At 51.1% G+C, this 69,527-nt stretch overlaps 2 protein-coding genes across 2 annotated transcripts; one reads left to right on the top strand and one right to left on the bottom strand.

The window, feature by feature from the left end:
* Positions 1 to 5,717: 5,717 nt before the first annotated feature.
* On the bottom strand, positions 5,718 to 37,138 carry CATSPERG (cation channel sperm associated auxiliary subunit gamma). The gene is made up of 29 exons (XM_044434999.1): positions 36,926 to 37,138; positions 35,865 to 35,918; positions 35,406 to 35,550; positions 33,769 to 33,892; positions 33,498 to 33,567; positions 32,164 to 32,319; positions 30,713 to 30,884; positions 29,591 to 29,728; positions 29,002 to 29,067; positions 26,490 to 26,600; positions 25,970 to 26,020; positions 24,670 to 24,799; positions 23,192 to 23,303; positions 22,367 to 22,531; positions 21,888 to 22,006; positions 20,094 to 20,307; positions 19,609 to 19,671; positions 17,125 to 17,308; positions 16,572 to 16,699; positions 15,161 to 15,241; positions 14,866 to 14,922; positions 13,850 to 14,006; positions 13,700 to 13,763; positions 12,832 to 12,930; positions 11,514 to 11,609; positions 10,590 to 10,682; positions 9,019 to 9,118; positions 8,445 to 8,571; positions 5,718 to 6,686 (listed from the first exon to the last, which is right to left on the bottom strand). Exons 1-29 carry the CDS (start codon positions 37,136 to 37,138, stop codon positions 6,556 to 6,558), a joined length of 3,420 nt encoding a protein of 1,139 aa, XP_044290934.1. The 3' UTR covers positions 5,718 to 6,555.
* Positions 37,139 to 38,662: 1,524 nt separating this feature from the next.
* On the top strand, positions 38,663 to 45,453 carry PSMD8 (proteasome 26S subunit, non-ATPase 8). Its single transcript, XM_044435232.1, has 7 exons — positions 38,663 to 38,873; positions 41,098 to 41,170; positions 41,746 to 41,848; positions 42,573 to 42,738; positions 43,370 to 43,470; positions 43,880 to 43,988; positions 44,808 to 45,453. The coding sequence occupies exons 1-7, from the start codon at positions 38,700 to 38,702 to the stop codon at positions 44,943 to 44,945; spliced, it is 864 nt and encodes a 287-aa protein (XP_044291167.1). The 5' UTR covers positions 38,663 to 38,699; the 3' UTR covers positions 44,946 to 45,453.
* The last annotated feature ends 24,074 nt before the right edge of the window (positions 45,454 to 69,527 follow it).

The raw sequence follows: 69,527 nt of genomic DNA on the forward strand, positions 1-69,527 counted from the left end.
CCTTAATTCTCTTTAATTAGACAAATTGGCCGCAGCCTCCAGCAACGGCAGAGAGGCCCTAACGGTGGGAAGCGGGAGGTTAATAGCAGCTAAAAATAGCTTGCCGGTAAGGACCTTGTGTAGTGAACACAGAGCAAAGTACAATCTTCCTTAATTCGTGGTGGGGTAGAGGTGGAAGGGGTTATCTTTGGAGGACCTGTGCGGGTTTCTGGAGATCACAGTCTTCTTCAGCTCAGTGCACGGTGAGCTTGTTTATCATCGAGCGAATGGATTTGCTCCTGGATCGCTTTGCAGACTTTCGAGCAAAACCTCTCTGGGCACAATGTAGGGAGCTCAGTGGAGTCAGAGAGGGCTAGCTGTCTGTGAATCCCATCTCTGGGTTCTGCACTGGCCCTTTTTCCAAGCTGTGCGGGTTCTGCAGGGGTGCAGACAGCTTTCTTTTGCTTCGCTTTGGGATGGATTTGCACTGGGGGAACTTCCACAAATATGCATTAGTGCTAATACAGACTGACGCTAAAGTGCAATTGAACAAATTAGTACCACTAGAATAAAATTCTATTTTTAAAAATCCATTTCCCTCAATGAGCAGGCAATGAAAGCCAGCCAATAGTCCATGCAACTCAGCCAGAACTGTCTTGACAAAACTCACACTTCCCTAGCTTAACTGGCAAGAGATGGGCAAACATTTATCCCTGAATGCTGGTGAGCCAAAGTGATTAGGTGAGAGGGATTTAGAAGCACTCCTGCTTCCTCCGGAGTGCCACACTTTTCTGATTATCCTGGTTGATCTCCTTCCTTTTCAGCAGTACATCATGGAAGTCAACCCAGCACAAAGCGGCAGATGCCCTGCCAAAGAGCAGAGACTTCCACATCAAATGTGTAGACCCTGTCCCACAAAACTCCTCCTTGTTTCGGACGTATGCATTGCCACACGACAGCAATCCCGTCGCATGATCTGGACTTCATGCTTCAGGGAACCTAAAAAAATCATGGGCTCCGGCTCCCCACGAGTTAAGGGCAGAGTCAGGCCAGATATCAAAGGAAGAGCAAGGGACATTATGGAAGAGCAAATCACAAGCAACCCCTGGGTTGCTTGGAGAGGTCAAGCCTGAACCATCGCTTCAGTTCCAATGTCAATGGAAACCAAGAAGCATCTAAAGGACAAGAGAAGGTGTTCTGGGAGCAGAAAAAGTAGAGACCAGGTGGCCAGGAACATCTGAGGTCTTAGCAGGGGATTGGAACCGGCAGCCACTGAATCTACAATGGAGAAGCAGTGTGGTTCAGTGGTTAGGCACTGGATGGGGGCTGGAGAGACCAGGGTTCTAGCTGGACAGGCAGCTCGCTGGCTGACTTTGGCCAAGTCACTCTCAGCCCAACCGACCTCACAGGGTTGTTGCAAAGATAATGTGGAGGGAAGAAGGGGGCATATACACTTCCCTGGGCTGCTTGGAGGAAGGGTGAGATCCAAATTTTGCAAAAATTGCAATGAAATGCACACACACAGCAGGGACAGCAGCGGATCACTTCTGAGTACCACGTGCAAGTTCGTATAAATGTGTCTTACGGCAGCTGTTGCCCAACCTTCTGGAGGGTACCAGCTTGGCCTCTGCTGTTGCAGATTCCTCCCTGTCCCATTCACAGGCAGACTCCAACATGGCAGCACTGAACCTCAGAGCCATGAAGTGGCTCAGAAATTGACGCTCCAACCCATTTCTGAACTGGTTTGAAATACGCCTGCATGTTATCAAACGGTCACGATAAGCATCTCCTTGAAATTCTGGAGAAAGCATAAGAACATTAGCATGTCATATGCAGAAGCCTATCGCAAAAAACGGAGAGGCAGGCCTGTCCTACTTCCTTGTGGATCCATATTTACAGCAGAGCCAGAAACAGAATTGCCCAACAGAGAGGGAGCTCTTCATTCGGATCCACTGGAACCTTCTGACCAGTGAATTAAACTCTTAGCCTGCTGGTCTTCAGCAAGGGGCAGCTTCTGTGGGCAAGGACTGCGTTAGAAAAGAACGAGTTAGTTCGCACAAGCCTCCTGGAAATCCTCCCAACTCTCTCCTGAGTTCTTCTTCCAAAGAAGCCCAGCAGCTACGTTAGTGGCTCAAACCTGGCTGAAAGCTCTGCTTGGCGGACAGAAGCCCTAGCAAGATGGGGCGGGGGGGGGGGGGGGGATGCCATACAGTCCCGCTATTCTTTATCTTTCTGTGCTCTCCTTCCTCCTCCTTTGGGGAGTTCAACCTTCATAATTCTCTCTGAAAGGGAGACCAAAAAAGAGCGATCGCGGGGATGGCTGAAAGGCCCTTCCCAGACCCCTTATCTTCTAAAGAACTACTGTGGATTAATACATGGCAGCCGGGGATGAAAAGGAGCTAAACCTTGAAAGAGTTTACTGAATGAAGAAGCCTCTCTGTCAGGCGCCCGCTCCCTGGGGTGGTGGGCGGCGTCGCTATCTGCCGGCTAAGATGCGACGCTGCTGCTGGCAGATAAAAAAAGCCGGTCTTGAGAGATCTTGTCACTGAGATCCAGTCCCGTTGCCGGATAAAAGGAATAGAAACGCAATGAGAAGGGTGGACTCCGCATCCAGAGGCCTTTACTCCTGGAACAGATCTCATGTAGGATTGGGCACTGCGTCGGTGCCGGAGCGGGCCAGGCCTCCCCTGCTTGCCCTCGCAAGGGTGCTGGGCCAGGCTGAGGACCAAGAGACATCAGCAGCGGCTGCGAGGGGCACGGTAGCCTCTCCAGGACCCTGGAGAGTTCCCAGAAGGCAGCGGTGTGGCTCCGAGGGGAGCCGGGCCCAAGCCAGACGGGTGGCTCCCACGGCACACAAGCTACGGTGGGCCACCGGTCAAGGTGGTTCGTCTTATCATGGGAACCCAGAAGTTTCTGCAAGGTGGCTTATTTCTCACAAACGGGCCACCCTGAGAACCCACGGCTCGTTTTGGGGCTGCTCTGCCATCTGAACCCGGCAGGGTGATTTAATTCTGGGTTGCTAGGATCAGCCTGAAGACCAGAGTGACAAAAACCAGAGTGGGGCTGGGGGTAGCTACCACCATCCTCCCGTCTCAGCGGCCAGCTGCCTTTAACATGTCCACCGAGCAGCCCTGCTCGGCCTTGACATGCATACAGGATTCCAGTCTTGCTCGCGGCTCTGCAACCTTCATCAGGATGTGACAGCTGACAATGGAGGGAACCCCTGAATTCTCTGCCCTCCCTGTTTTAAATCTCAGGAATACCTGATCCACTGCCCAGGCAACCAAGCAGGCTGTAATTTAAGGGTCTAACCCTTCAGCCAACTCAGCAGCTCTGGAATGGGGCTCACAGAGTTCACTCATAGCTCTGCACGTTGGTGTATAGTTGAGGGTGGGCATAATCACTCCTCAGTGGACCACGAGTGAGTTAGAAGGCGCCCTGAAAGAACGGGAAATGCCCGTCTCCCGGGATCAAGTGAGAGAAACTGAACAAAACTGTCTGTGGACAGCAAGAATGAGGTACTGATTTTCCCATTGATTTCTATTGGCAGCTCTCACCTGGACCTTGGGGAACCCAATCAATGGCTGCAAAAATAAAGCTGGAACTAATGACAGGAAGTCTAAACATACATCTTTATGTTTAGAGCTGTGATGCTGCGGGTGGGGGGAGGTAGAAGGGGAGGCTGTCTGAATCTTTTCCAGGCTCCTACTTTTCTGCTACAGCCCTGACTTTCCAGAGGAATCCAACCCTGTCTGCAAGCCACCTGTTGCCGGAGGAGATTGTGCGCTGCACCCGTCCATGAGCCGGCTGCACCCGTCCATGAGCCGTGACTCTAAGCCTTCCAGTCATGCAAACTCTCACACTCACCAGCTTGGGAGTAAATCCCTCAAATGCCACAGGACTAGTTCCCAAATAAACGTGCATAGATTTGGGATTTGCCGCTGTGTGCAAACAGGGATACACACTTGTATGGAGGTCTGACCCTCTCAAATCCCCAAGATTCTTCTGAGTGCACGTACACAGACTTGGACTTTTGCAGGCTGCTACACGAAGCATGATCGCAATTTTAGTTCAGGGGGTAGAGGGGCGCTTATCAGCGGAAGTTTAGATGATCTACCAGAGGCACTACATCCCCACCACCCTCGGGGAAATCCCTTTGTTCATTATCTTACAAAAGATTGCAGAGTATGTCCCATTCTGTCCCGCAGCCCAGCCCAGGAAATGAGGGGTTGGGTCAGCTGTGGATGTGTGCTGCCCTCCTGTGGGATACTGCAAGTAGCACAGGCCTACAAGAAACCAGCCTGGTTTTAAAGGCATGGGTCTGTCAATGGCACTTCATCCAGCCATGCCCTTCTAGCCTACATGCTGAAAAACTGGGCTCAGCGCAGAACAGCAGAGGAAATGAGAGCAGCCCCATCAATAAGCTACATGCATTTGCTTACATCAAAAAAGAAAGGATGCAATTCGGTTCCTGGCAGCTCCGGTTCTGGCATCGCCCTGGTGCTTCCTCCTTTGTGCACTAGGGCTGAGGACAGCCGGGTTGGCCTGCTGCCTGCACCACTTTGGGGAGTGAAGTGTTCTCTCTCTTCAGGATACTTTGCTGCCGTATGATCCAGATTTGTGGGGACAGACTGCCCTTGCCTGGAAGGTGCGTTGCACTGGATCAGAAGAGATTACTCCCATGGGATAAAGCATGAGTTGCATCCTTCTGAATACAGTGGTGCTGATGTGGCTGAACGGGAGGGCGTTTTCCGAAGGCATGTTGCTGGAGGGCTTACAAACCCAGCGTCTGGACTGGCAGCCAGCTGCAAGGTCCAGTGCTAACACCACTTCACTGAGTTTTACTTCTAAGGATGCTTGGGGTGACGCCTGAAAGCAGAGTTCTAGTTGCACCGAGCCCTTATTGTATTAACAGTGACATCTTTAAAAACGTGCAGTGCCGTCATATACATATTTACTCGGAACCAGAGGCAGACCTGCTGTCTGGGCTTTTGCACAGGCTGTTCCATAGTTTAATACCAGACTGCACGGGGAAAGGAAGGATTGGGTCCAGCACTTTCTCTTTGCCCTTCTGAATTTTATTTTTATTTATTTATGAAACCCCCTTGCAAACACGGCAGCTACTGGCTGCCCCTTTCTTGCCGTGCTCCGCTGAACAGGCACGCCTCGGACATTCCCTGGAACAGGACTGAACTACCACAGCAAGGTACCTGTTTCTCTACTGACTCTGGTTAGACCTTCCTGTTCCCACCGGCTTTTCTATAAAATACAGAACGAGAGCTCCAAGAAAGAAAAGCACCTCCTCACCTGTGCATAGGATGCTCCAGTAATATATGAAAAGAATTTAACAAGTTGCCGCTGAGCAATATTTTTACTAGGACTGCCCAAGCTTGGAAGCTTTCAGGTTCTTCAGAACTCTTCAGAAGGCCCTGGAATAGTCCTAATAAAGGTACTGTGGGTTTGGAATTTGGAATTCCTGAAGAACTTGGGTCAAACCAGAAGCTCATCAGAGAGGGAACCATCGCACTCTTGCCCTGCTGCAACAGGTTCACCAGGAGCTGCTCAGAGGGTATGTCATGCCCATGCTGAAGCGGAAGGAAGCAGTTTCCCAGCTCTGCATTCTGCAGTTACGGAGTGACAACAGTTACTCCTTCCAAAGCAAATTGCACAATCCCTTGCTTATTGAACAATGCAGTGTTTCTGCAACGACTGAGGAAAACTAATAACAAAACCAAATTGAAAGCACACACAAGTAAGAAGAAAACTTAAAAAAAAACTATTCTCCTTTTCAAGTTCTAGAAATAGATGCAAGGGGTTTCCATCCATTACAAATGACCTATCCATGGGCATTTGGATAAATCAAAACAGGTCAGGGAACAGTCCATCTAGGATCAGGTAATTGGCATTCCCACAGTCTAACAGCTTCTTTTTTCTTTTTTAACTGTTACCCTCTTGACACTGCCTGGTTTACAACATCAGGAGAAATATGGTAAGAGGGAAAGCAGAGAACAAGGGAATAACATTCATACACTGTTAGAGAAGGATGCATATTGCCCTGGAGGGCCAGAAAGCATGTGGAGAACAGCAAATTAACACATGAAGGCAAGGATGTGGTTTTTCATTAAGAGTCCTCCCACTTGTGATGAAAAAGACATTTCCACAACATGTTATAAGCTCGCTCCTTAAGGTGAGAGAGTCTCTGAAGAGCCCCCACAAACTGGTCTTTACAGATAATGGACAGCTTCTGGAGCAAAGCCCATGGCTCCTTCACATCCCTCCTGTGAATGTGCGGATCCAGCGGCTTGCTCACAGGCCATCTTATTGAAACACAAATATTTGTGGACTCATTTCCTGGGAACATCTGCACGCAAGATGTACGGCTGCTCCCTGCATTTTTGTCAAGAGATCCAGAAGGCATTTGGCTGCTCTCTCCAAGCTGGCTACTTTTTAGTTAACTCTGGGAAACTGCTGGGTGTGGAAAGTGCAAGTGAAGAGGACCCCTGGCATGACGGAGGAGGGAGAGCCAAGTAAGGACAGCACACCAGACAGAGCTGCGGCTGCGAGCCACAGCTGGGCTTACTGTGCTCCCAACGGGGTTGAGTTTGCCTTGGAGGACGACTGCGGCGCGCTGCTGTGGCTGAATTCAGAGGGCAGATGTTGCAGGGATCCCTGACTGGTGAATGAAGACGAGAAGGTGAGACTGGATTCTAGGAGCAAAAGGAGAGAGAGAAGAAAAGCAACGGTCAAAGTCTGCGGATCGCAGGCTGGAGGTGCAACGTGCATGAGAGGCGCAGGCTGTGAAGTTGGCGCCATGATGCACGTGTCATCCTGGGCGCAGGAAAGGTGACGATGGGCCCAGCATGGCAACGGTGACCGCACAGCACGGATGGCCTCCTTTGTTAGGTCCAGCCCAAGGACCAAGTTCCAAATTCTCAGGACTCAAATGCAAAAGGGATGGGACACCAAAATATTACCGTATCACAGCTTAAACTTTCGACTGCCAGTAATTTTTTTAGAAAGAGAGAAAAAACTGCCCATTCGCTAGGAAACCACCAATGGATTGCAGGGTAAAGTCTGGAAGGGGGCATTACAGAATCACAGAACAGTAGCATTGGAAGGGGCCCAAGGGCCATTGGGAACAATCCCCTGCTCGCTGCAGGACTCCCAGTGAAGCCATCCCTCTCGGGTGGCTGTCCAGTTGCATCTTGAATGCCTCTAGTACTGGAGAGCTCACCAGCTCCCTAGGTCGTCGGGTCTACTGTCATACTGCTCTGGAACCCATGACCTAGGGAGGTTGTGGGAGAAAGAGCTTGGCCATCTAGGGAACCCCAGGTAGCGGCACTGGGGCCCCGGTGGTGGGGGGAGATCTCACACAGAGAGTGGACATGTTTGCCTCTCAGAAGCCCAGGGCTCTCTCTTTCTTTGTGCCGTCTTGATCCTGGTGTTTCTGCTGCCGAGAAACAACCGTGGGAGGGAAAGGAAGATGGTGTGGGTTTCTCCCCAGCACTGCAGCAAAACAAGGGATTCCGGGGATGAAAAGAGGGGCTCGCCAGCAATCCTGTGTAGTGAGAATAAGACTCCGGGTGGGGGGGGGGGGCAAGAGCCTGTGAGCTGCTGAAGGGAGGCATGGAAGCCATCGACCCAAAGGGGCGCCTTAGGCAATAAAAACTGTTTTATGGCTTTGTGCAGGGGTAGGAGGCATTCTGTTCCAAAACCGTTAAAAACATCTTTATGCAAAACAGAGCAGGACCAGAAGGGGCATTACTGGCGAGTCACCATCAAATGAAAGGAGCCGTCATTATTTGTTTTTCGGCGCCAGACTAAGACCTTTTAATTTAAAACTTATTTTAATTGTTAAATTGTTTGGATTAATAGGATTTTAAATTTTTAGCCGAGAATACACTGGGGGTTTTTAAGCAATTTTTTTTGTTACATGGTTATTATTTATGTATCTATGTATCCTTTGTGAGCCGCCCCGAGGCTTTGTTGCGATGGGGGCGGGATAGAAATGTTTTAAATACATAAATACTGATGATTTAAAAAGCTTTGGCTTGCTTCTGAAAAAGCCCACCTGAGTTCCACCTGTGGCCTGGGCTCTGCGTGCTGGCGGTGGCAGGGCAGTCCAAGACGCAGCAGCCAGGGCAAAAATGGCCCAGTGGGTTTCTCCTGGCTGCTGCTTTCATTTCAGGCAAAAAGGCACCTGGTGAAAGAGCCCCAACTGATGAGGCGAACCCTCGGAAGGATCAGAAAGCGTCAGTGTGGGTTTCTTGCCCCTGGGAAGCTTTCGGGAGCAGCCACAGGACCCGTGCCTAGACAGGGATGGGGCCGGCAGCCTCGGAGCACCTGCTCTCCCAGCAGAGGGGCTGCGGCTTTTGCTCAGCAGTCCTTCCACCAAGTTGCAAAACAGTCCAGAAGCTCCGAGCAGGCTTCCTTCTCCTCAGGGTCCCTGCGGGTTGTCCACTCACCGGCCCGAAAAGCAAACGCTTCCTCCAGTCTCCGGCACGTTCTGTTGAAGAAGACCCGGACTTTGGGGCCCATGGTGTAGATCAGAATGTACAGAAGAACCAAAGCGAGCACCACAGCAATGGAAATCTTGGAGCAGCAGGGGAGAGAGAAATGGGGGAGGGTTAACCCCCGTGCGCCTCCGATCTGCACGTGGGCACACGCATCTGCCTGTCCCCACTGCAGGGGGGCGGAACCGCTTTCAGACCAAGGGCCGAGTCCGGCGTTGGTTCATCGGGCCAAGGGCAAAATGCCAAAAGGCCAGATAGGCCATCCTGCTGTAGGAGAGGGATTTCTCCCTTTCTGAATGGGAACAGGGCATGAGAATAGCTGGGAATCCCACCCAGTCTTCTGTGGTTGGGGGGGGGCTTGGCCCTCTGGGGTGCCCCCAGCCACTGACCTCTAAGGTGCTGATCTGGGGTTTCCTTCTGCCTAAACGGGTAGGAGCCGGCCTAAGTATTTCAGACAAAAGCAGCCCAGCAGAGTCGGGCCCTGCGGCGCGAACGAGAGTGGGAGGCGAGGCACAGCAGGCGTTACCTTCAGGAAGTAGAGGGAGCGGGTGGCGCTGAGGCGCAGGCCGTGGATGTGGACGATAAATTCCAGGGCGTAGTCGCAGTAGGTGGTTTGGTCGACACCCCTGTGGGAGCACACAGGGAAAGCTGAGGTTTGGCTAGCGGAGCAGGGCATCTTGCTCTCAGTCCACTCCCCTGCTTAGATCTTTCTCTCAGGGCACAAAGATGCCTCTTTATACAAGTTTCCTTTGGATTTCGATGGCATAAATCAAGCTCCTAGTCTGGTATGCACCAGCCCATGTGCTAGAGCGTACCAGTGACCTTCGTGGGCCATGTCCGTTGCTAGTCAGTGTGGTGTAGTGGTTAAGAGCTTGGGACTGGGACTCAGACGATCTGGGTTCTAGTCCCCGCTTGGCCATGGAGCCAACTGGGTGACTTTGGGCCAGTCACAGACTCTCAGCCCAACCTACCTCACAGGGTTGTTGTGGGGATAAGATGGAGGAGGAGATGTAAGCTGCCTTGAGCCCTTTGTAGGAAAAAGGCAGGATATAAATAAAAAAATAAAAAAGTAAAATAAATAGCCCCCCGTACAAAAAATTGTTCAGCAGTGAACTCTGACTGTGAGCCAGAAACACACAGCCTGACAGGAGGCTGCCTGATGCATCTCTGCTCGATTCACAGCACCAGCCTCGGTCAGGTTCAGGAATTAAGCCGCCTCTCTGCAAGATGCAGGACGGGATGATTCTGTCCATCCCAACGCAAAGATGCAGCAGAATCAGTCACTCTCAGAGGAAGGTGGTTGCCCTGGAGTTGCCGCTTCCTGATCAGGAGCCCTGCTCAAAAAGTACGTCTTTTCCACTGTAGCTCCACTTTTACGTTCTTTGTGCTACCAGAACTTTGGAGAGCTGTGCAGAAGCTTCTCCACCATGGCCACAGCATGCCCTTTCCACTCCCTCTGCCCCCTTGTCAGCCTCAAGCTTGGTTCTTTCCGCCCCTCTGCCCTGCTGCGCTGTCCCTCCGCTTGGGAGGACAGGCTGGCGTACTTGGCAAGGGCAGAAGAACACGTGAAATTCGGCCCTCTTCAGCTGGAAGTGCCACCAGACTGGCTGCAACATACCTGAAAGCCACCGTACAAGATGTGAAGTGAAATGTGGTAGGTGAGTATTCTGAATACACGAAGACTGATTCGGCGCACCTCCCCATGGTCTCGCTACAGAGATATACCTGCCTTGTCCCCTGCAGTGATCATCACCCTCTGCGCACAGCCAGGCAGAAAGCCCCATGTTTGAAAGCGGACGTCTCCACCTGATGCCCTCCAGACGTGATGGCCCACAAGTCCTCAAGTCCCCCAGCAATGCTGGCTGGGGAATTCTGGGCACGGCACGCATCACGTCTGGAGGGGAAGGCCGATCCAAACAATTACCTGTTGCAGCCCGGAATTGCACTGCTTTGCGATGAATTGTTTAATGCCTGGTTTCACTGTGGAACAACTTGGGGGTCCTTGTGGCTGTAAGGTGGTCTATAAATATAATTTGCCTATAAATTAAACTAATGTTAACAATAGCTAGATTTTTAAATATTAAAAATCTCACTTACCGATTTGAGACCTTCACCACAAAGTAGTAATCGGGAGCAGACATATCGTCAGGAATGATATCATAACATGGAGAATTATACTGGCAAACCCACCTATGGGAAGAAAGAGATTTTTTCTCAGACTGGGTTCATACGGTGAGTTATTTCGTGTTTTTGGGCAGCAGCTCTTCAGCAAAGCCCCGGAAGGCACAGGACCAACAGGATGGGGAAGCGACCCTTCTGCACGGAAGCAAAATGAGCAGATGTCCGGGGAGCTCCTGAGGAGCAGCAGTGGGGCGCTGGGGACGCACGACGGCCTTTCAGCCTGGTTTGGTGCACAGGAGGCATCAGAGTGGGTTGGTTGGTTCGTTTGTTTAGAATATTTACATGCCGTCCTGTCGCGAAGGCCTCAGGACGGCTGACATAAATAAGAATAATGTAAAACATAATACAAATGAATTTCAGATCCACCCTGGCTGCAGATTAAAAACATATATAATCCAATGTTAAAAGTTATTAAAATATGGTTGGAATAGAAAGGTCTTAACCTGGTGCCGAGAAACACATAACAACGGCGCCAGGCGGACCTCTCTGGGGAACGCATTCCATAGGTGGGGGTTATGCATTCCCTCCCACGCTCACAGGGAAGGCAGGGATCATACAGCCAAGCCCATCTGCCTCAGCCATGGCCTCAGTCGCCCCTCCCTTCCCACTGCCTGCCTGCCTGCCTGCCTGCCTGAAGCGTTTTCTCCCCGTCACACATTTTGGGGACCTGACACATCTTCCTTGGGTCTCCTTAGCCTGAAACAGAATTCTGCTGTGAGTGCCCAGGGAGGGCAGCAAGGGAGGGTATAATTACTCTGACGCCTCCTCACATGGGGGCGGGGGGGGGGGACTGGCTCCCACAAGGACACGATGCGCATTTCCTGACAGTACGACTCTTACACGATTCCCGAGTAGGCATGAGAGAGGATATGGAAACCTTCGGGGTTCCTTTGGTTTTCAAAGTCAGCTCTAAGCCAGATCAGACTTGACGTTTCACTAGGAAGAGAAGGAGAAACCATGAGGCCCACGGGGCGTTGCAAAGGAATGGACACAGGTTGCTTGTCCGCTGACCACCTTGCTTGCCGCACCCTCCGCCCGCACATGCCTGAGGTAACTAGCTATGGCTCACTGACTCGGGAGATCTGGGTTCTAGTCCCCACACAGCCACAGAGTTCACTGGTGACTTTGGGCCACTCACTCCCTCTCGGTCGAATCTTCCTCACAGGGTTGTTGTGCAGATAAAATAGAGGAAAACACTAAGTAAGCTTTCCTGGGTTACCTGCATTAACATTATCTTAACAAATATAAACCTTCTGTTGTTTTTATTATTGACTTCAAAAGAGAACATGGGGTGAGAGAGAATCAAATCCCTTTCAGTTTATAACCCTGTCTTTGCCTGATCACCTAGAGGCAATTCCTACTCATCACAGGGGACCAGGCATGTATGGCATTCACAAGCCATGGCCTGAGAGGTTAGACAGGTCTTGCATTCAGAAGGTCCAAGGTTCAAGCCCTGGCACCTCCCGTGAAAGGGTCACAGGCATGCGTCCCCCGGAGAGCCACTGTTTCCGGGAAAGTGGGCAATCGGAGGCCAGGCTGAGCATCGGCTCGATTCTGCATCCCGCAGTGTCACAAAGCCGTCGCGGTAGCTGCACCAGGACTGTGGAGGACCCAGCTAGGAAACACAAGGACTTCCTCTTGGGGCATCTTCCACTGCTGGGGATATAGGGAGCACGGGGGATCCCACAAACCGAAACACCTGCATCATCACCTGTGTTGGTGCTGCACCAGCTGCCCTGGGGGACAGAGCTGGGACTTGCCCCTCCCGCTGCCCCGAGCTCATCCGCCCCGGAGCCCGTGACTCGCAGCAGGTCCTTTGGACACTGCCACGCCAACGCTTCTCCCCAGCCAGCTGGAAGAGGTGACTGCACAAGGCATCTGACGCAGGGTGGCGGGGATTACAAAAGGGAAACAGTGACTTAAAGGAATATTGCAGAGCTGGAAAAAATGCAGACGAGGGCGATCAAAATGAGTGCAGGATCGGAGCATTTTTCCTGGAAGGAAAGGTTAAGGTACTTGGGGCCTTTTAGCTTGGAAAAAGATTCCTAAAGTGGGAAGAGGGACTATATTAGAGGTCTAAATGAACTTTGCATGGAACAATTTTGCACAAAATGAGAATTTCTCGTGTGTCTCACCACTGGAAGGATCCACAGCTCACCTGCCATTTGCGGTGTTGTAACGCAAGATCTCCTCTGGAGTGAAATATTTGATGTTTTGCAAATTAAAGGGTCCCCCGCCAATGATCGAGAAGATGTAGCTGCCATTCGAAAACAGAAGACGACAGGGAGTGCACACGGGATCCGCTCTGAACCCTGTGCCCTGCCCTCCCCACCTCCCCACGCAATGCCCAGCAGCTGGGACAAAAATGCTGCTTCTTTTCCCATTTGCCTAACCCCAGGCTGCCCCTCGCAAGGGCACAGGCAGAAGTCGCAGCGCTAACGGACACATCAGCTCCTTCTCCTTGGCTGAACTGGCTTAGGACGGTGGGCAGTGACTTTCTCGGGCCCTGGCTAGTTGTGAGTTATTCGTTTAAAGTATCCCTGGAGCATTTGTGCTGCAACGCATATCCAGGCGGATTCATTGCACAGCAATGAACCCACGCTGTGAATACAGACACAAGACACAACCAGCCAGTGTCGGAAAACAAACAAGCCGGCCGCCCGTCACGACGGCAGGCCCCGCAGACGATGCACGAGGGGGTTGTGTGCAGCTGAAGCGCATGGGTGGCGGTGCCGGGGAGGGGCGAGCCAACGGGAAGGGCAGCACAGGCGGCGCGGCAGCGGCCGTTCCTTCTGCCGATGAAAATCTCCCACAGAAGCCCACACGGTGCCGGCACGTTCTGCCCCGAAGGAGAACCGCACGGCGCGCGACCTGGGATGGAGGAAATGTGGTCCCCAGGATTAACCACCCTCCTGATCCAAAGATCCACCGAACCCCCCCCCCCCCCGTGGCTGCTTTTGGGCGCTTTTTGCTTCCCAGTGACCCCCGAGCAGCCTGGCTGCCGTGCCAGGGGACGCTCTCCTTACCTCCCATTGAAGCGCCCCGAGTCTCCGGTCACCATGTCTTGGATCAAGAAGAAAGGATAGAACACTGCCAAGGAAGCAAACAGGCCTCGTCTCACCGGGGGGAGCGGGGGCGGCACCATTCCAAGCCCTCCCTTCCCACCCTGGCCTCACCATCACTGAAATAAAAGCATGGCATTTCAGGGTCTGATGCGACACAGTCGAAATAGCGCTTGTTCTTCTCGGCGGTGTAATTCTTGGTGTACGTGATGTCGAATGCCAGCCTCTTGCCCGGAGGGCATCCAATATTAATCTGCACCATACTGTTGCCCTGTGGTGCCATTCAAGAGGAAAGGGGAGCCAGCTGCAGCTTCAGAGCAATGGAGTTCAAGCATCCTCTTCAGCCCCCCACCCCCCGCACGTCTGCCCACCCCGCCAGCTGCCGAAGCTGAGTGCAGCGCAGGGGGTTCTTTGCACATGCTCAAGGAAGCCCCTTCGGCAGACGCAGGGCAACAGAGAAGCCTGCCAAGGGTTGCCTTCGCCCTGGGTCGGGCATGAACATTCTCGTTCAGCTCTCGAGGGCCATGGTGCTGGGTGGGTGGGACCAAGCGGTGAGGCCAGGCCAAAAATACCAGCCTATTTTAGCCTAAAGATCTTATTACCCATAAGTAAGTCTTAGGGAAAGTGTTGCAATGCTCTGGAATGGGGAATAAGCCAACAGAAGCCAGGAGACCACCAAACAATTGGTGGCCGGGAGGAAGAAGTGTGGCCCTCCGGGATGCTGGGGGGGGGGGGGGGAAGCACGTTTGAACCCCAGACCTGAGGTTGGCTGCCCGTGTTCTGCAAGCAGACCCTGGGATGCAGGCTAAGCCAGCGGCCCCCTTTTTGGTGGGCTGTGCTGCTATGCCTTTGACGGCGACCTCTCCTTCAGGAGTTTGACAGCAAGTTAAATTTTCCTGGCATGGAATTGCTGGAGGGATAACCCTCAGCAGCCTCCTGATAAAGACACAGATGCAAGGTCAGGCAAGCTGGTCACCACCCATGGAAACCTCTCCTGTAGCTGCAGATCGATTGATGGATCGATCGATCTCTACACCACCCAGTTGCTGAAGCTCTCTGGACAGTTTACAACACAAGAAGACCGTTCGTGGAAGAAGCGCTTCCTCCCGTGAAACCAAAGCTGCCGTTACCTTCAGGCGTGGTCCCTGCCCAGTGTATTCATAGCAGCTCATCCCCGAGTGTGCGATCTGAGAAGAGTAAGCACAACCTGAAGCCACCTCGGGGGAGCAGCCAATGCTGGCCGCTTCTGCCACAGGGGTGCCTCTCACTGGCGAGGGCACGAGGCAGGAGGGTCCGGAGTTGGGCTCCAGGCATCGCACGTGGCACAGGCGACTGCCACGTGGCAGCCCGTCCTGGCCCAGGAACCACGTTTTCCCAGGGATGGAGCTCTGGGGTCGAAGGTGACCAAAAGGGGGGCGGGGTTACCTTAAAATTAACAGAGCTCTTCAGAAGGTTCTTTCCACTGAGCTGCTGCCGGGGGTAAATGCCAATGTCGCTGATCGTCACCTTGGGTTTGGTTGCAGAGAAGGGATGGGACACGAGAGAGAGACTCAGAGCGCGCGCGACGCCCTCGCGGGTGCCCTCGGCTGGCCTCCGCTTGCCGCGAGCCCATCAAGGCTGCAGAACGGGTGGCTAAAGCACGCGGGTCCCCATCCACGCCCCTTCTCCGCATGTATTAGCACCACTGTAGTGGCTCCGGCTCGCCTCCGTCTCCTTCCACTGGCGAACCTGGTGGCCTGTGCGTCGTCGGCCACTCTGGAGAGTTGCCGCTCTGGTGGCCGCAGTTGTCTTGGCCAGAACCCCGCTCCCCAGAGAGGTCCGCCTGGCGCGTCGTTATTTGTTTTTCAGTGCCGGGCCAAGACCTTTTTATTTAAACGATATTTTAATAATTGTTGGTTTTATTTATTGGTTTTAAATTATTGAGCCAGGATGTTTCCAGATTTTATATGTATTTGCATATGTCTTTATTTATATGCTGGAAGCTGTCCCGAGGCTTATGCGAATGGGACAGCATACAAAACTTCCAAATAAATAAAATAAAATAAATAAACTGGAGGAGGCCCAGGCCGGGGACCACACTCAGCCGAGCCCCCCCTGCCCAGGCTTTTGCGGCCATCACAAGCACATGTGCACCACTGGGTGCGGGAAGGGATGAGCCGGTTGTGTTCGCTTTGAGGGCTGCGCTCCCAGGAGGCAGGGCCATGCAGGGTCTCGGGGGCAGGGCCTTCCTTAGTGGGAGAAGCCACCCCCGGCTTCAGCTCTGCCTGCTTAGAAGCAGCAGAGCTGTACCTCAGCCACCCTTTCTTGCTGCGGTGGCGCTGATGCCAGCACTGGAGTTTCCCTGAGCGTCTGTCGAACCCTGGCAAAGGCAGGTAGATGGCTGACACCTCGTCCCCGTCCCAGCACTTGCATGCTGAGGAACCGCCGCCAACTTGGGCGCGTGGGCCTAGGGCAGACATCATGCATGTATTCCAACCTCTTCAGGGGGAAGGGCAGCTTCCAAAGGGGGTGCTCCTTAAGGGTAAAGCAGGCAGTGCTTAACCTTTTCCTTGCTCATGACTTTCCCACTGCAGCTCCCTCCCCACGCTGCTTCTCTGGAGAAAGCCAGAACACGTGCCGTAGGGGGAAATCAGCAACTGTGGCTGCATGACACACACCCGCATGTCGCCTTTCGAGAGTGAGGGCGATTCCTGCCAGAGGAAAGGCGTTTTGCATCAGTCTGCAGACCTTTCCCGTGAGCACTCTTTCCACCTGCAGAAGATGCTCTGCATATGTTCAGAGACATTCTGGATCTGCCCCGCCTCTATTTCAGTGGCCGGAATTGAGAGGCCCTTACCCGATACAGCACTGAGCCCCTGCTGATGAGCTCCTGCCTGTCCAGATCTGCATGGACATACTCGGGATGGGATAATATGGCGGTGAGCCAGATGTAATGGAGGGAATTCTCATCCGCCGTTTCCCCGACTGTAGGCAGAAGAGAAGAACCGTCACCCCACCGCCCTCCTCGCCACCTCACTTCGGAAAGCGTATCATGCACCCGGAAATGGGCAGTGAATTAGAACGGAGGACACGCTCCCCTGGGGGTTATTTGATCAGGCCCAGTGCGATGGGGTGGCAAGGGCATTAGCCTGAGATTTGGGTGGCCTCGGTTCCAGTCCCCACTCAGCCATGTGGAGATGAGGTGATTTCGGGCCACATGCTAACTCTCATGCGCCTGATCAATGCCACAGAGTCATTGTGAGGATGAAAGGAAATAGAGGCGGAGCACGTAAGCCACCTTGGGTCCCGTATGAGCAGGGGGAAAGGAAGCGTTACGAATGTACGAATAAATGAACCTGGATCCACGCCCCCTTCCTCACTGCAGTGCCTCCTGGGTTCCCACTGCTTACTGCTCTGCTTGCTCGTCCTGATGCTCAGGTAGACATTGAAGGTGAAGGCTGTCTTCTTGTCCAGGTAGATACTCTCTGGCAGCATGTTATTGGGCTTCAGGTTGTAGATCTTGACGTAGTTGGCCATGTCAACGTACATACCTCCGGAAGATTTCCAGTTACTTGCCATGTAGGAATAATATTCCTGGAAAGCACATGGAGGCAGGGAAGAGAAGGGGACCAGTTCAGGCTTATGGCCACGTCTTGTGCTTTCTGTGTTATTAATGGCATTTTATTAAAGTGAAAGAAGGTTAGCCCTTTCTCACAATGAAATGTAGGGCGGTGTGTGTACCCCATACTTTAAAACATCTCTGAGACAAAGTCAGCTGAAATCTGAAAGCAACATACTTTAGGTATATACAACACAAATCCTGATTTCTCTTAGTTTGCCATCTTTACTGCTTTGTATAATTCTGGCTTTGTCAGGCCTGTTAAAAGCATCACTTCCGAACAAAAAAAATCTTATTCAGTCATGCCACTTTGCAGCTATGGGGTCCCGAATCCTGAAATGGCTTTTTTTGTAAAATGAAATACTCAGAAAGCTGAATCCCTTGGCCAGTACCACATCCTGCAGGCAGTGGGGGAGTGAGAGAGGTTGCCACTCCCAAAGAATGTAGCCCGGCCTGGATGTCTCACCATTCCAGATCTGTTCAGTGGTTCCTTCCCTTACTTGACCAGCATGGAAGGAGAGCTTCGAGTGTCCTCCGTGCTCTCAAGTGCTTCACAGAAATATAGAAACAGAGCGAGTCAGAAGGGGTCTCCTGGGCCATCTAGTCTGACCCCCGGCTCCAGCCGGCTCCGCTCACAACATGCTTCACCTCCATTACTCCCAACTCCTCTTACCACACATGAGAAGAGGCGGCGAACTGGGAGATTTCACAGACATTTGAATGTAAACCACACAAAGAAGCACAGGGGGGGATTACGTCCACAGCCTCCAAGAGTCAAAAAGGCCAAATGGTGGCAGGCACGTGGCTCAGTGTCCTCTCGGATTATTCTGATCCTTTGACTGTTTAGGAGAAGGAAGGAGGGCCTCTGGCAAACTGCCTTCCCTGACCACCCACAAAGAACCTTTGTGGGGGCCCCTGCTGTCCCAGGCCCTTCCTCAGGCCAGCGGTTCCTTTGCACGCTGCTCCCTTGGCCCCTAAGTCGACAAGCAGCATCCAGAAAACTGGGGAGGGGCTCTTGGGGAGGGGCATCCATTCAGCCTGGGGGAAGGAACCATTGGGCCTCATGGACCGAAAGCTGTTCCCCTCCCTGGTTCCAAAAATCCAAAGCCTTGTTTCCTGCTCCTCCCACTCCGTTGAGCAGTTGGAAATTCCAGGGGCAGCCACTGCAGATCCCGTTTCCTCATGCAATGAGCAGATGCTCGAGTCTCTTCCCATTTCAAATGGCCAGAGTCAGTCCTGTTAGGGCAACATCTGGGCCGGACTGCTGTAGGACACTCTGCCTTGGGCAGCCTGTGCAGAGTGCCTGGAGGCGGCAGCCGGCCGTCAGGGCAGCAGCCCGCCTTCCAGAGGGCCAGGCTTACCATCGCATGCAGCTCCGTTCCTACACCAGCTTCATCAGCCACCTCTTTATTTGTGGGCCAGGGGGGAATTTCTCTGGATGCTCAGATCTGGGGGTCAGTCGTGTAACGGTGCTTTATGACATACGCCAAACAGCAAGAGGGACGAGAAGGATTGCTGGAGCAATCCAGCCTGCGAGAAAACGTACTTGGCGTTTGCCTAGCGAGAGCGGAGGCTGAAAGTGCCCTCCACTGGCCGATGGGGTTACAATAGCAAGGCTGACCTTCCCCGGGTGGCGATAGAGAAGTCTGCATCGTTTCTGCTAAGATGTTGCTCCTTTTTGCCCATTTTTGACAGCTCTGCTCTCCCCAGACAGGCCAAAATTCTGCCAGGCCGTAGGGAAGGTGTTCTGGCCCACAAAGCCAATCTGGAATCTGTGAGGTCTCCCCGTGCCTGCTGCCTGAAGGGCCCCCCACTAGATTTATCCCCACCATTATACCCAGTGGGAGAGCGGAGAAAACAGCTTGTGGCGAGAGCCTCGGCCAGTGCGGAGAGGAGCGGCAGTCTGCGGTGCCGGGCACGTGGTGTGATGCAGGCAGGCCTCGAGCATGCCATGCCTTCTGCTAGAGAGGATGCCGCCTGGGCAAAGCATCCCTTGCCAAGGGGGTGGCTGGGCCCAGCCTGCGCCAGAGCGGCCCTGCCCAGGAGGCGCAGCGTGGCGCGGAGAGGCGCTCCCGGCCTCGCGCGCACCCCTCGGGCTGCTGCCTCAGTCAAGGCAGCTGCTCCACGACAGGCTGCCCACGCACACAGCAGGACGGGTCCCTGGAGGAAATGCCCGCTGGGCCAGAGGATACCTGGGCCAGAGGATACCAGGAGCACGACGTTCCCTGGTATCAGAGGCTGCTCCCAGGGGTACTTCTTACGGCCTTTTCCTTACCGCATCCTGTTTCTTGTTCTTCCACCAACGCCATGTGGGGTCATGGACTGGGTCAGCATAAGACTAGTGAGGCAAGAGGAAAAGGGAAAATGCAGCAAGGGCTTTGAGAGCAGAGGGAGAAGCACGTTCAGCTTAGTGTGGAGCAGAACAGATACAGAACCCTGGGTGGGTCTCCTTAGTTCAGGTGAGCCAGCCGGGGACAACGCGGCACTGGGGCTTCCCACCTCTCCCCTCCTGTTCCCAAGGAACCCTTTTCTCTGTCCTTGGGGATTATTTGTGGGGACTGCAAGCCAGCAGGGCGTGGGAGGGGAGGCAAAAGCAGGGCCCCCGCCCCTTCTCCCTCGCTCTTCCTTCGGCAACCCGCCCCACGGACTGCTAGGGGACAGGCAGCTCACTCATGCTGAAGCTCCTGCAAAGGGCATCTGCGAGGGCTGGATGCCACCAGGGGGCGACTTCTCCCCCAGAGACAGAAAAGGTGTGCTCACACGGTGGTAAGAGGAGTGTAACTGGAGCAACTGGTAGATCAGCCCCTGGTAAACCGTCAGGGACCTCTTGTCATGGAAGCCGGTTTTCTCCATGATCTCCGGGGGATTGGCTCGGTAATGTTCCATTCGGGAAAAGCGCTGTGTCAGGGGCAGGTCCACCAGGCGATGCACGGCGAACGGGCAGCGGTGGGTGAATCTGATGTAATTCTGTCCACTGCAAGGGAGCAAGCAAGCGACGTGAGCCAGGAGGCCCCGTGGCCTGTCCCAGGGAAAGCCCCCCGGCGCTGCCAGGCCGGCTGCTAAGACGCTGGTGCCGTACGCAGCACGGCCCACGCCTGTCTGTCAGAGCTGCGTCTCTCACGCTCAAACCCTCCAGGGGAAGCGCTTCCCAACAATTGGTCGCCGCCTTTTTCTGGCCTCTGCCACAGAATGGCGAAGTGTGGGGGGGACTAGGCCCTGGGTGCCGATCCAGCGTTCTGGCACCTGCGCCATCCCGGCTCTCTCATATTTATTTATTCATTTGGAATTTTTGTATGCCGTCCCATTTGCAGAAGCCTCGGGATGGCTTCCGACATCATAAATAAAGACGTATACAAATACATACAAACATATCCCCCACTAGCCTCCAACAAGAGGCACCTTTGTTCCAGCCAGCTCGGAACAGGGGCTGCACAGAGGTGCGGACGTTTCCGAAGGTGCGAAGGGAAAAGCAGAACAGCGTTTTCCTTTCCCGCCCTGCTGGGACACTGCTCTGTTGCACGGCACTGAAGGGACCGGGTCTCGGTGAGGTGCCACCATGGAAACTGAGTGCTGCGTGGCTGCACTGGAGAGGCAGAAAGTGAGGAGGCTTCTGCGACACACGTTTTTTCTCCCACTATCCACCCTCCTTGAAGCCTTGCCTGCTCTGACTTTAGTCGTGTCCCTGTCAGTGCCGGGGACCCTCAGGAAAGGATCTTGAAGGAATTTCTTTGCACCCGGGCAGGTTCTGCCCAGCATTCATTCCAACTCCAAATCCTCGGTATCTCAGAATACAACTTGTTAGAGCCTCAAGCAAGCCAAGGTTCTCTTTCTCCTGGATTTTCCTTCCCTTCCCCTTTGACAGACTCCCAGGATATTCCGTAACCCAACCTCCTTTGACATTACTACAATTTTGGAAGGCACAGAGTACAAATCCTTGATGGGGCATTCATCTTTTGGTTTTTCAGAATTCCTTTTCCTTTTAAGGAACGTACTTATGCTTCTGCATATCTGGAAAGTCCTCCGAATATACAGGAAGTACAGCCTTATTTTGGGGTGACCTGGCCTTCCGGACATGTACACACAGGACCCCTAAGTTTGGCATCAGAGGGACTCGCTTTGGTAGCAGTTTTAGGCGTTGTCCCCTCTGCACAGGGAGACGGCCCGAGTTCCACGCTGAGGTAGCTTGTAACCTGCTTTAGACAGAAGCGGAGTCTCTAGGGAAAACTTTGCTACTTGCTGATTCTGCACTTATAAACTGAACCTTGCAGTGCTTCTATGAAGCAGCACGCTACTAAGGGATCTTTACCATAATCTCCACCCACAAAGAGCCCCCCATGTGGCCGGCGCTTGTGCAGGTCGGGAGCAGATGACTGTCTGCTGCTGCCAAAACAGTTTGGATAGGATAAAAACTCAATCCAGAAGCTGGAGGAAGCCAAAAACTGCAAAGCTGGTAGAGGAGAGGCCCGTGTCCAGCCAGGCTTTCAGTGCAGGCCACAGCTAACAGAACCATCTCTGTGACGCACCTGGAACCAAGGCGGTTGCTGTTGTACTCACTCGACTGTCACCTCCTTGTGAGGGGTGCTGATCAACTGGTCATAGGTCAGGATATAATTCAGAGGGAACTTTCTCTTGACCACTCTGCCTTTGCCGACAGACTCCTCTATGTAAACCAGCTGAAAGAAACAGAGGTCAGGCCAATCAACACAGCCTTCTGCAATCCTGCCTCAGGAACAGAGAAGCCAGCGAGGCCAAGCAGAGGGCACCAGGCCCCTTCCCTCGCTCTGCCTGGTTTGCAGCCTGGGCGGCTTCGCGGCTGGACAGCTCCCCGGCTGGCTGCTTCAGATATACCCCTTGATCGGCTGGGCAGCTCCTCGGCCTTGCCAGCATGACGGGAACCAAGGCAGCACAGCAGGGACGAGGCGGCATTTCCGGCAAGGCGAAGTCCCACACCGTCCAAGTAAAAAGGATGTGGGGCAGGCTGCTGGCTCCCTCCTGGGTTCCCAGCAGGCGCAACCTCTCCCGGGGGCACCCACCTCTTGCATCCCATTTGCGTCGAAGAAAATGCTGACGATGGAATGCTTCAAGTTCGAGCCATAATTAGGGGCGCCTTCCATCACCTGCAGGGTATTGTACACATTCCAGGCTTGCGAGGGATATACTTTGAAGATGTCTGTGCCGCTCTCATTGGAAAGCCAGACCTAGAACGAGAAGGGAGAAAAGCAGCACTGCAGCGGAATTTTATTATGCCAACACTCACATGCACCCATGAAGACACCGGGACGTTCTCCTGAACCATCTTCTCACGGTTCAGTAGCCCTGGATAGAACCGTCCTGCTAGCATGCGTGGGAGTTTCTTGCTTAAGGCGTTAGAAAATACCTTCTGATTAAATATGGGCAGGGCCAGACTGTACACCGCATGTCCTCAGCTCGTATCTCAGCTCTAATATGTGCTGTGTCAAGGGCCACTGAACCTCAGAGAAAAAAAGTCAGGAACTGTGGGCCACAAACAGTCCTTAACTGTTCTAATTAACTGTTAATTGCCTCATATTTGTCAATGGCATTATAATATAATTAATAAAAACATTGCAATGCCTCGCAAGATAATGCTGCTGTTGTTGACCCGTGGCGCTCTGCATGCTCAGACTGGAACCCAGAGCCCTAACGGGAGGGGGAGGCAGGGGAAAGGGCAGGGCTAGGCCACACGCTGCTGGAGCGCCACCCGGCTGTCTCGCCCAAGCGTCGCTCTCCTCACATGCTCTGTTCCCAGGGAAGGCTGGGGTGGGTCGGCTCTCGTCTGGGGAGGAGCGGCCTCTGGAAACAAGCGGCCGCTGGATCTGGGGGAAGGTTAGCAGACGTACCTCCTCTTGGTCCGTCACAAAGGCAATCCTCCCAGTAAAGGACAGAACAAAATACTTGATCGGGGAGTTGCTTGGGAAGTTGGAGAGGTATATGTAGCTCACCATGTCGTTGCTGTAAAGAAAAGCAAGGGAAAACATTTCGGGTTCATGCCCAGGTTTGCAGTTTAGGCTTTTAAGTTTGTTTTAAGCACCCGGAAAGTTTTTTTTCTTTTGACTGAGATAAAAAAGTTGTTGTTGTTGTTGTTTCTTCCTCTGGCAAGAGCCCAGGGCAGTTTCCAAATAAATGAACACTGTGCTGAAAAGTGATTGATTGCTGTGCGGGTGCTGTGTCTGGTTTTGTTCCAGGTGAGGTACTGGAGGAGGAGGTCAAGCCCCGCACAGGGCTGGCAACTGGGCAAGGCGACCGGCCAGGCAGCCCTCCAGCGGGACGGTGCCTCACCCCCCTCCAGAGCAGCACGTGGTGGCAGCAGGTGACGGGACTTCACCTTTACCTTTCCCAAACTGCAGGGAGCAAAAGAGGGATTGTAGCTTCTGATATTTTCCCAGGAAAAAAGGAAGGAGAAGAGGGATTCCAGCAGAGGCCAGATGTGCAGGCAAACTGCTGGGTGAGGCCTGTCTCCTGAATAGATGAGCTGCAGCCTGAGTTTTCTGGAGGAACAGAGACTGTGAGAGGCGCGTGAGGAGGGTGAGTAACTTTGCCCTCAGCATATCTGGCTGTGTTGCACCAAACTAAAACATGAAAAATATTTTATATCTTGTGAAGTTCATCTGGCTGATTAGATTTATTTCAGTCTATTCATTCCCAAAATGCATACACTGCCCTCCAAGGCCCAAGCGGCATTCCCAGGGCAGGCTTGACTTCAATGGACTTCGCACATGCTGGGCATCCATTTTCAGCCACTTCTTGTGAGTCTGGTAAATTCTAGTCTTTCAGCTCCTTTTATGAATTCATTCCCATGAGCAGGCAGAAGGGGATTTTCCTCAGAACACAAAATTGCATTTATTCTATGCTTTAAAAAAAAACAGAATTAAGGAAAGAAAACACTGTATCTGTTAAATCAGGGAACAGCTGGAGTTGAATTCCAACCTCATTCATTCCAGGAAATGTAGTCTCAGGATTGGGTTGGGGAGAGGAAGAGGGAAAGGGAAAGGGACAGCAACAGAAACATGATGCTATGAAATGGGGAAGTACGTCCCCAAACAAGTTGAAGAGGCCAACCTCCAGGCTGCTAACTCTCCCCTCTTCCAAGCTAGGGCAGCTTGTGCAGCCTTGTAGAAGCGAAAACAGCACCTCTATTGGGTGCTCCCTCTTCTGGAAAGCAGCACAAGGCGGAAGCTAAGGTGAAAGACAGGAGGATGTGCAAGAGACAGGGTGCCACCCGAGGGTACAGGCCCAAGCCTGCAGATGTTGGCTTCTGGGCAGCAGCCATTTTATTTTCCAAAGAGGAAACAAAGCAAGTTTTGGCAGGGAACCTTACCTTTGCAAGATGACATTGCCCCAGACGTAGAACATCTTACTGCTGGGGTTCAAAGCCAAACCCCTGGGGGTGAGGGCTGTATTTGTATAGTGCTCTAGTCCCAACAGCATCACAAACCCTTTATCAGAGGCTGCAGGGCAGAAAGGAAGGCGAGAGGAGGTCATCACAAAATAGGGTGATCTTAGCAATTAGAGGCTGCCTACAGAAGAGGGGTGTCACTGAGAGAACCCTCTCTTCCCCCCACCTCTTCTTTTTCTTAGAGTTTCGGTCTGAACTTTTGGAAAAGGCGTGTGTGAACCATGGCTAAGTGGCATACTTCACAGAGGACAGTCCTCTGTCGGAAGGGCTGTCCAGGCCAAATCTGGCTTAATGAGACGGAGAGAGAGCCGGGCTGTTGAAGTGGCCCATCCGCAGTTGGTGCACGGACATCAGTACAGGCAGACACATGGGCCAGCGAGCCACGGCTTTCTCTGCTAGCAGGAAGGCTATTTCGCTTACAATAATTCCTTCCAGTTTCCTGTCTCTGCACAAAGGTGCTATGCAAATCTTAGTGCTCTCCAGTCCTCTTTTTCTGAGGCATTTCCTCTCGTTTGGCAATGGCTAAGTGGCTGGCCTAAGTCAGGGATGGGCAGAAGGCAGACTGCCAGATGCTTTGGACCTAAACTTCCAGGCACCCTTCCTAACATGGCCAATGGTCAGGAATGCCACGTGTCTGCAACTTTCCATAGCTTACTCTAAATTTGAATTCCCAAGTTCCGAAGACCCTGACAGATTCCACAAATTCTGTGGACTTGTGGATCTTTTTTTAAACAATTCTGTAATTTTACATAAATTCAGTTCTAGAAAAATAGAAACAAATTAAAAACTGATAAAAATGACACTTCCCCAATAGGCTGAATACACATTTTCAAATATACAGACACAAAATATGTCTATTTTGGAGGAATTTGTGCATTTTGGGGAGTGTGAATTTGCAGTATGAGCTTGTGAAGATGCATATGAATGCCTTCGCAGAAAACCCAGTTCTGCCAATGAGGGGACAGTGACAATAAAGGTTCCTGACAATGAACAACACATTGGCAGAAAAGATGGTGCAGCCTCCGTCCACCCAGGGATGGCTCTCCGCAGTGCAGAACGGCAGCCCGCATGCACGCCCCCTTGAGGACTCCTCGGACTGGCCACCATCGCCCATCCTCCTCATCCTTTCCTTCGCTTCTGCATTTGCTCATTTGCTGTTTCAGTGCATTCCTCGACTGCTTTCTGCCAGGGCCTGATCAAGGAATGCTGCTGTGATTCTTACCTTTGGGAACATGCGTAGGGATGGCATAAACCTTTTCAAAATACTTCTCTGCTGCAGATGGAGGGGAGAAAAAGCCAAATGTCAAAATCGGAAGCACAGAAACAACCGGGTTGTCACGGAATGGTGAAATGTTGAAATATGGATCCTCGTGCGGGCTGAACCCAAAAATGCTACTGAACCATGATTTGTTAGCCACAAAAACTCCACGGCTTGTTGTTGGGTTGTAAACTGTGAGCTGCCCATAGTTAACAGCTATAGCTTCTTTTTTACTTATCTTGCAAGTGGGTTACGGACCCCTTGGTGAGGAGGGTGGGATGAAGCAAAGGTGTCTCTTTCTTCCTTTTCCTTCCCTTTGTTTTGTGCCATACTCTTTACAGAGCAGAATCATTCTCTCTCCCTCTCTCTCTCTCTCTCTCTCTCTCTCTCTCTCTCTCTCTCTCTTTCTTTTTGGCACAGTGCCTCGTTAAATTCTAAATGTAAGAAATGATACGAATACCATGCATACGAGTGCCTGACTAACCTTGGTAGTACGCCACAATAGAGTGATTATCCGTCTTCGTATCGTGCACCAGCAAATAGAATTTGTTCTCATTTGTAGAGAAAAGGGCCCACAAGATAGAACACTTTTCAACTGGAGAGGAAAAAACATCACTCAAAATCACACTGGGAACCTCTAGAGGGATGAGCTGTATGTCTGTACACCCCAAAAACATTCATTCTTTATGATACAATCCTATACCATGTTTAGGGAGGAAAATATGCTACGACTCCCCATATTTCCCAGCATTCCCAGCATTTCCCATATTTCCTTTAAGCAATTTATAGAGTTCTTGACTACAGTTAAAAGACATCTCAAAGTGGTTTACAATGTACACTTTTCTAAAAATACAAGGCATTCTAGAGTTAAAACATTTTAAAACAGAAAAAACTAAACAGCTTGGTTCAAGGCATTTAAAATTACAAGTTAAAATCCTCAGTTAAAGCATTCAAAATCAGAGGACTAAGACTTAACAGCACCATCAGTCAGAGAAGGCCTAGATGAAAAGATAAAAGATGCCATGGTTGGCACCTCCCACATACCAATTGCAGAAATGCTGCAGTAGTAACAAAGAGAAAAGAACTCAGTCTAAAAAGACATAAATCATACAAAAGATAAATACACTGGATACTCTGTGCTAGAAAAGCTGAATTCTACAGCCTGCCATAAATTAGGAAACTGGCAACAATTCTCTTTTATTTGGCATAATACCCCTCTGCAATTTTTATAACTTTGCATAATTTATTCTAGTCCCACGAGTCATGGGAGGGGCATGAAGGCATACACAGTATGAAAACCCTGGACTCCAATCAGCAGAAATCGTGCTCAGCCACCATTCCAGCTTCTCTGACTTCTTTATACTTGAGCTCACAGATGTTCATTAGAGCCTTAACAGCTAGAAATTGATTCTTCACTGAAATAAAAACAAAGCAGCACCCTGTGCCAAATTTTATGTTCCCTGTGCTCTGGCGGAATCGGGTTTTTAAGCTCCAAAAACCTTGTTCCACGATTCTCAAGCTGCACAAGACACAAACTATCCATAACAACATATCTAGATTGAGTTCTTGCTGCATCCGTCTGTGTTTCCAGAACAGAATCCTAGGTGGATACAAGCAATTTTATCTGCACAATGGAAAGCAAACTGGTCACCAGGTCTATAAGGAGGCTCTCGGCCACCTGAAAGAGCACTGCTGGCCCCCGTCGCAAAGATGCAAAGGTGGAGTTGTAAAATTTCTTCAAAAATCAGCACCACCACAGAGCGAGTCCAAAGATGGATTCTCACCCAGGTTTGGTAACACTTGCAGTGACTCTTCCGGCAATTCTGGATACTGCAAAGTTGCTATGGCTCCCAACTGCCTAGTCCGCTGTTCGTCCCAGGCTGGGATTGAGGCCTCAGCAAAACTGCCAGCTAGGTTATCCATGCCAGAACTGACCTCAGTCACATGATTGCAGCATGAGTGACAAGCCACAAGCGTTTATTTCCCCTGCCATGCCATGTCTTCTGAACCCAGCCAGTGGGGTTTGTTGGAGGGGGAAGCAACCATCATATAACCCATAGGCTGTTTCTAGGATGTCTAGGGGTTGCTGCCTGTTCCCCCCTCCACCCCAAATGAGGCATTCCACTCAGGGTCCGATGGCATGGCAAGTCATTGTGGCCTATCCTTCATGCTGTCTTTAAGGAATTCTAATTCCTAAAAGACGCTTGCTCCTGGGCAGGAAAGCTATGGCAGATCTAGACAGCATACTAAAAAGCACTAAAAAGACATCACCCTGCCAACAAAAGTGCGTATAGTCAAGGCGATGGTTTTCCCAGTTGCAATGTATGGCTGTGAAAGCTGGACCATAAGGAAGGCTGAGCGCCGAAGGATTGAGGCCTTTGAATTGTGGTGCTGGAGGAGACTCCTGCGAGTCCCTTGGACCGCAAGGTGATCAAACTGGCCAGTCCTAGAGGAGATCAGCCTGACTGCTCTTTAGAAGGCCAGATGCTGAAGATGAAACTCAAATACTTTGGCCACCTAATGAGAAGGACGGACTCACTGGAGAAAACCCTAATGCTGGTAACAATAGATGGCAAAAGAAGAAGGGGGAGGCAGAGAGTGAGGTGGCTGGATGGAGTCCCTGAAGCAGTAGGTGTGAGCTTGAGTGGACTCCGGGGATGGTGGAGGACAGGAAGGCCTGGAGGAGTGTTGTCCATGGGGTCACGACGGGTCGGACACAACTTCGCAACTAACCACAACAATTCCTAGTACTCTCCTAGAAAGAGAGAGTGACTATTAAATATGGCACAGAAGGTTTAACATTGCGGTTCAGCAGTGACAGAAGTATGGATCTTCCCCATACAACTCACACTACATAATGGCTGCTTTTTTGGTCCCAAATGCTGTATGTAGCCAAGACTTAGAAGACACAGCCTGCAATAAAACTCTCCACAGACGCCTGGAACTAGGAAACCTACCACAGGGAGGGGGGAATTTAAAAAATAAGGAGGACCTACATTTCATGAACGTGCATACTGTGTCCTTGTCAGTCTTCAGAGAGCCAGAGGCCTTCACAATTCCGTCTATAAAACAAGAGGGTAGGATTACAAGGCTGGAATGCTTCCCCCTCCCTTTCCCCGCAATGGACAAAGTGCCCAGTGCCACCAGATTTACGCCCCGACCGTGGGCTCCCCCCGCCCGGCACACGCCGGGCCACATTCTGACCGGCACATTCCTTCATTCATCCGCTGCCCAATAACAACATTGATCTGGGTGATTTACAACGAATAACTAAAAACACAGTAAGGCAATTACGGACTCATTAGTCACAGCCTTCGCTAAGGATACCCAAACGACATCTAACATAAAATAAAGTGAACTCTGTGAAAGATGCCCTCAAGCATAGGACAAAGGCCAAGGACACCCTCATCTCCACCCATAAAAACAGCCCCTACCTGCCAGGAAACTCCACATCCAGGCGATCCCTGTCGAACTTGCCTTTGCACTCCGCAAGCTCTCAGCTGGGCGCGTGGCCCAGGGCAGTGGCCCAAGAGCCAGGCGCTGCACATTCTGCCCCACAGCCTACGTGGCACAGGGGGAAAATACCTCTGACTGTAAGAAGAAAGAAGTGTCCGTCCTGCCAGCCGCCCCCAAGGGCAATCACGTATTCAGTGTCGTTCTTAGCAAAAAACACTGGATTTAACTTCTTCACGCAGACGTTGTTCAAGATGCGTGTCCACAGCTCTAGAGAAAGGGAGAAAGGCTGGAGGGCCATGGCCAGCGTGGATGGCGGCTGAATGCCCCGTTTTGTTTGATTTTGTCTGGCTTTAAAAAAGGGATCCTGCTTCTGCCTTTAACGGTCAGTCTCCAGCCTCTGAAATTTTGCAGCATCCTCCTGCCCTCTGAAAACAGGAGGGGGGGAGGAAACAGACTGATTTTCTCCTCCAACTATAGGTTATCCCGAACAACCTTGCATTTAGCTAACATGTGACAAGTAAAGGCATTGGAGTGGCTCGCAACTGCACCCAGGTTAAAAGTGGGTAAATGCCCGTCAAGCGAAGGCTGGGGTGGAGAGAGCCTTGCAAAGTGCGACCAAGTGTGCCCAGAACCCTTTAGAAAAGCAGCCTGTCCAATGAGCAGCTACAGGAAGAGGGTGACTAGATGCAGCTGCGTCATATTCTTGTCTTCGAGCCAGAAAGTCAGTGCCCCACGTGGGGCGGAGCATGCGCTCTCACGCACGCCCAAGGACCCTGCAAAACATGTGGAGACCTCAAGGCTGATGCACGGGAGTTTGGCGACGCATGTGGCAGGATGGAAAGGTTCCCTGAAGACAGAAGGTTGAACTGCCACTGCTCTACAAGACGTTTGACGTAGGAGAAGGCAGCATCCACCCTGTATCCCCAGCAGCGCTTCCTGTGGTTCCGTGCACATTCCTGTACCTTCTCACAGCTCAGGAACACTGGAGCATTAGCTAACATGCAAAAGCAGGCCGTCCCCTCCCCCGAAGACCCAGAGGTAGCCCGAGAGCCCATTCCCAGTAGGCACAGCATTGCGGCTGCCACCCTCAGCCTGACTTGCTCTTGCATAAATGTACGCAGGGTTTGCAACATCCTTGCTCAACTGACATGCCCAAGACGCCCTGAGATGAGTCACGGAGGTTAAAGCTGTTATAAAAGCAATGCAAACGTAACAGCGTGGAAATGCCCCGGGCTGTTCAGGCAGACATACCAGAACCTGAGCTGTTCATATACAAAATCGGGTAATGTCCCGTGAAGTAATAGACCAGCTGGTTCTGCCGGATGAAGAGGGTGCTCTCGGTAGCGATGGTATCAGAGATGGAGGAGGAGAAGGCCTTCTGTGGGCACGAGAGGGAGCCGATCCAGCAGCTGTCAATGCCAACCTGCAGCAGAAAAGCCGACCAAAGGAGTTCGGCTTTGTCTTAGGGGGAAAGTGTGGGTGGATCCTTAGGAGGGAAGATGAACAGGGAACACCGAATTCCCGCCCTACTTCACATTGCGGCAGGAGTATATACGCTTCCAGGTGTTCTTGCTGTACTACAACTCCCCCCAGCCTTGACTACTGCTCGTGCTGACTGTGGCTGATGGAGCTGAAATTCCACATCGGGAGGACCACTGGCTCCCTGCCTCTGCTCTGTGATTAAAGGATCGAAACAGCCCCCAGAAAACCTGAAAATATTCATTTAGTGGGCAGCTGGGAATTCTCTACTTGCCCCCTCACGTGATAAATGCCCAGTTTTTCTTGCGGGGGGGGGGAGTGTTTCCAGCCATTGGCCTGTGTCACACGGCAAAGCTTTGGGGCAGGAGGGTCACGGTTTACAGTGGACCACAGGCCCACTTTGGATATTTATTTATTTATTTATTTTCCTAAACCGTTCGATGAGCCACATTTCTCAGAACGGTGGGTGAACAGTTTAACACAACCGAAAAACATAATAGATGCACAACACCGGCAGCGAAGCACTGGGGGATTTCTGCTTAGCCCTTTCGCCACTTTCTCCTAGGCTTCCCCTGTGTCAAGTGAACAGAAGCAGAGGGTGCCGACACTCTGTCTGTCGCCTCTGTGCTCCTTGGGGACAGGGGCCTGCCCACTTTTGCCTGTTAAGCTCAATAGGATGCCATGCACACACGATGGACTCAGATACACAGTAAGAAACAAGGACACCATTGTCCCCCCACGGTATTGTTGATTCTGCAACCCACCCCCATGTGTGAGCCTCACCTGGGCAAACTGGACGGACAAGCTACGTGCTGAATACAGGGATGGTTCCCCCAAAGCCTCGGATGACCTTGGCAAGTAGCCCAGGAAGTGAGCCCAAACCCTTCTGAAATTCTACAGTTAAATATGCCCCCATTGAAAAAGCCATTGCTTATATTCCTGAAGATGGGCCACAACTCTCTGGGGCAGAGGTCCCTCTTGGTTCTGGTACCAGATCTCCTTTTAGCCAGAGAGGTGGGGCTCATCACCTCCTCAGGCTCTTGGCATGCAAAACGCGTGCTCTGCCAAGACTGGCCCACCGGCCCCGGCCTGCTCCTGACAAACCCGGAGCTGGCGATGCCCATGTCACGGGCTTGTATGAGCCACTGCGGAAGGCTGGCTGCCCACAGAGGAGCTGCTGGCAGGGCTGGCTCATGCCCAGGGACTGAGTCCCTGCCCCTTACCTCTATCGCAAAGAAATCTTCAAACTCTGTATCCGAAAGGAAGACGATCTTGTTCTCGGGGACTCCGCCAAGAATCAGCACGGGGGCTCGTTGGTGGGTATGCCATAAAGGACGGGACGGGTCTCTCAGAGACACAAAGTCCTTCAAGGTTTTCAGCTGCGCTCGACCAGAAAGGAGAGTGCGAGGACATGGTTAGCGGCCGCCCATGGTTACTGCGTCAGGGTTACTGCGGTTCAGCTGACACGTTCTGCAGTACGGAGTCGCCATGCTGTGCCACCCCGGCTGCTCGTTTGAGAGCCGCACGTTTCAGTGCCGTGCTCTGAAAAAGCACAGCAAGGGGCGAGTCGGGCCGAGAGCTAAGCTTTCCGAATGACAGGCGGCATGTTCTTTTTGGCCCGATACAGCAGCGCCCGGTTAGGCCAGCCTGCTACCGAAAGCGCTTCCGTTTGGACCTGCAGTGCGTGTTAACAGGGCCTGAGAGGCAGGAGAGGCGGGGGCACCTGTGGAGACTCGCCATGTCTGAAGGTTCAGCCAGCAGCAAGTGAGTGCCCCTTCCCTCCTCCTAAGCCATCGGTCCCACACATCCGCACACTGGTGAATCTGAAGATCTACGACGCTGCTTGAACTCGACAATCCACCCACAGGAAGCCCTGGCACATGCCGGAAGACTAAGGAAGGAAAGTGGGGATGGCTGGCCAGCAAGCCAGGCTGTGAGCTGGGGACTCCAGTTGGGACATCCCACAGCCTAACTTCAGGTGTGCCCCATGAACGGGGCAGCACTCCAGCAGCAAGCCAAGCCCTGCCTGGGACAAGGTGCTGAACTGTGGGAGTTCCACAGTCTCTTCATTCACTTGGATCGGCACTGGGGGACCTTGCAGTAAAATGGGAATTATGCCTGCAAGAGATTAACTTCCTGTAAAAGTATAATGTATGGATGCCTGAGACTGGGTAACCCACGGAGGCATCAAAATAGTTATGTATTTCCACAGGATGAAAAAATCTGACTTTGAATCACACTCGTCCGAGACAGGTGCCCTCCAGCCTGGCCAGGGCAGGGCAGGCCGGGAGTCCAGCTCAGCTAAAGGGCATCAAATCAACAAAGGCTGTGCTACACCCTCCAGTCAGTGGAGGAGGATGCTGGAGCTGGCAAAAATATAAACTTGTAGAACCTGACCAGCCCGTGTATTGCTTGGGAGTGCTGCCCTGTGGGCGTTCACGCAAATCCACCTCCAGGGAGATGCATCCACATTTGCAGAATGCGATCCATGTTTTCAAGACCTCCCGCTGCCCCTAACAGCCCCGCATGCGTGTCCCCACTGAGTGCAGGGCTTCACCTTCTCTCCGATGGTGAACACAACCGCATTTTGTATTGCTTCCGCATAGCCATTGATGTTGATGGAGAACCTAGGAATAAGGAAACAGGACGTACGTGTTTGGGTATGGATGTCTCCATGGATCTGCCTTCCTGTTTGCTATTTGGATTCCAAAGCCACCAGGGTGGTTTACCTTTCAAAACAGTGACCCCAAGCAACCCACCAAGCAAGATGCTGGCACACCTGCCTGAAAACTGGGATGTCGCAACACAAACACAAATGTCGCCCTCACCTCTTGCTTTCCATAGGCAGACCAAGGCCATTGCTTTCCACCAGCACATTCATCACGACACTGCCATTCATGAAGGGCATTGGGGTGTACCAGGCCATCCTGCAGACCACCTCGCTCTCACAGCCTGATGGAGATGGGGAAGACGTGGACAGCAAATGATGCCACTGAGACTTGCAAACAGGCGTCGTCTGTTCACCTGTGGTGAACGGGAATCTCTTCCAGGTGACCAGACAGGAAAAGTTTTCTGCGTGCGTGTGTCTATAAATCCTTTGTTTCACTACATTTTCAAGACTGCTTTTGGGCCGCAGCCACTCTCACTCGTCTGTGCCAGCAGAAGGACTAGTACTAATTGCTATGGGCTAGCAACTTCACACTGATTGCTCTCACATCTGCAAGTTTCTTCAGAATGGAAACACGTTATCACTTTGTCCCCTGGAAATCATCGGATGACCTCTGCCAAATCACAGCATACTGTGATTTTCTGTTTGTCCTCCCATATTTTTTTTTATTTTTTATTTTTTAGACCTGGTCCTGCTACTACATATTGCTACTCAGAATTTTCAGTGCTGTGTCATTGAATTAGTAGCTTCCCTCTAGTCCTTTTCTTCTAAAGCCACTGCTGCTTCTGAAATTTGGGGCTTCCTGTGCAGCTGCACAATCGTTATCCCTACACTGGCTCTTAATTGGTGAGCTTGTTTCCTGAGGATTTGGTGCCTTTTCTCTCCTTGCAGATAGAGGAATAGTGCATTAATTTTTTTAATTTGATTTTTTTGTTACCACAATTGCCAAACTCATAAAAATGGAATAAAGTGGCAGAGAGACGTGATACCTCCTTTGTCACATGACTTCTTTCTGAATAAAGTTAGAGAAAGATGAAGGCCTTGGAGAAGGGCATTCCTAAATAATGCAGTGCTACTTTAAGTGTTATACGTAATCACCATTTTAATTCCACTCTCAGAGGATGGTAGAAAAGCAGTGCCAGCAGCTGTGCTAAAGGGCTGTAGGATCAACCACCACAGGGAATCAGCCACTGTGTCTTGTCCAATGTGGCCGTTAAGGAACGCAACCTTGGAGGGCGGCAGAGGGGAGTCGGCCCAGCGCACTAGCTGAGAGAGGGCCACTAACGCCAGGGCTCACGCTCGCTTCAGTCAGTGCCACCGGCTGAGCTTTCAAAGCACCGTTCCTCTGTCAGCAAAGACACAAGACTGCGAAGCACCATCTCTTTAAATGACGGCATAGCCCCACACAGACCAGATGTTTCGATGGCAGTCTTTGTTGTGACTGCTGCTAGTTGACACACTACAAGGGGGGGAAGAAGCCGCTACAATCTGGAAGAATCGGAGATAAACTCCAAACAGCACGCCCAATTCTGCTAATTCACCTAGAACACAACTCACGGAGAAGCATTCTGATAAAAGCCCGGGCAGAACAGCATCCTGGTGAATTGTGCCAAATTCACGAGCTGGTCATGAGAGCCCAGATCTGCTGTCTGAGGCTGCTCAGCCCTGGAAAGAGATCTGGAAAGTGCCCAGAGAAGGAGTACTTTTCTGGATGAGGTCCTTCTCATGCATGCTGTTTCCCTGGCCCCACTGCTTCACAGGGAGACATGCTGAAGCGGCCCAGCGCTCACAAAATACCTGGAAATCTAAACGGAGCAGCCAGCATTTTGATCTGTAGCTGTTCTTGTTTCTGACGCACAGAGTGGACAGGTTCTTGAAAAGTGACTGTCACGATTGGCCTCAAGCCGCTGTAATGGGCTGTCCGAAGAGTCACAGCTGAGTTCTGGAAGGGGAGGTCAGTTGGTCTTGTGCATGGTGACGAACCCTTGTGACAAAACGTCTCCACAGCACTCGGCTGTGCTGAGTTCTCATTACACACCGAGGTTTGATCTGTTTGAAATTACTGTGCTAAGCCGCAAGACTCTGCTGGAAACTGTTACCATGATGCTTCTCAAAAGCAGTGGCTTAAACCTAATTTACAGTGCCGATCTGCACACTGCTGAAGCAGCAGAATATCAGGAAGTGCCCTTTAAACCAGAATTCATCTCCCACCAATGACCTGGTAGGCATGCACAAAACAGGCAAGTCCTCCCTTACCAGATTTCTGCAGGTCAGATTAATTTTCAGGTAATATGGAAATCCTAGGTACTTCTGTAAAAAAAAGAGAGAGAGACAATTATTTTAGAAGCTTTTCCCACTTGGCATCTGCTAAGCATTCTCACAAAGGGATATTCCCCACTTGTCAAGCACTTTATCAGTTTTATCCTCTCTATGCAAGACTCCTTTTAGTTGAGAACAGCCGTGATTCCTGCTTTGCGGGGGTGGGTGAATCAACAAGTGCTTTGACTAGAACTGGCAGGAGGGGAATATGCCTCCCAGGTCACTTGTGCAAGATTACAAAAAGAAATTTTAAAGAATATGGCACCACTTGCACCACAGTTTCAAGATCTCCCACCCCAAAATTATGCAAGTTGCCATTAAAAAACCCAGCTCCATATTTTGCCTTAGCTCACTACAAAACCAGTTGACACCAGCTGGGGGAAAGGGAGTTGAACCTGCAGGAGCAAACTGGAAAAATCCATCAGAGTTTCAGTCCCCAAGTAGAGTTTTCCGAGGTGACAACTGCCGGGACTGGAAATAAGAACCTCCAGGCTTGTGCACTGCTGCCCCCTAGTGGTGAGAAGCTTCCAGTTGCAGCTTCCACCACATCCTGATGCCCTCGTGACAACTTATGATGGTCAAGGTGCCTTCCTCAATCCAGGAAGCCCACTGACATCCTCACTGGAAGAACTATAAAAGCTTCTGTGTCAGACGACTCGCAGCCCCTTATCTGTGTCTGTCAGACCTGGCTTCTGAGCATGGGAGCGCCTATTGTCTGGCTGACTCCCTGGCTGCTGTGGGCACTAACCTGGAGTCAGGGGTGAACAGAGAGATGGATGAGCGTTTTGACCATCCCAATCTGTTTAGGATGGTTGAACTAGGAAGAGCAAAAGTGCTTCAAAAGTCCTCTTCAAATTGGGGGAAACGAGATGAACGTCACAGCTGAACTTCACAACAATTCAAGACATACAGAATCCCAGCAGCTCTTCTAAACATGAAAGCAAATGACAAAATCCTTTTTCCAACATCCCCCTTCCCAAAAGTGAAGTATTACTAACGGCATCTTTGTCCTTGGGGTCAATGGCTGAATCCACTAGTTCCTGGAAGACCTGAGTCACTTCGAGAATTTTATGCTGCTTGAAGAAGATATTCCGGTCACCCCCAAGGTGTTCAAAGTCGTTGACCACAGCTACCCATGTACAATCCGTCATCGACATGTAACCTTTCATATGCAGGAGAAGGAGCAGAACAGGCATGAAAGGCTGCCACATCACAGCTGCTTCTTGCAAAGGGACCTACGAAAAAAATAAATCTGGAACTCAGATTCTTATTTCAATGACTCTTTTCCATGTGGATGCCCCCCACACCCCCCCCCCCCCCCAATCCCCAACGCTCTGGTCCCTTGACAAGCATTTGGTCGTGCTGTGGTGTTGTTACACAGAACCAAAGAAAGGCTGGCTTAATATTCAGTGAGAAGGTCCACATGGAAATGGGAAGCTGGTTTAAGGTCCACATGGATTCTGACCTGAGTGCACATCGTCACTGTTTGTGAAATGGTTGTCATTAGCAGGCACTATATGTTGTGATGAAGGCAAAAGTAGCCCATCTCCTTCTGGCACAGAATGGCCTAGCTTTCATTTACTGGGATCCTGCAGAGGAAGAAACATATCAGGTCCTCAACCTTGTGCTATCTAAATATTTTGAAATAGAACTCACACCCCACCCCCCCCACCCCGCAGCCCTAGCCAGTATGGTCAGTGGCCAGAAACTGGTAATTTCATCCAAAATGTCTGGTGAATACTAGGCTGGGAAATGCTGAGATAATGCAATTATTTCTAAAGGGGCAGAATAACAAGATAATGCAATTAGTTCTAAAGGGGCAAATGTGACAGAAAGACTTCAGCTGCCTTCCAGACCACCATCACCCCAGCCAACCCTGTAAAAAGCCCAACATTTGTCCTGGTGAATAGCCTGGCCTGATTTCTTTTTTAAGCATACTATTATTGACTCCCATTAAGTCTTGAACCATGATTACTGGGGTGACCTTGACATAGATACTGAAGTCACCCAATACACTGATTTGGGAGAGTTCAGCAGCTCACTTCCTGCAACGCATCAGTGCCTACTTCAGTGTACTATGATCAGTATGGCCAGAGCTGTGTATACAGGTGTTTTTGTGTGCACACATTTAAGATCAATATTTGGACAGGCGACTACAGTGGCTTTTTAGTGTGCAGACTTCAAAATGTTAATCAGTACAGAATCCCGCTCCAAGTGTTATGCCATCCTTCCCCAACCTGGAGCCCCCAATGCCATGCTGGCTGGAACTGATGGGAGCTGTCATTCAACGGATCTGGAAGGCTCCAGGCTGGGGCGGCCTGCCTTACACCCCACGCCTAGGGCTTGCACCGTGACGTCACAGGCTGGGAGCAGCCAACCTACTGACTGCAGCGTCTATGACGTCACAGGAATTCACAACGCCATGCTCCTTAGGCGTCCCTGTCCCCGGCCTTCTTCAAAGCGTCTTCCCGCCGCGCCCCAAAACGAAGTAATTCAAGCCCTATTAGCGCCAACGCCCCCGCATTCCTTCCCTCGCTTCGCTCCACGCCTCAAAACCAGTCATTCCCCTTCTGCGCATGCGCTTACACGACGCGGTCCAATCGGCGCCCGAGCGGTTGCTGCGTCACCGGAGCGCGCGCCGCCGCCGGTCTCGAGGCGGTCTCCATGGAGATTAAGGGATTGAGTCACTGACTGACCCGGCCGCGGCCGTAAAGCGCGGCTGGTCGCGCTCAGATTCGCGACTGCCGCAGCTGCGCCGCCGGGTGCCGATTCATGGCAGCGGTGGCGACGATGATGGCCGCGTCCGGGGGGCCGGTGCTGAATGGGGCGGACGCGGGCGTCGCGGGGCTGAAGGAGGCGGCGGGTATGTACGAGCAGCTGCGGGCCGAGTGGAACCGCAAGAACCTCAACCTGAGCAAGTGCGGAGACTTGCTGGGCCGCCTCAAGGTAAAGGGCCAGGGAGGGGGTCTTGAGACAGTCGCGGGGCCCTGAAATCGGCCCGCAGGGTGGGCATTGGGGGCCTGAAGACCGCCGGCCGGCCGGCCTTTCAGGTTCGGGCGGAGCACCTAGAAACCGGCATCCAGGGAGGAGGGGACGGGGGAAGCCGGCGCGGGTGGGGAGCGCGACCTGGACCAGGGTGGTCCAAGCAGCAGCAGGAGAGGCCTGAGGAGGGGGTTCCTGGAAAAGGTATTCGTGGGAGGGGGCGGAGGTCAAAGCCGCGCGGGGAGAGAGGATGAAGAAGGGGCACCGCCGTGAATGGGAGATCAGGAAGCGCGAGGGAGGCTGGCACCGAGAGGGAGGGGGATCTCGGGAGCAGGCGCCTCCCGGGGGGCGGGGGGGATCCCGGAACTGTCATTCAAAGACCGACTCTCAGGAACTGTCACCTGGAGTAGGGGTTGGGGTTTGGGGAAAGATGGTGGGGTTTGGTGTAGCAGCAGGAGGCAAGTGTCAGGCAGGAGTGGGAAATTTGTTTGCCCTCCAGACGTTATGGACTCCCATCAGTCTGAGCCAGTAGTGAAAGACTGGAGTGGGGAGAAGCCAGGACAGCTGGAGGGCCAGAAGTTGCTTGCCTCGACACCCACCGCACTCTGATGGATACAAGGAAGCGGAGAAGCTGTGGAAAGGGAGGGCTGAAAGCTCCCTTTTAAAGGACACCGAAATCTTCAGTTGTGAAGGAGATGGAAACTAGCATCTTGCACCACAAAGTCTGGGTGCAGCAGAAACTAAAGTTGCGTGTGCACGCTGGAAGAGGCAGAGATGGGGGGGCAGGCACAGATAATTGCTTCATGTGGTGGGAAAGGGAAGCTCTGGAGTGCACCCCAAAAGGCTGAAGGTGGCTCTGCAGGGGCTGTACTGCTGGCAGCCTCCTTTGCCATTGGACACCTATCCCAGAGATGGCCTCTTGTTCCCAGGAGGATGTGGAAGAGAGGCACATGACTCAGCCAGGATGTTTTTGCCCGAGCCCAAACCTGTTTATGAACCTCTCAGCTGAGTCAGGTTGCTGAGCACTCCCACAGCTGAGGCAGACCAGATTCCCATTGGTCTAGGGGATCGCTACCAACCATGACCAGCTAACTCCCAGATGAGACCAGGTACTAGACCCTGCTCAGAGTCTGAGCAAGGCTGTCCTCCCTCTGAAGATGGAGGTTCCATTTGTTTCCCTCTTGGCTGAAAGCCATCAATGGTTCTAGTTCTCATGAATTTGTCCTGATTTTCTTAATTAAAAGGTTGCTTAGGCTAGCAACCATTGCTGCTTTTAATAGCAGTATACTGAGTTTTAAAGTTCATCTGGCAATACCTGCAACAGTCATGAATCTTCCCTGGGGTAGATCAACACATTACAAGTGAGGATGCTTGTGCGATGGCACTCTTTAGAAGTGCTGTGCTGTGAGAAGCCTGCCCAGCTAAAAAAGGATGGCTATATTAGATGTGGCAAAGGCACACTTTCCTGAATAGTCCTGGTATTAAAACTGCTTTCTGGAGGATGCTGGGCTTTCTCTGTGAGAAGGTTGGGCCTACCACAGCTGACTTTCCACTGCTGCAGGGTTGTTTTAAGATGTGCTATCAGGCCACACAGGCCAGCTCTAAGACCCAACAGGTACTCCATGTGGTTTTTGTGCCCTGGGATCTTCTGCTACAGGGTGGGCCAGAGGTAAGATTTCCAGGTGTTTTGAACTTTAAGCTTGTAACAATCCCTGCCTACATAGCCAGTAATCAAGAAGGCTGGTAGTTGAAGTCCAAATCACCTAGAGATCTCCTGCTACCTCCTTTCTTTAAGATGCATCTCCTCCCGATGTTTTGAACAGTTTCTTTCATTCCTCACCATGCGCTATGCTGGTTAGGTCTGAAGGGAGTTGTAGGCCAAGAATCTGGAGGACCAAAATATTCAGAAGGCCCGGAGTTGTCCACTCCTGTGTTAAGGGAAAGGCAGTCATGGGTAGCAGACCAACTGAAAATGGCTTTCTGGCCAGATTCGGCCACTTGGCTTCCAGATGCTTATCAGTGGGTGATACTGTCCACTTAGGTACTGTGGGCATCTGTGATGGGAAGCAATCTTGCCTTAGTGCAGGCCTGCCATTTAGCCTGAGAGCCTGTGGGGTTGTTAGGACATGATTTGCTTGTCGGTAATATGGCTCGTCTGTGACCGCTCTCTCCTCCTTCTCCATTCCAGCTAGCTCTGCTTGAGCTCAACTTTTTACCCACCACAGGCACAAAACTGACTAAGCAGCAGCTCATTTTGGCAAGTGAGTACAATCCAGTGATCCCCAAGGCTGAGATCGAGGAGGAACTCCTAATGTAACAAGAGGCCCAGGAAACAAATGCAACTCCCAAAAGCTCTTTGTTTATCTCCAGGACAGCCACCTGCCGTCCATCTACCTTGGCTCCTTTCTCCCAAGCCAAAATGGAAATAAAACCTCTCCAACCCCTAGGCTGTATGAAGAAAGTCTGTACCCTTATCTCTGTTCAGCGGAACATGTCTTTATTATAACCCTGCCTGTCTTTGTGGAATCCTGCACCTGATCAGAGATTTATGCAGGCTAGATTTTAAAATGTTAGCTCCTGAAGAAAGCCCAACAATGTATGGTACAAAATTAAAATGCATCGGGCTGCTATGAGGTTGCTTTACTGCAACAACTCGATAGCCTGTTAAATAACTTCATTTGCCCTCCTATCCTCTTCCCTGGGTTGTGTGTGAAGGGCAGTAAGTTTGAAAAATTGGAGACAAGAGACTGGGTTGATTAGTTTGCTCTGCTCTAATATTGCTGCTCCTTTGTTTTTGTTAATGCTCAGTCCCTCATTTCTTTTCCTGCCATCCAAGGAGATATCCTAGAAATCGGAGCACAGTGGAGTATCCTGAAGAAAGACATCCCATCTTTTGAGAGATACATGGCCCAGCTCAAGTGCTACTACTTTGATTACAAGTAAGCACTGCTGTTTGTGGGGTGGAGGGGGTCCTCCTTGGGTTGCTTCTTGCATCTTGAAAAGTTTTGGGCTGCTTGTGATGCTAAAACAAAAGCAAAATAAGCTCTCGGAAAGGAGCTTGTAAAACCTTGAGCAAAATCTCTCTCCCCCCTCCCATTCCAACAAGGTAAAAATTGTGGGTGCAGCTCCAGGCAGAGAGATCTTGATCGGGTTTGGAAGCCCACGCTGGGAGCCAATTTCTTTCTGTTTCTGGGACAAGACCCACTCTGTGCTGAAGCTCATCAGTGCTCTCACTTTGGGCCAGCAACAGATTCTCAGCATAGCCTACCTCACAGGGTTGTTGTGGGCTGAAATGGAGAGGATGACGACAATGTAAGGCACCTTCAGCTCCTCCATGTAAGAGGAAAGGGGGCTGGATATTAGTGCAACATAATGCATCAGCCTCCTGGGTGGCTCTGCCCTTCCTGGGCTGGCCAGGGGAAAGTCCTCCTGAGGCGCCCCACCTCGCTTGTGCTGCTCCCGGCATCCCAGCTGCTCGGCACAACAGGGGAGCCTGTATGTGCCTGCCCTGATACCAGCGGGCTCCCACGGCACGGGTGGCAAAAGCATTCCTTTGGCCTGTCTGCTGCATTTCCTTCCCCACTTTCCTCTGGGCCTCTTGCCCAAGGGGACCGTAATCCCTCCCTGGAGACACAGGCGGCGTTTTTCCTCTTCCTGCCTCAGAGACGAGTTGCCAGAGTCAGCCTACAAGCACCAGCTGCTGGGCTTGAACCTCCTCTTCCTGCTGTCCCAGAACCGCGTCGCTGAGTTCCACACTGAGCTGGAGAGGTTGCCAGCAAAGGACATCCAAACCAACGTCTACATCAAGCACCCCGTATCTCTGGAGCAGGTACCGTCTCACTTCTGCCTAGAGGCTTTGCCTCACAAGTGCAGAGCAATGCCTTGACCAAGAAGGTCTCCTCCTCTAATGAGGGAAGGAGATGATCTTAGTTTCACCCAAGGAAGCGATAACCTATAACAACTCTAAAAACGGAAACACAGTACAAACGCAACAGCAAGCGCACTTCTCAGAATCTCTGCTTCTCTCCCAGGGAAGCTGCATGGAAAAAGCCCTGCTCTCTGTAGCAGCTAATGCCTTCTGGAAAGGCAGTACTCCTGCCAGCGGATCTTGTACACAACCAGAAGGGGGCAGTCTTGTGCTGCAAAAGGTGTTTCCTGGGACAGTTGAGGCCCACGCCATGCCTACCAGAGGAACATTGTGTGTGCATGCACACGTTTGCCTGCCTGCCCGCGTGCTGGGTATGGCTTTGCAGACAAGTGGCGATCCAGATCCAGGGCACATTCCCTTTATCCTCTGTACCAGTTAGGAGCAGAGCTTGTGGGTGGGAGAGGATGCATTTTTTAAGGGATCAAACGGCTTCAGATGTCTTTACTGCTGTACCCAGAGTGGGTGAGATTCCCTAAAGAGGTGACTGACGCATTCTTTCTGTGTGGTTCTCCTCTTCCACCCCGCCCCTCAGTACCTGATGGAAGGCAGCTACAACAAAGTTTTCCTGGCAAAAGGCAATATTCCGGCAGAGAGCTACGCTTTCTTCATTGACATCTTATTGGACACCGTCAGGTTAGTTGAGTTCTGTGAGCCTCGTTAGTGCAGCCAAGTGATGAAAGGCGAGGTAGATGTCCAGTGTGACCACCTTGCCCGACTACAGGCCTAGGAGCAGGAACGTTGCGTCCATGCTTCGAAACGTGGGCTGTGGGGCAGCTGTGTGTGTGGGGGCCTATGGAAACAACACTGCATTGCTGAACCAGAGTAGGGACTGCTCCCGCACGTGGCCACGCTCACTATTTTGCGATCCCACTGGCTTTAATGGGAGAGACTTAGCATCTGCTGCATCATCCATTGATCTCACGGGGGCTTCTGAGCGCGCAAAAGGGACCAGAACGTGCCCTAGTCACCCAGCCTGTGTGAACGTGGAAAGAACTTCCTGTATCGCCTGCTAGCTCGGCTTTTGTTGTTCTCTCTCGCCCAGGGATGAAATTGCCAGCTGCATCGAGAAGGCCTACGAAAAGATCCTGCTCAATGAGGCCACGCGCATGCTCTTCTTCACCCCCAAGAAGATGACCGACTATGCCAAGAAGGTGAGGCCGCCGCCGCCGGGCCGTGCTTCACTTGCAGTAGCCTGGCTGAGCCCACGGTATCAGTGTTGCAGCAGCTCAGCGCCAGAGCCAAATCAGCCCTCTGGGCTTCCGAAAGATGACCGTTTGCCCTCCCGCTGGCCTCACCCCTTTTGTCCACCAATCGTTTGGCGGCTTCCTGGCTTTTCTGCTGTGTTTTTGCTCCATTCTGAAAGATTGAAATGCTCACTGAAGCTTGGCAGTAAGAGCTCTGAGCAAGAAAACCTGCTGCCGTTTCATATTTGGGGCTGTGTCCCTGCCCCAAGAACCTCCCTGGAATAGAACCCAGCCCATGGGTTGAAAGAGAAGCAGCACCCCTCCCTTCTCTGCTTGACTGCTGCAGGGGACGTTGCTTCCTTCCATGGGGACTTGCTTTTATAGCACACCCCTCCATGCTTAGCCCTCATTCTTCGGGCAAGCTCCGTAAGTGCCAGGGCCACCTGAATTTAGACTGGTGTGGGAGAGAAAGCCTTTGTGGCCAAGCGCCCTCATTTTAGGAAGGGCTGCTTGCTTTGGTCTTGAAATAACCTAGAGATGTTACGTCTCTGCGACTGGGGGGTGGGTGTCTTTTCCCTGAAATAAAAGACGTCTGTATTTCAGGGATCTGTCATGTTTCAGAATGAGGCATTACAGCCAGTAGTTGAGGTTTTGTGCACACGTGCTTGAGAGTAAATCATTTGTCGTTCATTTACCAAACCTGCACGTGCCTTGTGCCTTGGCATGCTTTTCCTACCAACCAACCAACCAACCAACCCCTCATCTGACTTCTTCTTGCCCTTTCAGCGTGGTTGGGTTCTCGGCCCAAACAACCACTACTGCTTCACGGGCCAGCAGCAGAAACCAGAAGATGCCACCATCCCCTCGACAGAGCTAGCCAAACAAGTCATCGAGTATGCACGGCAGCTGGAGATGATTGTGTAGCGGGCAGGGACTGTGTGCTGCTGCTTTCCCTCATTTTAGCCTTTTTGCTCCGGTTTCCATCAATTGACAGGCTTTTTACTTATGTGGAGGGTGGGATTCTTTTTTGTCTATTTCTCCTGGGATGCCAGAGTAAACCTCGTAAGCTGGAGCGATCCCTGTGTCATTAACAGTTACATTGTTTGTTAGTCCCAGGTGGGGAGATGTTCTGTTTCAGAAATGCAGACTGGTTGTTCTTGGGCTTGTCTGAGCCCCGAGGGGGTGGAAAGTCCCTTGCATGCGTGCGTGCGTGCGTATTGGCATCGTGCATCAGTCCACCAGACGTACTTGCAGGAGCACCTGGTATCATGTGAAACAGACACACTCTGTTCCAGATCAGCACGGGTCAAACAGGCCTCTCAGAATTAGGATCAGACTTTGGGTTTTTTATGTGGTATCTTGCAGTCATCTTTTTGTGCAAGTCACTTAAAGGGATGGTTGGAAGTTAAATAAACACAATTTCTTCTACAAATGCAGTGTTGTCATGAGTGAATACTAAACTTGCTGGAACAAGAGAAGGATCCGCTACTAAAACCTGGTTAGAATATGGCATTAAGCCATAGGTTAGTTTTATGTACATGAACGTGCTCCCTCTCCATCCTACAATGTGTGAGGATGTGGCAGTAGTGAGGAGGCTGGAAACACGGTCAAACCTGGACAACCTGGTTGCTAAGCTATGCCTTCGGGTTCCCCATGGCCCCTCCCACTGTCCCAGGTCAGGCAAACAACAGCCACTTCCACATATTTCTGAGTGTCAGAGGGAGGCAAGCAGTGAGAATGACCAGGAAGTGGTCCCAGGCTACTGAATGCTGACATGGCCTGATGGGGTTACTGCTGTCAGAGGACAGGGAGACAGAGATACGTTCTTCCCCTTTATGTAGTTCAGCTGCACACTCCAATGCGTCAGCCAAAATGTAGGGAGATGGGAGTGGCTAGCTAAGGGGCACGAGGGGTATGGAGCCCGTCACAGCTGCCTCTTGCTCATGAGGAGAGAGCGAAGCCTTTGGCCCTTGCTTGATTGCAAAGGGGTTGCCAGCCAAGGCAGTGCGGTGCCCACTGCCCACAGCTGCGGGGCGGGGTTGCCCTCACCTGTCGTGTAGTATGTACTACAGTCGATGCAGGAGATCCCAGTGCACGAACAAAGGCTCAGGCCAAGCTGCTGGTGTACAAGTTTACTCATGAGGAAGCCTGAGGAAAGGCGTTCAGTCCTCGGTGCCAACCCGCTGCTGTTCATAGGCGTCCAGGCAGAACTTGGTCCCAGCAACCAGCGAGACAGCCAGCATGGCCGTGGCAACCCAGGGTGGTTCTACTAGATGGTTGGCGGAGGGATTCAGCCTGTGTGGGAGGGGTTGAAAAAAGCAAGGAGGAGGAATGAGCAGTGGAGCGGCCACACAGTTCGTCCTTTGCAGTGGCTCCCTTGAAAGGCAGCTGCAAAGGAGAGCTGATCCCAGAAATGTTAGGGGCGCTTGGGCTTGGTGCCACCCTAGGCTTGTTCAGACAGTAGGAAGTCCAACAACTCCCATGCTGTAGGGAATGGTAAGATTAAGTTCTGTCCATGCATGCATAGGATTGCGCCCTAAATTTGCTTACATGAACACAGAAGAGTAAAAACAAACCTAGGTAATTGTATTATTATAAATCTTCCCAATTACTCACAGATTCCTTGACATTTAACCAATAATTCAGGGTTAGATGGCATGGTCTTACTACAAAGGAAACACCGACAGCATTTGTGCAAAACGGCAAGCCAGGATTCCAGGGATCTTGGCTAACCGTGGCTAAGGTAAATGTTAGTACAAAGGGCATCAAGCTTCTGGCTGGGTCCTCCAAGGACTGGCTGTACACTAAACCAGGATTAGCTTATTTAGTATGTTATCCAAACCAGTGATCCTGGTTCATTGCTCCCAAACAAGCCAAGATGTGTAAGGCAAAGATAAACCTGATGCAACATGCTGGAATCCCAGGTTTGGACAACACACACAACCAGCACTGTTTCAGTTAGCTGCCCACTTTCACAGGGAGAACCAAGTGGGAGCAAATGGGCTGTACATAATACCAGCATGCCGCTGAATCACACAAGCCACAGACTTGATGAGGGGAACACATAATAGGAAATCCTTCCGTGGGAGCTGTCTTGAGCTACTGCTCTCTGTGGCTTGCCTTTCTAAACTGAATGATCAAATGCCTCCTAATTCTGTTGCCAGATGTGTTAGGCAAACGCTGAACAAACACCTGAAATGCTGATTCTCCCAAGGAACTTTGCCATCAGGATTAACTATGTGTTCCGTTATTACAGTCTGGGCTATGTACGGAGGTGAACGGGACTGCTGAAAGCTGCACAGGTGATGCAGGCAGGCGATGCTGGGTGCTACACAGGTGATGCAGGTGCCTTGCTTAAGGTTACCTTGCAATTGTATGGCCAAGGCGATAGGTTTGATTGAGGGCATCACCCCCTGCTTTTTACTGCCCTTCTAAGCCGGTGCTCAGCTCCCACTGGCCAGCTTTTTGTGGAACACGGTTCCATGGGAGCACATGTGCCAGAGCAGTTAAGATTCCACCAGTTCAGTGACAGAGAGCGGGGTCAACAAGGGCAGGGTCTTGCCATTTGGCCAGAGAATGTCCCTCTAGCTTTTGAGCCCCTTGCAAAGCTATGGGCATATCTAAGCCATGGACTTCAGGGGCTGTCTTTTGGCTCCTTCAGCCTTCAAAGGGAATCCTGGGAATTGACTGGCGTGCTCAGCATGGAAGATGGAATCGTCCTCCACAGCTGCCTGACACTGTTCTTTAGGAGAAATCGTGACATTTAAGTGGGGCTGAAAACCGAGTTGTGGCCATGCAGATGAGCCCCTGTGTATCTGGTGACTAGATGGGCGAGATTCACACTCGGGGCCTCCTTCCACTCACCAGGCCATGACGTTCTTGGGTAGATTCCTCTGATCCTGGTGTTTGCAGTAGCACTTCCTGGAACATGAATCTGCCACCTGGAAAGCTGGCCACTTGCGCACGGGGGATCGGTTGTCCTCTTGATCTTGTGCAGGAGAGAGCTGGGCGGAGGCTGCGTCCTGATCAACGCCGGCTGGTTTGTCCAGAGAAAGGGGGGCCTCCTGGACATATAGTTATGTGTTTACTTAAGACATGGATACACTGCTTCCCCTATGCTCAGGGTGTACCGATCCCTTTGGTTTATTATTAACACCTTGCTTTTCTATTAAAATCATAACCAAGGTGGGGCTTGCACTAAAAGGGGAAAAAGTTCTAACAGCAGGAAAAATGGACAGCAGAGGTCCTCAAGGAGGGGGCTTTTAGCTCCATTCAGCCGGTCCACTCAAAAATCAAGAATATGAGTACAGCATCAGATGTATTCTTCCTGGTGAGGAGCTAGGCCGTTTTGCTTAGGGCTGGATTATCAAGCAGGCTGACAAGGCCCTGGCTTCCAGCCTGTGATGTTCCTCTTACAATGCCAGTGCTGCCCTCCAAATTAAAAAGGCCCCCTCATTGGTCAAGCCCAGGAGCCATGATTATTCATAATATCGCAATACGTAGTGGATGATTAGATCAGTACTGAAGGTCTCGTCAATTCAGAAGATGTGTTACATGCCTCCATTTGTAGGACAAAATAAGCGTAAGTGATCAGCTGAGACCCCCAGAAATGTCAAGGGAGAGCAAACACACATCACAGTCATGCAGCATTAAGAGAACAAGAGTAAACATCAGTAACAGAGTACTAAAATGTCATTCAGAACATCACAATAGATAATAGCAAGTTTTACCATCAGCAAAAGACGGGGGAGAGGAAGCCTGGTGAAATGTAGGATGGAGTTCCTCAGATGCCTCAGCACCACCACCAAGAAGGACCTGTCTGTTGTTTCCTGTCCACATGACTGAACATTCGGACAGAAGCAAGAGCAGAACCTCCCTGGTCCATCAGATTGGTATGGGAGCAGGCAGTTTCTGTGCCAGCCTGTTCCCAACCCATTTAAAGGCCAGTACCAATGGCTCAAATTGAGCCCAGAATTAAACAGGCAGCCAGTTCAAATGAAATAAAGTTGGATGCACGTGCTCTGTCTTTGGAAGCCCCGCAGCGGTCTGGCCAGTGCACTTTGCACCCAACGGAAATTTTGCACTGGTTCCTAAAGCCACTCCTGTGCAAAAACCATTCCAGGAACTTGTGTCTGGATGACTGGAACAACTTTGTTTTCTCTAGGAAGGATGACCCAGTTCCAGCCACTCTGTGTATTGCTACTCCCCAGTGGGTCATTTCTGGACAACAAAGCTCCCGCATCTGGCTTGTCTAAAGCCCTGTCCCATTGGGGCCAAGGAAAGCCAACTCTAGCACTGTGAATCGGTGGCTCCCAAGGACTTTCCTTGCCCACAAAGGCAGAAGCAGCAGCTTACTTCATAAGGTACTATAAGCAGCAGCACAACCCTCTGAAAATCTCCCCATGCAAAAGCAGCCAAATAGATTTCTTCCTGACTTTCTGTAATGCTAAAGATTATGGGATTCGAGGTGGAACCGTCTGATGCCCATTGAGCCCACGGTCACAAGGCGGACGAGTGGGCCCCCTACACCACACTTTTGGCCCCGAGAAAGAGCCGAAAGAAAGAGAGATCTTCCAAGATCCTCAAAGAAAGAACCTCCAACAAAGAGTGGAGTGGCTGGAAGACCGTTCCCCCAGCCCAGCTCCTGCAAGGCACCCCAGAAGGATATCAAAGGCCCAGGGGAATCAAAAGGGGCTGCCCCCCAGCACAGACCATGCTGCAGGGAGCTGCTTCCAGGCTTAACACCTTTCAGAAAAGGGTCCAAATCCTCTTCACAAGATCATAAAAGCACATGTGAAAATGGGGCAGCAGCAACCACTGAGAAAGTAAACCAAATGCAGCCAAATGCACAAGACTCACCAAAGGCTCACCGAAATAAAAAGGCCTTGCAACCTTTTCAAAAGGCGGGAAAAGAGGAACACCCTCTAACCTCCGGGGGGAGGTCATTCCATAACCTCGGGGCCACTGCTTCTGCCCCTTCCCCTTAGGCGCTTTCACTTTGGGTTGCCCCGAATGTTTCAGTTTCTCTTTGGACTTTGGACCGGCAGGGCCTTGTTTCCGGACCTTAGGCCTCGCCTGACTCATGGCTAGCGCCTTCTGGCCCACCATCGTCCCCACTGGAGCGCAAGACGGGGCAGACACATCCGGGCCGCGTGCCTCCAGGGTCTCCCTGGGCAAATGGGGGGCTGGCCCTAGCGGTGGTCCGGGGGGCGGCCCGTGCTTTCGGAGCAAATGGGTACTGGGCACCGGAAAAAGGCTGCCCCGTGCAGCACTGCATGCAGCCGGCCGGGCAGGGGGAGACGTCTTTCCTGCCCCCTCTTCTGGGCCCTGCGGCCTCCGTCGCAAGCTTGGGGGAGACTCGTCATCTGCTTCTGCCACTTCCCGCACCATCCTGACCAGCCGCCTGCCAGCACCAGGTGGATGAGCGCAGTCCTTGCCCCCTTCCCCAGCTGCCACCGCAGCCTCATTCAGGGGCATCTGAATCTTAGCGTGCAGAAAACAGTCACACTTCACGTCATTCCCCAGGAGGGCAACCACCTGGGAGACAGCAGACCCAAATGCGGGCAGCTTTCTGCCTTGGCCTTTCTGGCGCTGAGGGTACGGAGTGGGGGGCCGAGGCCTCTGCCACTCTGGCCGCTTCGTGTTGCCGTTGGACAGCTCTTCAAAGAAAGTGACCACGGGCTGGCCGGCGGGGTGGTGGGCCGGCTCTTTAGGGGGGGGGACTTTCTTGAAGTGCTCCAGGAACAACTGGCCGAGCGAAGAGAAATCCTCCGGGTTGCTCCTCTCCAGGCCTTTGAAAGACGGGAGCTTCTTGCCGGCCGCGGTGAGATGAGGCAGGGCTTTCGGCAGCCCCGGGGCACTGGGAGGGGGCTTCTTCTGAGAGCACTGCTTCAGGACATCGGCGTAGGAGATGCTGGAGGAAAGGAGGCTGGGCTTTTGCTTCACGGCCTTGACGCTGGGGGGCCACTGCCCCGGCTGGATGGTCACTTTGTAGAGGAAGTTGAGGCCTTTTTCCAGCAGCTCCTGCATTGTCTCCGAACTCACGGCCTCTGCTCCCTGCCCCTTGCTCTTCCCCACAGTCTTTCCATCGCTGCCCGAGACCTGGGGCCTTTCCATGGGGATACTCAAGGCTCCGGCACATTCCGCAGGCAGCTGGGAAGCCAAGGCCGGGCCCCTGGGGTCGCCGTCGCTCGCGGGTGCGCAGTCCGGTGGGCCCAGCCACTCTTTCTCCCTCTGACTAGCACCCCACAACAGGAGGTCCTGCTGTGCTCCTGGTGGAGACAGGCAGTTGCAGAGGGCTGGCCTGCTTGCGCTTCTCTCGTTGGGGGACTGGGAGCCTGACAAGGTATCCTCAGCCATCGTGGAATCTGCGGTGCCAGGTGTCAGGCTTGCCGCCGGTTTTGTGGCAGAAGGTGGAGATGCTGGCCCCCAGCCCTCGTTCTCAGCATAGTCTTTAGCGCTCGCTTTGATGTGTTGGGTCCAACACACCTCTGTTTCTGCTACATCCTTGGGGACGACCATTTCTTGGCACAGTTCTGCCAGTTTTTCTGGCTGCAGTGGCAGCCCGCCCGCACTCTTGGCCAGGTGCACGTTCTCTGGGTTCCCCTTCCCCTTCGCCGGCGCCCTTTTGCTGCTCAAGTCTTGTGGGTCGGAGGCTGCCCCGTGGGAGGGCCTCAGGGCCACCTTCAGCCCCCTGGGCTCCTCACTGAGGAGAGGGGCCGTGCTGTGGAGGTCCACCCTGCTCAGGCAAGCCAGTCCCCGTTTCTCTGCCTCCTTCATCCCACCACTGGCAGAGTTCTGGGCCCACATGGAGGAGAGCTTCAGCTTGGACTTTTTGGAATGATTCTTCCCCATGTCCACGGCTCCGGCCTGCCTGTCCCCTCCACCCGGCTCGCCACTCAGAGGCTGACTGGCAGCTTTTTGTTCAGGGGCTTGCAGACCGGGGGACCGGCTCCCCAGCTCATGTTTAGCACCACTCGGGCCCCGATCTGGCTTGCTTCTGTCTGGGTTGGCTTTCTCTTCCCTGTCTTTGGCAGTCTCTGATTCCGGTGTGGCTTCTGATTGGACATTGCCCATTCTATACAGTCATCCTAAGCAGGAAAAGACAGAGAGGCACTTAGAAGGAACACAGGGAAAGTGAAGCCCTGGAAGATATATAGGGGGGCACACAGGAACATGTGAATACAGAAAGCAGCCCCGGGTAGAAAATTTAGCTTCATCAACATGAAACATCTCAAACCCAAGTGGGAAGGGAGGATTCCTGAGTTCAAATCAAAGACCCATGGAGAAAGGGGGGGCTCAGCCCACTGGGGTGGAATACAGCTGGGAGAACAAGTCTCCTTTTTATTCATAGCTTTGTAGGGGTGACAAAAGTTAACTTATGGCTAAGTGGTGGTACAACAAATTATTATTATTATTCATTGGAAGAACAAACAAACATAAACACGTGTGTTTTAATCTGCCCAGCTCTTGGATATTGAACAGTAGCCAGATTTGCACTTTCTCCCTTTAAAACTCTACTTCCAAGATGGTAAATAGTTCGTTATATTCCTATACGGTCCAATAGCTGGTACAGAAACACACGTCTACATGTTATCCTGGAAGTTCCAGGGTGGGGGTGGGGGTAAATAAATCTCAGAAGATGCACATGGTCTCCAAAAGGTTGAAAGGGAAGCACTTCTCTCCCTTTTCCCTCTTGCTAAAGGAGCAAGACTTTAATAGTTACAGTGGACGAAGCTGGGCATGGGGAGATAAGAGAACAGAGAGGAACCAGAATACGTGGGTTCCCTGTGTCTAGAGGGGAAGCACCTTTGGGGACCCCCTTCTTTTCAATTGAAGTTATTAGTGAATTAGTTATTCCCACAGGCGCCCGCGCATGCACGAAGCCTTGCGCGCTTGATCCCATTTCTTGAGTTTTATTTTGGTGAGGTGCCCGCTTGCTTCACTCCCTCCCCTCTCCAGCCCTACTCACTGAGTTAAAAAATAAAAAAACCAGCGAGCAATGCCTGTCCTCGCCTTTGATCCCATTCAGTGAAGGGGCGCGAATGGCCCCACCTTGGCCGCGATCCGTGCCCATCAGAACCTGCTCAGCGTAACATACAAGCCGCCCAGGTACACACGCGTCCTCTCCTTCGGACGAGCCCGCAAAGCCCCTTCCTCTTTGACTCCCTCCTTAGCGGGCTCTGGCACTTGACGTTCTTTTCCCATCCCGCTCGCTCGCGGATTTCTCCTCGCTGCCCCTGGCTAACCCTAACCCTCCTCCTCTTTTAAAGGGCCTTCTCACTGGATCCCGTTCCACTCGCGCGCCGCTGGATCCGACCCACCGAAGCAACACCAGCAATTGCCCCTTCCCGCTCCCCAGCGGGGCAAACGGGCTCCACCCACCCCGCAGCCCCCCGCTCGGCCCCGCCCCCGCCCCCCAAATCGCCGCCCCTCCCACGCACCGCCGGGTTTTGCGGCTGCTCCCGGACGGAGCTGGGGGGTGGAGCGGGTGGGCGGGGCCGCAACGGATGTAACGGGCGCCCCGCCCACCTTGCCAGCATTCGCGGGGGGGCGGTGCCCCCCTGCCCGGAGCGCGCGCATCGGTGAGCCTCTCCTCCCAGGTAGGTGCGCACGGGAGTGATGCCGAAGCGCTCCGGTGCGAGATGGGCTCCATGGAGGGGCGGGGAGCGGCATGGCTAAAAATTCGGGATTTGGACCACCGCTACTTGCAGCATGCGCTGCGACTTACCTGCAAGCTGCTGCCCTCCAGATGTGTCGGACTACAACTCCCATCATTCGCATGGGGGAATCACGGGAGTTGTTTTATGGATGTAAAGGTGACACCGATATCCCACCTTTTCCCCGAGGGTTCGAAGGCGCTCTATATGATCCTCTCATCTCATTTCCTTTCACACAACAATTCTTAGCATGCACAGTTGTTGTTGTCAGTCGCGAAGTCATGCCCGGCCCATCGCGACCCCATGGACAACACCTCCAGGCCTTCCTGCCCTCCACCATCCCGTGGAGTCCACTCAAACTCACACCAACCGCTTCAGGGACTCCATCCAGCCACCGCATCCTCTGCCCTCCCCGTCTTCTTTTGCCATCTATTGCATGCACAATACTTTATGCCCTTCCCTGTACCTAAGTGTATACCCTGCCTTTCCCCCTCGACCCAGGGTAGCTCACATATCCTTGCAAACTTCCCAGAGAGCTTTGGGGTGAAAGTAGTGCATAGCTGTGGGGACTAGTAGCCTTCTTGGCTCACTCCTTTGAAAGCTATCCAGGGTGGTGGTTTTACAGCACATCTGGAGGGCGCCTGGCTGAGGACAACCCCCTTAAAAGGATCCCCACCACCTCCACTTCAGGGCTTGTGGGCAAAACTAGTTGCGTCTCAGGAGCATCAGGAAACCCTGCAACTTCTGGCACACCGTCCCTTTAAGCAGCTCTCCAGCTAACGTGAATGTACAGGAGAACATAAGGAGAGCCAGGCTGGATCAGGCCAAGGACCATCTCGTCCAGCCTCCAGGTCAGAGTGGCCAACCAGCCCCCACAGGGCACCCAGGAGTGAAACAGCGCCCTCCCACCCAAATTCTGCAGCAACCACCTGTAATCTGGAGGTGGCATGGAGCCATCAGGACCAACGACCACGGATGGCCTCCATGAATCTGTCCAGTCCTCTTTTAAGCTCTCCAAGCTGATGCCATTGCTACACCTCACAGAAGAGAATTCCATAGTTTAACTCTGCACTCTGTAAATATGCCCCTCCTTTGATATGGCCTGAATCTTCCACCCATCAGCTTCATGGCATGACCCCTTTGGGTTCCAGTATCCCTATTTACTTTTCCACATCATATAGAATACGTCTTTTTTCTAAGCTCAGTAATTCCAGATGTCACACCTTTTCCTCGTAGGGGATTCTCCAGCCCCTTTCTTCCAGTTCTACAAAATCCTTTTAAAGTGCAGTGACCCGAGCTATACACAATATTCTAAGTGAGGCTGCACACAGATTTGTGTAAGAGTAGTAGGATATTGGCAGTTGTATTTTCAGTACTTTTCTGAACTGTACATAATATAAAGTGTGTCTTTTTCACAACAGCTGCACACTGGGGTGACATTTCAATTGAGCCGTCTACCAAAGCCAAGATCCCTTTCTGGATTGGTCACTGCTAACTCAGATTCAGTCAGCTTAAACCCAGGATTTGTTTTTTTGGCCCGACATGCATTACTTGCATGCAGTCTATGTTTTAAAAAAATCTAGAATTGTGAGCAGAATGCCTTTGAACATGCACAGAGTGCCCCCCCCCCCAGCTTTGAGGATACCTAACTGGAGGGTTATCAAGAGAAGGCAATTCCATATACTCACTTTGAAAGGAACTAGCTGCAAAGTGTCTCTAAGCATGTGCAAAATGTCTTTCCCTCTTGAAAAAGGAAGCAGCTTTTTAAATAAAACTCAGTAAGGACAGATGTTGGACCAATGTTTCCAGGCTCATGGATTCTCCCAATATCCCCCAACCTCTGTACATCATCCTTCTCCACGGATGATGTACCTGTGGAACTTACTGCCACAAGATAATGTGATACAGGGAAATTGCCTTGCTGGGCAAGGAACCTCTTTCAGGCAAAGGGCTGAATCCAATTCCAGGTAAGTTCTTGTGCACTGGATTCCAGCGGTTGACAGGACCAAAGGCAACGGGTGCAGGTCAAAATAACACTGCATTGTGGCTTAAAGCTCCTGCGTTCTATAACTTAAGCCAGACACAGAAATTCAGGTGCTTCCCCACAAGGCCACGACCCTTTCTCCCAACCACCAAGTGCTGGATAATTTACTGACTCTTATGTAGCACACAGTACAGTACTGTGGTCCCTAAGAGCTTCTAGAGAACGGATCTTGGCCCTGAATCAAGACTTGGGATAGCTATTTCGGCATCTTAGAATGAAGAGGGAGAACAGCACAAAAACCAGGTTGGGAAAAGGAGCGTGGCCAACCGGGGAATCCCATAGGGCATGCCTGGTCGGATTGGACGCTGGAGCACGGATCAACTGGCACTTACTGTAGGTGCTCAGATCGAAACCCCAGGCTTAAGTTCAGGCTTGGGGTCCCAGTTGGTCCCTCCTGAGGTCTAAGCAGGTCTAAAGTTCTAGCTTTGCCTGGCGCCTCTGAAACATCAATGGGCTCCTCTCTTGGTTACCTCCACCAAGTGGCACTGGGAATTATGCTGCCTCAGAACATAGATCTTTTACTCAGCTAGTGAGCATAATAACCATTGATAGGTCTCCTTTTCCACAAGGATGACCTCACTATGCTCGCTGTCACATGCCTCTTTGCTCAGAAGCAAGCCCAGTGAGTTCAGTGGAACTTTAATCAACGTAAGTAGGTGTGCCCAGGATGGCACTCTGGAGATCCTCGAGGAATCCAGGTAAGGAACACTCTGACTTCATGCAGCAGTTCCTATCCAGGTTCTTCGTGTGCAGGAAGTCCTTTCTTGAGCAGTGTCAAAATGCTTAAATACATTTTAAAGCATACAAGTTGGCCAACAAGGAATGTTATGCTCATTCTCTGCCAGAAATTGCCTCCCTACCTAGAAATGTCTTAAAAATCTCTCTCCCTCCCTCCCTCCCTCCCTCCCTCCCTCTCTCTCTCTCTCTCTGTATTATAGTCTTAAAAGAGACGTCTGGAAGAAGAATGGGCTGCATTCAACGTGGGCTCTACCAGACACCAGTTTTACCTGTGTCAGAGATGTCTGTCCAGTGGAGATCCAGCTTTTCCGAGCAATTATGCTGGGCTGCTGGGCAGCCTCATGTAATCTGAACTGAAGGTCTGTTTATTACAATTTACATTCCTGCTATTTCCCTGGTAAGGGAAACCTTGTACGACTGTAACCGTGCATCTGATCCTTTGGACTCGCTTTGGCTTCTGCACATACCTGCTGTACCGGAAGGTACACGCCCTGCCCATCTGGTGGTGCCTGGCTTAGTTCATTTCAGGAAATGGCAACCCGTATTTCAGGGGCAGGATTGCTCTGACACGCGTGGAACCCCGTCCGAGCCAGCCTCCTCTTCTCTGATATCGCCTCTGCCCCTTTGCAGCTTGGCCTGGTCACTCAGACGAGGCGGAAGCCACCAGGAGTGGAGCTTGCTTGTTTCCCTCCCCTGGTCCTCTCACTGCTCACATTCTTGTAATACCATCATGTGACGTTCTTATTGCATCTATATCCCACCTTTATTCCTCTTGCTAGGATCCCAAAATGGCATATATGGTCCTCTAAAAGTCCCTTTTATTTTTCACAGCAACCCTGTGAGGTTAGATTGAGAGTCGACAACTAGCTGAAAGATGCCCAGTGAGCTTCATGGCCGTGGGGGACCTAGAATCTGGGTATCCTGTTTTCCACTGCTCTAACCACTAGGCCACAGTGGCTCTTTAGAGTGGGCATGTAACCAGGCAGTGATGAAAAGGAAAGAGCAGCCAGGATGAGACTTCTTGGATGTCCTGCTGGGGCATGGCCCTCGGCAGGTGCCCAGGGATGCTGACCTCTGACGCTGGTCCTACGGTTGTCTGTGTGCTGTGCGCTTCCAGGCCTCGCCACCAGCTTCTGGAGAGCAAAGGCAACGCCTTCCCGCTCCCTGGCAAACCTTCTGTATGACACGGGTGGTGTATATTCAGAGGTACCTTGTCACTCACTGGATTGTCTTCCTTTCAGACCACTGAGGATGTGCCAGTTGGTCCAAGCTCCGGGTTCGTCAGACAGAACCAGAGAAAAAAGGCTTGGCTTGGCAAACACGGCCTGCTCTCCAGCCACATGGACCCTTTCCTTCCAACGTTGCCCAAAACAAAGCACTTGTCACCCCTCCAATAACGAGCAGGGGAGAGGAGAAAGTCGAATACAGATCAGGGGTGCGCTGGACCCACAAAAATGCCCTCAAGGCCACTGCTCTGGTTTCCTGCTCCAGCTGACTTGTCTCTGGAAGTCCCCGAGAGAAAAATCACTCTTTCTTTCTGCTCCGCATCTTTCCCTGCCCTCTCCTCTCCTCCTCCCCGCTCTCCTTTTGATCTCTTTTCAGATTCTTCCAGGGCATTAGGACCAGGTGGAAACCGCTGTCTATCTCTCTTCCTTTCTGAGCTTTGGATTTGGTTTTTTTCCCTCCCCCTCCCCCCCCAGCTCCTGGCCCTGCACCATCAGTGTAAGCAAACCATTCCTTGCACCCAGCTTTTGGTTAGTATCAACCTTGGGCAATTCAGAGCAGGTGCAAGGAAAGGAGGATGGGGGGGGGGATGACTCCGGGCAGAGGTGGGCAGGAAGGGATGGGGGGGGGGGGATGGGGGGGGGGGGTAGAAACAATGCTAATTTGTACTAGCTGGGAAAATGGCTCCGAGTTCCTCATTATCTTTATGAGGCTGAATGGCAGTTTATTCGTCTCTGTATATTTTTACCTATATATACATATGAAATTCTGATTGATGAAAAGGTGGTGGTGTGAAGGGGGGGCTTCAACATGAATGTGCAGCCCTTAACGTGCAAGCTATAACGGCCATCGATCCACAGTGAGTCATTCTTCTTTTTTCTGTATGGTGTTATTTCTTAACGCTTCTCTCTCCATAATACACACACACACACACACACAGCACGGGTAGTTTGTTATTTTTCTCTTCCTTTCTTTGTGAAGTAATGGGGGGGGGAGAAAACATCACCTCCATTCATAAAAATCTGTATGTTTTTAAAGTCATTCTGTACATTCCAATTTTATTTTATTTTTTCTACTCTGTTACATTTTAAGCCTATGTCTGTCCGTTCTGGTTCTGTATTTTTCTTCTCCTCAAAATGATCTTTATATGCCATATACATATACGTAGGTAGGTGTATGGGGTTTTTTCCCTCTTTCAGTGAAGCGTTCTTTTTCCTCCAAAGATAAGGTGGGTCTTTTTTTATGAATGAAATTCGATCCCACCAAAAAAAAAAAAATGGGTGGGGGTCTATTTGTTTGTGAATCAAAGCCATTTGCATCTGGGTTCATTCATAAAAAGGCAGGGTTGAGTTGAGCCATAGGATTCATCATGGTGGGCTACATGTTCTCTTTTTTTGCCTGTCAGATTTGGATTGTTCAGGAGGGGGGAAGTTACGGGGGGGGGGGGGGTTTAAGGTTGTCTTGGTCTTGGGGGAGGGATCCGGGTTTATCGGGGGGGGTGTGTTTTGGGGGGGGGGGTGCGATCTTTAGAGTGTGCGTGCACGCGTGCATGTGTGTGTACTCCCCCTTCTCACAGTCTGAACATTATTATAGACATATAATATACGTATTAATTCCCCCCCACACACACACCCCTGTTCACCTGTTGTTTATTCAAGAAACAGGGACAAAGAACCTAGTCTAGGTCATGTGACCCTCCATTCACAAAAATCCAGCCCAGGGTTTCCATTGAGATGGGCTGAAGGAATAAGGCAGCTGGGCCATGGAGAGACATACCTTTTCCTTTTCCAAGCGGATTGCATAGCCCTGGCAAAAGGGGAGATAGTGGTTGGAGGGGAGGGGAGGGAGAAGGAGGGGAGGGGAGGGGAGGGGTGGGGAGGGAGGTGGGCTTGCCGTTTTCAAGAAGAGGTTGCTGACAACCTGCATCTTGCATCCAACTTGGGGAGGGGGCGCTGAGGGGGCGCAGAGATCTTTCATTGATTTACTCCATAAAAACTGAAACTACAACAGACCACATTTCTGCAACAAGGTTTGAAACTGTAAAGATGCATTTGATATGGAATAATGTTTATAACCTTTCCTGCACATTTGGAAAAATCTGTGCATGTCTGAGAGAGAGAATGAGATTGAGAGCGAGAGGGGGAAACGGCTATATTATGTATACTATATACGTAAATGTTTCTTGAAGCTATAGTTATGGGGGGGGCTTTGATTCAGAGGGAGATCTGCAGGATGTTACGTTAATTGTTTTTTGGGTTGGAGGGGAGGGGAGATTGGATGGAAATTGATTTTAGAGCCTCTTCCTATTGGAACCTAATTCTTGCCCATGCCAAGGCCAGAAGGAGAAAAGAGAGGGGTGTGTGTGTGTCTGTGTGTCGTTGTGGTTTGCATCAAATTTCTTTATCTCAATCTCAGGTTACTGGTTTTGATGGAAAAGGTGTATATGTTGGGGCAAGGGGAAGAAAGGACTTATAATTATAAGATCTTAATGTTTTTATAATAATGGTGAGTTTCTGAATTTCTGCTGATACTAAATAGTTTTTTTTTAGGGGGTAAAGATGTTTCCCTTCCTTTTTTGTATAAGGAAAAAAAGCTGGTGTCGGGAATATAAAATGTGAAGAAGAACAGAAAATGGGGGATTTTGCTGTAGTCTTGTGCATTTTCGTGAAAGGGAATTTTATGTTCGACCACAAAAGGTCTCTTTTAAAAAATAGAGGAAAAAATGACATTTCCTCTGATTTTCCTCATTTTCTTCCCCTTGCCACCAAAACAAGGAATACGTTTCTCCACTTTGCTTCAGCATCTTTGATCTTGTAATACATAATGTCGTTTTCCATGGCAACGCGTTGTGATGTCACCTGTATGTTGAAAACACTCTGTGTGCGATATATATAAAATATTATATTGAGTGAAGGTCCAATGCTTCTGCTTTTTCTTTAGACTTTGTAGGAATTCTCTTGCTTTTCCTTCTGGTAGAAAATCTAAATCCCAGTTCTTATCCTGGACAACTGGGCACAGCTGCAAATTCTTAGTTGTTGGAATCAAGGCTTACCTTACCTTATGTCCATCTGTGGTTATGATGTCCTCCTCCTTTCTAATTTTTCCATCTTCACCTTGCATCATGAACCTTCTTTGTTTCATTAAAACAAGAAAAATATCTGGAAGGGGGAAGGCAAGAATTAAGGGGGGGTTCTGTTTTTTTTTTTTTAATTCTTCCAAATTTCCAGATTTCCATTAAAAAGTTGGTGGCTCTCCTAGGATCCCAATATATGATAGCATAGGATTAGAAATAAAGAGGGTATTTTTAAGGGGAATGTTATGACAAGCTTATGAGAGAGGAAGTTTTTTCAAGTTGGCTCTTCGTGTACGGAAGAGTATGGTTCAGTGATTAGAGCTAAGGCCAGGGCCAGAGACGAAATCAGCCCAGGCTCCTTGAGTCTCTGCCTAGATTCAGAAGGATTGCTGTGGGTGTGCACACAGATGCGCAGGGCAAATCTACACCACAGACGTAACACTGGTTCCTCGATCAATCTTTTGCCACAGTAGACCTAAGTGCTACCATTTTGTGAATTTAGGGGTAAGGGGGTGTCTTAGCAGAATTCCCCGAACCCACATCAGATGAAGATTCCCAAGATCCTTTGCAGGGAAGCCATGATGGCTAAAACAGTACCGAACCGATTATACGTTTGCATGGGAGAGAGGAGCCCCGCAATTGCACTGCTGACTCACTGTGTAAGCTTGGCTGGTCCTGCCTTCCGATTGACTTGGGCTGCAGTGTTTGCCAATTAATGGGTTTGATACATTGCTTTAAAATTATTTGTTCGATTATAAAGGTGTCCCAGATTTAATTGTGCGTCATAGTTTTGTGGTCTATTTTGTTTTTTAAATAAAAGCCATGCTCTCCTAGGAAATCCGTTCCTCCTTCACACAGGAAGGAATGCCTCTTCTAAGATGGAGCTGGCTCTGACATACGCAGGTAGCATAATTTTTTTAAAGTCTGTTTTCTTTATATTGAGAAGCATGCAGATTTAATTCATCCTTTGGTGAAAACTCACTCAAAGCATGGACGAGAATCTATTTCTTTAGGTGACAACCCTTCCTTATCTGTAGAATGGGTATAGTGAGGAAACTCCTACCCCAGTGAAATGGGATCAAATAAATTTTAATTTTTGGAATGCATAATCCCTCCTTTTAAACGCCTCGGTCAAACAGGGCTGCTGTGTCATCTCTGAGAGGTTGGTTCTTTCACTAACCGGAACAGAGGGAAGCTTTCCTCGCCTTCCCATGGCTGTGCCGGCTGGCAATGGTGACAGCCGCAGTCCAGCGCACCTCAGGCACGGGGTTGGCACATGCTGGCCTGAGAGCAGAGGCATCCCATGGAAAGGGCCCTGCTGGATGTGACACTCCATCTGCCGGGCTACTCTGCCATTTCGGCCGCACAAGCAGGGACTGGAAAGGTTGGAGCCACCCACCTTCATCTGTCCCCAGAGCACCCGGTGTTTGGGGGCAGACACCCCATGGACTCCAAGAGAGCAGGGTCCCCATGATGGACAGAGGGGGACAGGAACGCATGCCTGAGATGTGCCCCACAATTTACATGGCAAACGCTGCAAGCAGCATGGGAAATAAAAGCAGCTTACAGATCCTGCGGCGAGTCACCTGTGGCCTTCCAGATGTTTTGAGCTACAGCTCCTACCAGCCCTTCCTCGCATAGCCAGTGGGAATTGCAGGCCAAAACATCTGGAGAGCCCACTCCTGGTATGGTTAAGCCCCATGCTTAAGCTGGTTTGACAACCGTTCTCTCCGGCTGCAGAGCAATTCGTTTTGTAAGACAGTGCAATAGGGTCGGCAACAGGGCAGGCTAGCCAGCACCCCCAAAAGCCTGTATCCAAGCAGCCCCCCCCCCCCGGGAAATGTCTCCTGGACTGGGTTTGCTCCTCCCCTTCCCCACTGCCACCAGCCTGGTCCCTTCCTCCTGCTTTGGCCCAGGCAATGGCGGTGGTGAAGCGGAGGGCAGGGTTTGCCGTGATGGGGAAAAGGAGGCACAGCCACGCGGGCGAGGGGGTGGGCTCGCTGTTGGAGGGGGCCCATCCCGGCAGTCTTGCCCAAGGCCCTCCGAAATCTGGGGCAGCACTGCAGGAGACCCTCACCGGCCTACAGATGCCGCAGGGAAGAACCCACGACGCAGAGGGATTCTTGTCTGGCAAAGCAGCGGTCTCCACAGAACCCTTCCTGGGCACCTGTGTGTGAACAGGCACAAGGCTCTGCTCTTCCAGAACCAGCTCGAAAAGCAGGTGAAGCCTGAAGGAGGAAAGTGGACCCCCCCCCTTTTAAACCTTGCCCGCCCTATCAAGGACTCCTGGTCTGGCATCCCAGGGCTGTACATTGGCTCAAAACAATCCCTCAGCCGAGCCCTTAAAATAGGCTTCCCCAGTCCGATGCCTTCCACACGTATTCAACGCCAAGTGCCCTCGTTCCCAATGGCCCTGCTGGCTGGGGATGATGGGAGTTACAGCGGGTTGGGAAATGCTCCCTTGAATACCTAAGGCAGAGAGATACCTGGGAATCATTGCGGCGGCGGCGGCCCTCATATTATGGCTGGGAAAAACAGCATAAACTGGTTACTTTTGCACGCTCTGCCTTCAACAGCAAGCTGCCCATCCTTTTCACGTTGCCGTTTGGCATTCACCTTTGTCAGTTGTGGGGAGTGAAGCTTTGAGAGCCCTGGGAAAAGGGTGAGGTGCAGTGGAGATGGAGGTAGCTGGGGCTGAAGCGGAGGCGTGCAAACATAAAGATTAGGGCCTGCACCCCAGCTCTCAAAAGCCTCACTACTTCTTCAGATTGGCTAAAAAAAATGCGAACCACAACAAGGTCATTTCACAGCAAATTAGGTACATGTTTGATCATTGTGTGTAATGCTCTTTACATTTTCTGTGCATGCTTGCCATGCACTCAACAGAAATGCCGTCTGTTTGCAACTTTTCTGTGACCTGAAAGCAGCTGTAAATCTTTAGAAGACGCTAACCTTTTTGTCGTTTTTAGAAGCTTTTACCTAGAGCCCATAAGGACTAGAACCTTGGTTGTTACTCCTGTAAATTGTTTTGTTTTTAAGCAAACGTCTGAGAGGTGCACCTATCTGAGGTTGCTACATTTTGTTTTATAGGCCATGTTTGGTGCTTATTTGTGGAATTCTCACAAAGACCATTTAGGTTTTCACCTGCCTTTTCTTATTGGCTTTTGTATGTGCTCGTCCCCCCTGCTGGTGCTACTTTGACACAGTAGAAAGGCTGCAAGCTACCCTCCTTGTCGTCACTACTTTGCATTATGTTTCTTAAAGCATTGTTCCTTGCTGTCACATGCTTTGTAAACTCTTGTGTGTGTGTGTGTGTTTAACCTGTTCACTATCTATGCGACTTTCCACTCTCAGTAAGCTGGGCTGCCTTTTCATCCTTTTGGGGATTTTTTTTTTCAATCATGCCAGTTGCTGTGAGAAATGCATCCCTTTTCAAATTTAGCAAAATATATAGCAGTGTACAGAAATTTCACTGCAGGGAGAGAGAAGAGTGAGGAATTGCTAAAGTCCAGTCTGTCAAAGAAAATTGCTTAATGGGGCTTCGGTGAGCAAAGTCATAGTAAAAAGAGGTTGAAAGGAGCAGACGGGAAGACTGGGCATGCAGAGGTAGACCAGTTTATTTTTTATTTTTTAAATAACTTTTAAAAAGCTAGCCAAAGCCATAGCAGAATGTGGAGGAGGGGCAAGGATGAACACAACTGGCCAGATGCTAGAGCGAAGTCTGTGGCCGCAGGGTTTGGTAACTGTTTTGTCTGCTGGCATTATTTTGTCTGAGCAAAAAGGGGCAAGTTGATCAGCAAACCTTTCAGGGGTCTGTAAATTACTGAGACGCTTCTTCCATTCTAGTGCATTCCTTAAGTGGGAATGAAAATTTAAAACGTTACAGAAGAGCTTATGGCTAGTGGGAGAGCGTTAGCTTTTGCCTGTGCCTGATTACTCTCTCATTTCCTTCAGTGTTTTTTTTTAATATATTCTTACTGAGGTCTGGCTAATATGCAGATTGGTTTAATTGATTAAAAACAACTGATCAATTAGTTGACATTCCTAGATGTTTGTCTTAGAAAAAAAGGCAAATCCATGAGTAATCCACCAGTGATGACATGTCACGATACTCGGGGTGGATCGTGCAACCGTCAGTAACAAATTGTGCACTTGTGGATCAGTGCAGCAAATATCCCAGAAAAAAATTGTAATTAAAAAACCACTCTGGGTGGGTGCAGATTTCAGAATAGTGGTTGTACCAGGAATTTGCTGGCTGTCTGAATCCTACAGATGAATCCGCATCCTACAGATGCAGCCATTACGTGATCAACCAGCAACAGAGAACAAGCCTCCTTTTCTGTTACAAGAGAGCCGAATCATGTTTGCATCCTTGCAGGTTATACAGTGAGGAGACAAAAATGGCGGTTGCTCATACAGGTGCTTTGCGCCCGGTTACTTATCCTGAAGGAATTTCAACACAGTGATTTCCTAATGGCAGATACACACCTTTGCTTTCCACAAATGTAAAACTACTCTCAACAAAGATTAAGGTTAATTTAGGAACATTGTTCTGTGAAACCACAAGGAAGCTCTGGTTTCTGGTTCGGTCTCTGACGTTACTTTTGATGGCCTGAACTTCTGTAGCTTAGTATTTTTTATTAGTATTTTTATGCCGCTCCTCAGACAAAAACGCTCCCAGAGCAGCTTACATAGAATTAATTAAACAAGAGAGTCCCTGTTCGTAGACTTGCTGACTAAAAAGACATGGGACACGAGGAAAAAGGAATAGGGTGTGAAGAGAGGGGATTTTTTATTTTTCCAATTTATATTCCACCCTTTTCCCTCTCAAGGAACTCAAGGTGGCCTGCACAGTCATCATCCTCTCCGTTTCATCCCCACAACAACCACCCTGTGAGGTAGGTTGGACTGAAAGGCTATGCTTGGCCCAAAGTCACCCAGTGGGCTCCACAGCTGAGCTGGGACTAGAACCCAGGTCACCGGAGTCCCAGCCCACACTCGGAACGAACTCACTGCATTGGCTCTTTAGGTCCACACTGCAGAATCCACTGTACAAGAGGCTTCATTGGACGGGAGATCTGCTGTGCCGGATCAGATTAAACTCTGTCAAATTCAGTGTATTCTTCCCCATGTGGGTTGGCCAGATGTCCCCAAGGAGTTCAGACACGGCAAAAAGTTCACTCCCAGCATTATCTCCATTGTTCTTGCCATTGTTAAATCCATCAGCAAGGCCAGTTAAAGTGCTGGACTGGGACATGGGAGATCCAGGTTTGAGTCCCATGAAGCTCACACCTTCTCAGACTAACCTACCTCACAAGGTTGTTACGAGAATTAAACGGAGAGGAGGAGGAGGAGGAGGACGACTGTGCAAGCCGCCTTGGGTTTGTTGCGAAGGCAACATATGCATGAAATCAGTCGAGGCAAATATAAAAATGACATTGGCTTAGTTGAGTGTCTGATCGGGCGGAGAGAGCCACTCTTCAGCACGCTCTACCGTAGCAACGGCAGTCTCGTCTGCATAACTAGGGTGCAGGATGCCCCCAGGTGTGCCGCATGGAAATCGCTGGGCTTCTGCAGAAGCAAAGCAGGCCGAGAAGCAGGAATCGGGGATGCCGGCGGACACCCCTGCAAGAGTGGCAGGAGCAGCCCCAGGTCACGATGGGCTGGAGTCACCCGATCCCTGCCAGGCGGAAAGCTGCAGTATCCCTCTCCAGCCACGTGCAGTGGTGGCGCTGCAGAGCTGCCCTGGTGGGGCCAGCGCCTTGCAGGACCTGCGCCTGTGGCCGCCGGCGTCTCCAGTGTGAGGGCCCCAGCCGCTCTGCGAGTGGACAGGCCCTCTGCAAAGGCTGCACGGCCCTCAGTGCCTGGTCGTTCCGTGTTGCTGCTCATTTCAAAATTAGAACGCTGCTATGCAACACCTCAGTGGGCAGTCCGTCCTGGTGGCAGTGCCCACCCTGTAGAAGCGTTCGTGCCGTTTTTAACCATCCCCCCAAAAGTGCACCTCTCCACCGTGGCTTTCCCCATCCCATAGTTAAATTAATCATGCTGTTCAATTTTACTGTTCTGTACTGCTCTATTATTAGTAGTATTTTAATGGTATTGTTTTTAACATTGTATTTTAAGTGGGATTTTAATTGTGATTTTAATATGTATGTGGAAACTGCTTACAGATTTTTCTTAATATTTTAGTGGTATAATAATACTACAAATCAAAAATCGAATTATAAATTTTTGACTGCATTGTTAAATGCATGCAAAACAGGATTGCTATTGCCCTGTGATCTTGGCATTGGTTATTGTCACAAATTGGAAGACAATTCTTAGGTTTGTTTATTATTGTTGCATTTAACAGTATTTTATTGTGGAAGTAGGATATTATGTTTATTATTTTTACTGGTCTTTCTTTTATTAATACTATGAGCTTCAGAATGCTGCTGCTAGAGGAAGGGCTGGGGAGTAAGAAATTTAAATAAATCTTGTGTGAAGTTTTCCTTCATTGTAGACCGTTCTTGCATGTCCGACTGATGGTTTTAATACAAATAGCTCATTATTTCAATGTTGAATTTGTGGTACTCTAAAAAAAATGTGGATAGTTCCCCACCTAAATGGGGGAGGCCACATTTAAAGACCTATCTCAGAACCCCTTTCATAAGCTGTATTTGCAGAGCTGGCTTTCACTTCTCAAGCGTGATGAAAACGCTGCAGGAGCAGCCCTGGGCTCTCGCACCTGTCCTTGCCCCAGCCCACAGGAGCCTCGCGTGCGCTGCTTCGGGCTGCCACACTGCTTTGCACAACTGCTCTTGTGCTCGTTCTCTTCCGCCACCCCCCTTTTTTATTGTTTTGCCTGCTTTCTCATACCAAGCTCCTGGGTAGCTGCGCCATAAGGTCTATGTCCAGAGATTTCCTCTGGTACCTTTCCCTAGATCGAAGCCAGCATCCTCTGCTCCCCTTCCCTCCAGTCAACCCACACCTAGCAGTTTAATGATTAACTCTGAAGGCAAGGTTCTGAAAAGCATCTGCTTGCTGTAAGAATCAGATTAGCCCAGGTTTTGCATAATATTCCACATCTGAAGCCACTCTGCTAGGCAATGAGGGAGCAATTGGTAGGGGACTTGGAAGGTTGGAAGGTAGGTTAAATGCATGATGAAAGCCGGCTGTGTTTTGCCGACAGGGCCACCAATTTGGCCGTAGCTCAGGGGTGGACCACCAGCTTTGCGAGCAGCGATCCTGGGTTCAAACTCAGACATTTTCTCTTTTTCTTTTAAAGGCCTAGGTAGCAAGTAATGTGAATGGAGCTCTGCTGGCTGTTCCCAGTCAGAGCAGGCTGTATTTCACTAGATGGACAAACTGCCTGATCTGTGCTCTAACCGCTTCCCATATTACTAAAGACCCCAGAACCTGGCAATTCAAGAGGCCGTCCATCTTGGTGACCCTGCCTGAGAGCTGTGATCTGCATAAGGCGCCCCTTTGGGGGAGCAGCTCTCCGATGGGCCCTCTTTGTCAGGCACACATGAAAGGTTTTCATTGTTGCGTGCCTTCGTTTTGAATTCCTCACTGCCTTGATCGCTTTTTAGCAGAAAAGGCAGTAGATAAATGTATGTATTTAAGGTGGTATGTGGTTCTGTGAACTCACAAAATACTGCAAGACAGATTTTTGCACTCCTAGAGCAGGGGATAGTAATAACAGTATTTAATGGCTATCTATGTCAGGCTGCCAGTTGTTTCAGATGATAACTCCTAGGATGTTGCACAATCTTGATACCACCACAGAAAGGTCCCTGTTGTTTTTATCCACCATAGGCTGTGTTTCAGATGGTGCACAACAGCCTTCCCCACCATGGTGCCCTTCAGATGTATTGGCATGCATTTCAGCAATTCTGATCCTGATGGCTGGGGCAGATGGGAGCTGAAGGCCAAAACATTTGGGAATGACTACCCTACAGCAATCCCCACCCCCACAAGTCCTTGCAATGTAATAACCTCATCAGGTAGGCAGCATATTTTTCCCTTGTGGCAGGAGAAAGGCAGGGAACGGTGAAGCCAGCCTGTTGATTGGGGCCACCGATGTGGAGGGGCAACCCCCGTGTTGCAGCAGCTTGGAGGACAACTGGTCTGTTTCCAGGCAGAATTCAGAGTGACCTGGCTTGAGACTAGGCTTGCTAAAGTCCACCTTTTTCCACACAAGACTGCCTGGTTCTTAAAATTCTTGGGAGAAGCCCTTCTTTTGAGCCTGCCATTTGGTGGCAATGCAGGACAAGGCCTTCTTGGTGGCTGCCCCAGGCTGCCCCAGGTTCCTCTATTGTTGAAAACAAGCTTTTGGATATTTTTTATGATAAGCTGCCTTAAAATCAGCATATCGGTCAGAGATAATATGAGGAGGAGGAGTAATAGCATTGCTAGTAAAAAGTAAAATAGTAAAAAGTGCATCTTTGGGGAAAGTGTTGGGGGTGGGACATTGTCTAGCACTACAAACTGTCTAGAGGTTTGGGGGACATTCTTGACTGTAACTGTTGTGGAGCTGAATAAAAGATGGTTGAGTTAAAGATGAGGATACACTATTTAGTCAATGCTGTTTGATCAAAGTCACTCTGTGACTGAGTGGAGATTTGAACCTGTGCCTGCCTCATCTGAGCCTGAGATACTGCGATGTAGGAAGCAGATGGTTAATTTGTCCAGGCCAGTATAAACTCTGGAGGGTGCCTAGAGCCAACCTGCAGCTTGTCCCAGCTCGGATTCCCAGGAAGCAGTACACTTTCAACAGAGCAAGA

This window comes from Varanus komodoensis, unplaced genomic scaffold, assembly GCF_004798865.1.
Source record: "Varanus komodoensis strain SLA01 unplaced genomic scaffold, ASM479886v1 scaffold29_1, whole genome shotgun sequence".
Lineage (NCBI taxonomy): Eukaryota > Metazoa > Chordata > Lepidosauria > Squamata > Varanidae > Varanus > Varanus komodoensis.

What these genes read in the sequence shown, in the direction of transcription:
- CATSPERG (XM_044434999.1), bottom strand. Translation starts at nt 37,138, where the DNA reads ATGTGGCAGCCTTTCATGCCTGTTCTGCTCCTTCTCCTGCATATGAAA. An exon ending in AGTATGCACGTTCATGAAAT is followed by an intron (nt 26,601 to 29,001) that starts GTAGGTCCTCCT and finishes TTTCCTCTCCAG; the next exon opens with TTGAAAAGTGTTCTATCTTG. An exon ending in TACACTCCTCTTACCACCGT is followed by an intron (nt 19,672 to 20,093) that starts GTGAGCACACCT and finishes TTGCCTCACTAG; the next exon opens with TCTTATGCTGACCCAGTCCA.
- PSMD8 (XM_044435232.1), top strand. Translation starts at nt 38,700, where the DNA reads ATGGCAGCGGTGGCGACGATGATGGCCGCGTCCGGGGGGCCGGTGCTG. An exon ending in GCAGCAGCTCATTTTGGCAA is followed by an intron (nt 41,171 to 41,745) that starts GTGAGTACAATC and finishes CTGCCATCCAAG; the next exon opens with GAGATATCCTAGAAATCGGA. An exon ending in ATCTTATTGGACACCGTCAG is followed by an intron (nt 43,471 to 43,879) that starts GTTAGTTGAGTT and finishes TCTCTCGCCCAG; the next exon opens with GGATGAAATTGCCAGCTGCA.